The sequence below is a fragment of the Nuphar pumila genome, chromosome 11 (genome assembly GCF_984573655.1).
Source record: "Nuphar pumila chromosome 11, dmNupPumi1.hap1.1, whole genome shotgun sequence".
Taxonomy (NCBI): Eukaryota; Viridiplantae; Streptophyta; class Magnoliopsida; order Nymphaeales; family Nymphaeaceae; genus Nuphar; species Nuphar pumila.
This window is the reverse complement of record NC_143259.1, coordinates 114,246,291-114,318,379: the sequence shown is the minus strand read 5'-3', so window position 1 is coordinate 114,318,379 and position 72,089 is coordinate 114,246,291. Positions and strand designations below refer to the sequence as shown.

Here is a 72,089-nt window from a genome sequence, read left to right as displayed (position 1 = left end):
CTCGGCTCATTTTCAAAGCGAACAAGCTCGAGCCAAACTTTAACCGAGTCAGCTCAATTGGGTGTGCATTGTTGTAAATAAAACAACAAACTAAAAAAAAAATTGTTCTTTAGAATGAAAAACACGCAGAAATTGTGTTAGAGAAGGAGAAGACTACAAATGACTTCAAAACAGTCCAACGACTTATCAAAATGATGATACATGGCTGCTATATATATAGTATTCAAGCCCAACCAGAATTTAATTACATAGTAAATTCTTACCTTAGAAAAACTAAAAGGCTATTATATTTTCAAGGAGAAGAAATAAATGGGAGAGGAACCCAAAGAGTTTGCATAGAAAAACTGCAGATAGCCTTAATGTAAAATGAGTTCCCAAAATGAGGGAGGAATACAAAGAGTCTAGCTTATAATTCCAACAGGCCCTCTTAAGCTAGACTATAAGGACACCTAACTTCTCTCTCAAATTATTGAAAGTTTTATACTTCAATACTTTTGTAAAGATATCAGCCACTTGGTCTTGAGTCTTGCAAAACGTGACATTGATATCTTCATCTTTGACCAAGTCTCTAATGAAATGATACTTGATTCGAATATGCTTGCTTTTGCCATGAAAAACTGGATTTTTTGTGAGTGTTATGGCTAAACTATTGTTGCAAAACAAAGGAGTGCTTTCATATTGATGATGCTTCAGCTCATGAAGAATTCACCTTAACCAGAGAGCTTGACAACTAGAAAGAGCCAATAAAATATACTCAGCTTCAGTTGTGGAGAGAGCCACAACAGTTTGCTTCTTCAATGCCCACGAGATTGCACCTGAGCCAATGTGAAAAACGAAACCTGAAGTGCTTTTACTATCATCTTTGTTTTCTCCCTAATTATTATCACAAAAATCCACCAATTTTGAATCTTCGACACATTTATAATGAATTCCATAATCGATAGTGCTACGTGCATATCTCAAAATTCTTTTGCTTATGTCCCAATGAGTATTAGAAGGAGATTCCATGAATCTGCTAATCATGCTAACAACAAATATAAGATCAGGTCTTCTAGCAGTTAAGTACATAAGACTACCAACAAGGCTTCTATAAAGAGTTGCATCGATCTTTCTCTCACCATCATTTTTGCTAAGTTTCAATCCAACTTCCATGGGAGTATTAAGAGGTGTAGCACCCTCCATTCTGAACTTCTTCAATATATTTTCAGCATACATTTTTTGAGATATGAATATTCCATCTTCGGCTTGCTTTACCTCAATGCCCAAAAAAAATGGAGAAGCCCCATGTCAGTCATTTTGAATTCATGCATCATATCCTTCTTGAAATTTTCACACATACTTGCACTAGTGCCGGTAATTATTAAATCATCAACATATAAGCATATGACTAAGAACTCCCCTTGAATGCCTTCTTTGATGAAGAGAGTATGCTCGAAAGGACACTATTTGAAACCATTTTTCAAGAAATATCCATCAATACAACTATACCAAGCCCTTGGCACTTGTTCCAGCCCATAATAAAGCCTTCTTCAATCGACACACTTTATTTTCTTCATCTTTCTTCACATAACCCGGAGGTTGATCAATATACACTTCTTCTTCAAGAAAACCATTTAAGAAAGTCGATTTAACGTCCATTTGATAGACCTTCCATTTTCTTTGAGCAGCCAAAGCTAACACCATGCGAATTGTTTCAAGGCGAGCCACAAGAGCAAAAACTTCAATAAAATCGATGTCATACCTTTGCTTGTAACCTTTTACCACCAATCGAGCTTTGCATTTTTCAACTTCTCCATTTGTGTTGAATTTTTTTTATATACTCACTTGACACCAATAGATTTGTGTCCACTTGGGAGCTCAGTCAACTCCCAAGTATGATTTTTTTCAATGGAGTTCATTTCTTGATTCATAGCAATTCTTCACTTCTCTTCTTGAGATGCTTCTTCATAAGTAATTGGATCGGTGTCCGCAAATAAAGTAAATTTTACCAAATCTTCCTCAAGATTTTTTCTTGCTGTTTCATAATTTTTTTGAAAACTTCTTGTTTTCATTGGAGGAGATTCAGAACTCCTTGAAGATGAGGAAGACGGTGATAAATACGCAGATGGAGAGGAGAGTGAAGTATCTCCTTCACCACCATCACCATTAGGTTCATGACTCTCTTCCTTATTGATGAAATGTGAATTTTTATTTTCATTCTCGTCATCCCAATTCCAAGATTCTTCTTCATTGGATTTTACATCTCTGCTTATGATAATTTTCTTGGTGATTAGATTATAAAGCTTATAAGCCTTTGAGCATTCATTGTACCCAACAAAGATACATTTTTCAAATTTATCTTCAAGCTTGCTCCTTCGTTCATCGGGAATATGAGAATAATATATGCTGCCAAATACTTTCAAATGAGCAACACATGATTTTTGCTCACTCCAAGCTTCTTGAGTAGTTAAGTCTTGAACATTTTTAGTGGGGGCACGATTAAGAAGATAGATAGCACATGCCACTGATTCAGCCCAGAATATGTTAGGCATACCTTTAGATTTCAACATACTTCTTGCCATCTCCATGATCGTGCAATTCTTCATTTTCGCAATACCATTTTGTTGAGGTGTGTACCGAGTAGTCATCTGATGACGGATGCCCTTCTCTTTCAAGAATTTCTCGAACTCATTGGACATATATTCAACCCCACGATCAGTAAGCAAGGTTTTAATAGAAAGATCACTTTGCTTTTCAACAAATGTCATAAATTGCTCAAAATATTTTAACACCTCAGATTTTTCTTTTAGAAAATAAACCCATGTCTTCTGACTGAAGTCATCAATAAATGTTAAAAAGTAACAATTACCTCCAATAGATGTGGTGCGCATAGGGCCGCATAGATCAGAATGAACCAACTCAAGTGGTTTTGATGCTCGCCAAGATTTGCTACCAGGAAAAGAGTCTCTGTGATGTTTCCCAAGAACATAACCTTCACAAATTTTGCCTTACTGATGAATGTTAGGCATGCCTCTAACCATATATTTTTTGCACATGAGAGATAAAGAACTGAAATTCAAATGCCCATATCGAAGATTCCATAACCATGATGGATCTTTAATAATAATATTAAAGCAAGGAAGAACACTTTGAAATATAAATGGAAACATTTTGTTTTGAGTCATTTTCACCTCGGCTATGAGAGTATTCTTCTTGTCCTTGATTTCACATATTTCTCATTTGAAATGAAGATCATATGCTTTTAGAATAAGTTGCCCAACACTCAAAAGATTGTGTTTGAGGCCTGGAACATAGAAAACATCGGTAACGTACTTACTGCCATGGTTAGTTTTAACAAGAATATCACCACGTCCCTTGACAGCAAGCCTATTATCATCACCTGTTCTAACTTTAGTTTGGACCATTTCATTTAAGTCCACAAATATTTTTTTGTTTCCAGTCATGTGGTTATTACAACCACTATCAATATACCATACTTCATCATGTGTTTCTTCTTTAGTATCACAAGCAAGAAAGAGAATATCATCATCAAGAATTTCATTTTTTTCATGCATGAAAGTTACCTCTTTTTGGTTTTCTTCTACCAATCTCTTTCTACATAACTTTATGGTGTGACCATACTTCTGACAATGAAAGCATTGAACTTGTGAGAGGGAGTGACCACTATCTCGACCTCTTCCTCGCATAGAATAAGATGAATCACAATCATCTTCTTTCGTCTCTTGATTTCTACCACCTCCATATCCTCATCCTCTTCGTCCTTGAGCACCACCACGAATAAAGAGTTGTGTCTGAAAAGCTTGCTCGATTGAAGAAGAGTCAAATTGCTTTATACGAAGTTCATGTAATTGAAGTGATCTCATTAAACTATCAATGGACAAGGTGGATAAGTCTTTAGATTCTTCTATTGCAACAACAATATGTTCAAACTTGCGAGTTAAGCTTCTCAATATTTTTTCAACAACTCTTTGATCTTCAAGTTTTTCACCATTTACTCGCATTTGATTAACAATGGAGAAGACTTGATTGAAAAATGCTTCAATAGTTTCATATTATTTCATTTTTAAAGAATCAAATTCACTTCTAAAAGTTCGAAGTCTCACCATTTTTACCTTGCATTCTCCTTTATATGTTGTATAGAGAGTATCCCATGCTTCCTTTGCTGATTCCGCCAAAGATATCCTTTCGAAAATGCCTTCATCAACAGCTTGATAAATATAGAACAATGCCTTATTGTTCTTCTTTCGGTTTTCCTTCAACTCAGTTTGTTGTTGTGGAGTGATGCCTTCCACATTGTTCATCTCATCAAAGCCACTTTCAACAATGTCCCATAGATCTTGAGAGCCAAAGAATGCTTTCATTTGAATACTCCACTTGTTATAATTTTTTTCAGCAAAGCAAGGAACTTGTAGTTGTTCGATATTGTTGAAAGTCATCCTAGCTCTGATACCACTATGTTGTAAATAAAACACCCAACTAGAGAAGAAGATTGTTCTCTATAATGAAAAACACACAAAAATGGTGCTAGAGAAGGATAAGACTACAAATCGCTTCAAAACAGTCCAACGACTTATCAAAATGATGATACATGGATGCTATATATATATAACATTCATGCCCAACCAGAATTTAATTACATAGTAAATTTCTACCATAGAAAAAATAAAAGGTTATTACATTTTCAATGAGAAGAACCTAAAGAGTTTGCATAGAAAAAATGCAGATAGCCTTAATGTAAAATGAGTTTCCAAAATGAGGGAAGAATGCGAAGAGTCTAGCTTATAATTCCAACATGCATCCCTACTTGCAGGCCATGCACCTATATCGAGTTTATCCATTGATGTTGGGACATGAGTCAACCAAACCAGTCAACATAGGTAGATATCACAACCCTATTTGTTAATCCATGGAAGATACACAGAGATCCAGTGTTATGGTCAGACTCAGAAGTGTTCGAACCTGAGAGGTTCTTGACGAGCTATAAAGACTCCAATTTTAGTGGACAGAGCTTCGACTTCATTCCATTTGATTCGGGCCGGGTAATGTGCTCGGTTGTGTCACTTGCAACCCAAGTAGTTCACTTGACATTGGCACGTTTGGTTCATAACTTTGAGTGCTCAACACCCAATGATGGTCCGGTCGACATGACCGAGGGGTTCGGCATAACCATGCCCAAGGTAACCCCACTTCAAGTCCTATTTGCACTCTCGCCTCCCACCCCATCTATATCAGTGAGACTCTTTGGTGCCAGTGGTTGTGTCTTTATGTATATGAGCTCAAAGACATTATGAATATTTATCTCTAGCTCATTTTAGATGATAAAAAGATGTGACATGATTTCTCTCTACTTTCTATTAGATAAGTAAAGTTGCCTTTTGAGTTAATTTGCTTTTGGTTCAATATGGTATCTCACCCAGCATTTACAACCACAAACCCCATCCTTATGTATTGTAGAAATCTCACCCAGCGTTTGACAGGAACCGCTCTCCAATATCAATAGGTGTTTTCAAGTTCGCCCATGGCCTATATGGACCAGCATGTCCATTGATTTAATCTCAATTATATATTCTCGTTCACCATGGCCTATAAGAACCAGCCTATCCATTGCTTTAACCTTGTTTGCATAATTTGTGCATAGATTTACATTCAGGTATCTCAGGGCCTTTCACTTCGACACATCTTCATTTTTTATCGCTTAGAGCCCCCCTTCCATCATTACTTCCAACACATCAGCTACACAACCTAATATGGCCTTTCTTGGAGAAAATTATATACTAGAGCTAGTGTGCTTGACAAAATCTCCTTTAATAAAGGCAAATATACCTACATTCTCAAGATTCAACTTTATTATTATTATTATTATTATTATTATTATTTTGAAAGGCAAGCTGGGTTAGGCAGACCCCTACCAGATAACTCTTAAGCCTCATGTTCCAGCTTGGCACAGGACCCCGCTTACCACATGGGATACCACCTCGGTGGTAAGATTCAACTTTATTCCTTTCACATTGCTGGCAAATTCTACCATTTTCTTGGGTTGAATCCCCTTCAAACCATAAACATGTATAATTTCATCTCCAATAGTGACCCTTTGACTTGAAAATTCATGTAAAGTTGGTCATTCGTCTTTCTAATAAAGTAAGTTCTTTGGAAAATTTCATGTTGTTTGGCATAGAGTCAAGTTATAAGAAATTCACTATACTAATATATAAGAAATTGAAAATAACTAAAAATAAATTATTATTTAAAAAAAAAAAGATAGAGAATTTCAAATAAGTTCAAAAAAAAGTACCTATAAGAACTTGAAAACCATGAAAGCCAATTGTCAAGGAAAAGGTAGAACCACAAATATTATCAAGGTGCTTAGTGTTGGGTCCAGCCCTATCCCTCATTAATGATATGGGGAAGTGAAATAGCCACCCACTGCTTCTCATTAATGCAGGAGAAGTTGAAGGGCCAAAACCCCTTCGATTTTTGGAATGAGTCTAGAAAGCTCACTTCTAGAAAGCTCACATCTACAAGGCTCTATGCCATCTATAAGTAGGAGGGCAGAGTGTTGTGAGCAGAGTGGTAGTGTGAAGAGAGAAAAGAAGAGAGGGAGTAGAGAGAAGAAGAGGGAAGAAAGTTAATATGTCACCACGCATTGATCCTCAGAGAGATGTGTTGGTTGTGGTGTGGGTTTTGACTCGGGTTGTGCACCCGGGAGGTAATTTTGTATTCATCTCTTCCTGTGATTCTTTTGTTGTTATTCTCTTTAGCTTTGGGCAAGTTATTGGACGTTGTACTCTCTACATTGTACTGTCTACTTTTATTATAATAGATTATTTCTCTTCGTGCCTCATGGATGTAGGTCGTGTTGACCGAACCATGTAAATCTTGTGTTGTGATTCGATTGTGCCTTTGTTAGATCCTATATTGCTTCCGCGAATATTTTTTTGTTATTTCATAACTCTACACTTAGTACTTGGTAATATTCCACTCCTTGAAAGCTATTGGTTGCTATTGGAAGTAAAATGGTAGCTAGGTAAAAAAAAAAGCCTTGCCAAAAAAGTGGCCTAGCAAAGCAAAACAAATGTTGGAATGATTGCATGGCTCCCCGCCCTCAATTTCCAAAAATTACATTGTTTTAGAGATAGAAATAATTAGATTTTAACTGTGGATATGTTGAGTAGAGCTTATGTTGGCTCACTAACAGAGAGAATTCATTGTTAGAAAGTAGTAAATTATAGATTTTACTATATACCTATTGCTTTTCCCTAAAAAAAGCAAAAAACACTCTGGACCTATGGAAAAACAAGAAATCTTAAGTCTATTTTGGATCCGAGATGGATCCACAACATTCAAATAATATCTAAATCTTGGTAAACCCTAAACTAAATTGGATCTAATTTGATCTCTTATGGACTCAAATTGTATGCTGCTCCGCTCTTGCATTGTTATCCCAGGGTTGGAGATGACTTGCCCTTAAGTTTAGATTCCGCTTATACTTCCAATTTTGCTTAACTTCTGAAAACCACCAAAGTGATGTCATCCCTAATGGGTGTGGACCGATTAAGCACTGATGTAGTTCTACTAATGATAGTAGGATTCAATTCGCTGCCAACCTAAATAGAGAAATTATTTGGGCTTCGAAGCTAATCACTTCAACTATTTATTCTACACTACACTGTTATATGTACTAAAATATATCTAAACTATATTTGTTACTAGTAAATTAGTCTACATGAGTTGAGTTGAGTCCTGCCAAACACCAGTTGTTAATGTTGCGCTTGCTAAGCTTCATTTACGGGTTCCAATGAACTCTTTACCAGCCGTGCTTGACTTTGCCTAAAGTTTTTCCTTTTTTATTGGCAGGCTGGGGTTAGGCATATCCCCTACTGGTTAGAGATCATAGTTCATAGACATTACAAGTCAGACAGGGTGGGAAACCAATTCAGAAGTTTGTCTTCCCAGACCCTATATTGATAAATGAAACTCATTCCTAAGGGTGTCAATGGGTCCGGTTTGGTTCGGACCCAGGTGAAACCAAACTTGGCCCCGATTTTTGGGTATGGTATTGGGTCCAAACCCTGATCTAATCGGATCCACCATAAGAAAAACCATACCCGGACCCGATAAGAACTACATGAACCAGACCCGAATCATACCCGGTAAAATAATATTTTTTATCTTTTTTTATGTTGAAATTTTGTGGGTCTTAATGGGAATTCGGGGCGGGCTCGGATCCGGTATAAAATTTTACAAACTATAACCGGATCCATGTTTTAATCGGACCTTCAGGTTGGGACACGTGTCTTAATCAGGTCTTCTTATTTATCACTGTACCCAGATCCTATAGGGTTTGGTACGGGTCAGGTCCGGGTAAACCCAACCCGTTGACACCCCTACTCAAATCCAGCCAAAATGCAAGTCCAATAATTATAGTATTTATCTACTCTCACACATTTAACCTCCAAGCTGATTCAATCTCAAATGTAGGAGGTGTCCAGCAAGGAGAGAGGCGTGATGCTCTAGTTGCTGCTAATCAGAAAGATGTTGTATTCAATAATATTGTGGAGCGGCCTTATACAGTGGATCCTAATAATTTTATTTAATAGAAAACATCCTTTCAATGGCAAAATATATTCCAATACACTGCCTACTTTGGGGACGAGGTGTAACCTGAAAGCCAAATATGAAGAGGAAACAGAAAATAAAAAAACAAAACAAAATGCAGTGGTCTTCTCATATGTTCAAGTAGGGGTGTCAACGGGTCCTGCGACGCTATTTTTATGAGGCCTTGTATGATTTGCGTAAGTCTTTCAACGATAAGAGGAGTTTAGCTTTTATCTTCTCGAACCACATTGGTAGCAGACTCATTCTTTTCTCTCTCTGCTTTGGATGATCCAAGCTTGCCAACAATTTTTTAAGTGTATCCATTTTTTTTGCAAAATGAGCATGTTAGTTTCTTTCCTCTTCTTTCGATGGGACCTCTCTTAGTGTTTTGATCATGATTGGCAACGAATGCAGACTTTTCTGGTTGATCTTGGCTGTTCACCTTGGTTGGATTTATAACTTTCCGACGAGTTTTCTCTCTCGTGATGGTGGAGCGGATGGAGTTTGGGGGATGGACTCATAGTCTGGTCCCAAACCGGCAATCATCTAAAAGATTTTCTCTTTCTTGCAGTGCTTTTGACTGGTAATCAGATCATAGGATGTGGGATTGTGGGAATCTAGTTTGTACCACATTCGATGGGGGATCCCGAGATATTTACTAAATGGATGATTAAGCTTTTTGAATTTGGCTCTCTCTCCGGTAAGTTGGTACCGTCGGGCAATGTTATTTTGTTCACCATAAAGATCTTTTGTGGTCGACCAAATTGCCTCCATGAGTTGGTGTTTTTCCATTAACGTGACCCAGTTTTTCTTTACCCCTCAAGAATAGAGTGGCAGATTTAGACCACTGCAGGTAATTAGTGTCATTCAGCAGTCTAGACGTGATTCTTATGCCAGGGTTTATTTGTTCTTGAACCACCATTTTAGGAGTGGTGGTATCATGTCCGAGAGGAGGAGTCGATTGAGACTCACTATTGGAAGACATTGGTTAAGTAGAGAACTTCACCTGGAGGTTGAGATTGACAGGAAGATAGTACTCAACAAGGATAAGCAAGTCAAGATGGTTGAGGAAATGGGCCAGTGATGAGCTGGGGCAGGTAGCAGGGGCAACAGCAGGGTGCGGAAGCAGGTTGCAGGTAGCTGAGGGCTGTGCAGGGTGGACAAGCAGGCGGACCAGCGGATCGGACCAGTAAGCAGGAAACTCGTGCAGTCAAGGCACATCAGCGGTTAGTGAAGAACGATGCAGAGGCAGTGAAGGTGTATGATATCGGGAGTATTGGTCATGGTCATGAGTGACCCGCGAATACCCAATGGATGGGCATGACCTACTTTGATACCATGTCAAGATTGGGTAAAAAAGAGAAGAGGAGAAGAGAGCATTTAACGTGGTTCGGGCATAGTGGCCTACATCCACGGAAGAAGCACAAGGACCTTTACTATGAGAAGTTTGAGAAAATCTATTACATAAGGCAGAAAGCACACACACATTTATAGTCTCAGCAGGATACGATTGCCATACAATTTTCCACAAGTTTAGGCCTTGAGAATGGGAGTGATGACCCTTTCTTTGAAGAAAGATATACTGAAGATGGCTCTTTCCTTGGTGGAGGCTTTCCTGTATTAAACTTTACTGCAGGGTGACTTGTTGAGTGTTGTAGTATATGCTTGCCTCAATGGGAAGATAGCTTGTGCCATACGTGAGGGTGATCTTGTGCTTCCTAACACTAATGCCTCCCTTGAAATGTGACTCATGATGAGAACTGTATGTCATGGGAACAATCTTTTGCATGTTCATTGCAGCAAAGTACTGGCATCACTGGACAGCCTCTCTCTCTCTCTTAGGTGGTCTTTTCGACTTAGCTCTGCCTCGATCCAGTCATTCAATTCTTTGGTGGCCGCGTTGGCTCCTCGGTAATCGAGTCCGGCTGCAGCCATATGTTCTGGTGGTTCCCTTGCTTGACGTCGTTGGGTCAAAAAGCCCTATAGAGGTTTTCCATGGTACTCAGTCTGCTCTAGGGTCGCCCCTCGAGGCCTTAGCGTCTGATTGCTCCCTTTTCCAAGACGGTAGCTCATATCCTGTGTGTTCCCACAAGCCACAGCTTTTCCTTTCATCTGCCGATGGGTCTGGATACGGCAATCATCAGCCTCTGCATGGGACCTTGCCACCTTCCTTTAATGTTGTCACCTCTTCTCTTGGCACTTCATCCAAAGTGGATAGTCGTCCTGGGGTCCGCGTCTTTGTGCTTTGGAGTCTGTGGTTGGGATGAGTGGTAGTTCATATCGCACGCATCCTTTCACATCCTCCCCCCTTGCCTCTCATTCCTGAGGCATCAGCTCGGCTCAAGGGGGGTTGGTGCGTGTTCCGAGCCATCTATGCCAAGATCTCGCCTCCCCAGTGTTTAGTGGGCTGAATGGTTGCTTGATATGCATTGTTTGTGGCAGCCGCCCTCTGTGGTGGACCACTTGCCTAAGGTTGATAGCCCTCGATGCCCTTTCGCGGTCATCCAGGAGCCTCAGTCTTCTCTCAAACCGTCGTACAAGGCCGCATCATCGTTTTGGTCTCCTCTTCACGATGGTGGTTCAGCTCTTATGCTTTTCCCGCAGTCGACGATTCATCTCTTGGATGCTTCTGTTTTTGTGTGGGTCAATCATCATCCTCCCCTTGGAGACTTGTGTCTGCCTCGATCCCTCTGATGGCATCTTGGTCATAGTGTCGTCTCTCAAAGATCGAAGCAACGTATCTCCTCTATGCCTGATTTTCAACAGTCTTGTCTGTCCCCCACCATTCATCGCAGTTGTCTGGAATCAGTCCTCCTTTATTGATACCTCATCGTCCAGGGAGTCAGAGTTCGAGGGACAGGGGGGTCTCCCATCTCTCCCTCTCCTTCGATCATCGCTCTTCCTTCTCTACAAAGTTCTCTCTCTTCCTCTATGGGTCTGTCAGTGGCCGAAGCAGTTCGGCGTCTCAATCTATCGCTCCCTCAGCCGCAGATATAAAGCATCTACATCATTATGCATGAGTCCTTCAATATTATCGCAGATGATTTGCCATTTATGGTCGTTGTTGATTCGCATATCTCAACAGTCAACGCGCCTCCTCCTTCTTTGGTCAGGGGCTTTTCATCTCTGGGGCGTGGTGATTTCTTCCACAGGGGACACTGTCAGACCTTGCATTCTCCCTCCTTTCAGTATGGGGTAACTCCTAGGCGCTCAACGCAGAACTGTACTACTTGGGGTTTTCCTAATTTTTAGTTTTGAAGATTCTGTGTTGGAATATTAGGAGCCTGAATTGCCCCTCAAAGCGTCTGTTCCTTGCGAGCTGGATTCGTCAAGAGAAGCCTGATCTCATCGCTCTTTGTGAGACAAAGATGGTGGAGGTTTTGCACTCAATCGTACCTGAAATCTGGCGAGGTTCAGTTTTTTTCTTCAAGCCCGCGCTTTATTATACAGGAGGTCTCCTTATCCTCGGGAAGCCTTCTCTAGGCATCTACCAACTGGGTGAAGGCGCGTTCTCCATCTCCGTCGCCCTGCCTCTTTTTGCCAAGCCTATGCCGGCCGTGGTCACCATGGTGTACGGTCCCCACCGCCAGAGCCGTCGGGAGGAGTTTTGGTCAGACCTGAATAGGGTCATTCAGTCCCATGAGGAGCAGCATCTATTCATGTGCGATTTTAATTGCCTGTTGTCGTCAAATGACTCAAGCATTTCTGTTTCCTACTCGGCTTCTATGATTGAGTTCCAGAACTTTATTCAGATGCACCAGTTATATCCCGTCCCCCATATCAATGAAGCTTTCTCTTGGTCCGATCGGCAATCTTGCCTATGCTACCACATGCTCGACCGCGTGCTCGTCTCACCGGTTATGTTGGGCTCTCTTAATGACATATTGTGTTGTCTCCTACCCCAATTCGTCTCGGATATTAATCAGGTTGTTATTTGATAGGGGCATGGCTTCTCCGGCTACAGAACTTTCAGATTTGAGCAATGGTGGCTTAAGTAGCCTGGTTTCGAGTCGGTCGTCCTCCATTATTGGAGTGGACCTTGCTCCGCGGCTAGGTCTGCAACCCGTTGTCTGGGCAAGGATATAATGAAGTATTTATAAATGCAGAATGTGTAGATGCTGCTAAATGCAAATGAAGAATGTAGCTGAGGTTGCTGAGAATAAAATGAATATAGGCAATGACAGTTTTATGGCCTTCAGACTTTGGAAACGATTTTTGATCCTTTGGGCTAGAAGGAATTTCTAGCTGAGAGATATTATGCTTTATTGAAGCATAGCTGCTTAAATTCAGATCATGTAAATCAGAACCGAGTATTACTTCACTAGCAACATTGATGCCTGACATTTGCCAAGATTTCTCCCATTGATTTATCATCAACCACAGATGGCCTTTTAGCTTCCCGTAATGTTACTTCAAGAGTTTTCAGCCTTGGCCTCTTCAATTCTGGTGATTTGCTTGATGGGACAAGATCTTTCTTTCGATTAAAAAAGGAAGTCTATTACAGGGAAGCTAAATGACTGAATCAAATGAGTTTTCACACATATACAGGCTAGGCGAGATAATAACTTTGGTATCCTTGAGCAAAGTTATAAGATATTGGAGCATCAGTGAGTCTGTGATTTCAAGAAGTATTATGAGCAACCCAATGAAACATATATAGAACAAATTACTTTCCAATAAACCATGCTAAATATAGATAAAATGAAAGGTTTTTAGTAGCATGCGAGTGAATAAGCGATTCTACAAAACTCAGAAAATCTTGATTCTAGAATGAAAGCAATTTTAGTTTTACCAACATACCTATTAATGCCACCTCTGCCATGTGAATACCAGATCACAACGTTATTCTAAATCCAAAACAAAAAAAACCATCATGGTCAGTATGGCTGCATCCAATCCCTCCAAAATAAAAGAAGAAAAAGTGTTTGTTACCCACTGTCAAACATACAGATCACATATATTTTAATAATAAAAACAAAATTCCATGGCTTATGTTCTAAATCGACAGCAGGTATAGGATGGATGTGTGTGCTATTGATAGCAATGCCCTTTGCTATGTATAACATACAAGGATGACAACAGGTGCACTGTTATGAATGCAATGGACAGTGACACTATATTAAGTGTTACAACGTATGCTGTGAAGAGTGAGATTTAAAGTGTAGATGCAAGTGAGTGTATAGTGAATTTGAAGTGACAGTGGATGAATGGAAATAAAGAAGGCGAATGATGCTGGAAGTTATATCAGTAACCTTCTGATTAAAACCTTTCAGCTGACTCCCCTGTACTTGTAGAACCTTCTGACACCATCTACTGGCTCAACGAAGGGATTCCAGCAATCATACTTGTCACTAAGTAATTACACAATTGATGGAAAAACTCACAGGCGAATTTATAGTGTGGGGGTTTTCCATACACACTAAATATAATACCACTTGAAGTTAAGCAATAAGACCACCTGCAAAAAGATCATCAGAAGAGGTAACGTAATCTCTTCACCAGAGATTCTATCCCATATTAGCATCTAAGTCAGGGGCTTGCTACACAACAGGAGTTACCTGTAGATTTGTCAATAATACAGGAGGAACTCTCTTTTCACCATTTTCAATATAAAACTATGTTAGGAACCCACATTAACTCCTTATTTTCAAGAAAAGGTTGATGGTTGTTCATAGAAAAGCATACCACCATTTGTTCCCTGTTATGAAAATATCTCATCTGAATCCCTTTTGCATAACCTGTATCCACTGAGCCAATGTTCGACTGAGTTCACCCATCCTCTACCAGCATGCTATCATACCAAAGCTTCAACCCACCTCCAGAAATCTATATACTAACCCATACTTAGATTCAGAACAACCTATTGTTGTTTATGACCACACGTTGCTGGTAGAGGATGGGTTAGATTCAGAACAACCTGTTGCCTGGTCAATCTCGCGACATCAAATCTTGGCTTATTTTTAGTAACATCAGCAAATTCCAGAATCTGGGGGAATGAGAGTGTGAACTGTCTTTTACCCATCAGTCTCTCTCGGCTACAGCCTCTTTGTCGGCCTCCAATATTGAAAGCCTCAATGCAAGATCTGTTGAGCTGACTCTGCTATTGCACTCTTAGCGGCTGAAGGATGAGATTCGCTGGAAGCAGCGGTCTCGTGTGATATGGCTTAAAGCGGGTGACGGGAACACCAGGTTTTTCCATTCCTTCACATCTCATAGGCATAGGAGGCAAACCATTCACTATTTTTCTATTGAGGGTGTCTCCTACTTAGGCGAACAGGTCCTACTAGCGGTTACCAATTATTTCATTAACCTGTATTCTTACAACCACTCGGTCGGTGGCTCAATAGGTCCTGCCTTCGTTTGGTCCATGGATCGTGCTCTTTCCTCGTCTATGCAGGTTTCTTTCACTGAAGAGGAAATCTATTCTGTCATGCGGGATTCATCGGGTTGGAAAGCTTCGAGCTCTGATGGTTATCCTGTGGATTTCTTTCGCATTTTTTGGCCCTGGGTTAAGAGTGACATTCTTATTATCTTCGCTGAGTTCCATCGCAACTGTCGTTTGTCAATTCACTATCACTTGACCATTGTTTCTCTTATTTCTAAGGAAGCAACTTCATTGGACATCTCATGGTTCCGCCCCATATCCGTTTTAGGGGGAATTTACCGAATTATCGCCAAGGTCATGGCAAATAGGATGTGTTCAGTCGCTCCTTAATTTTTTTCGGATGCTCAGTTCATCTTTATTCCTCATAGACGGCTGCAATATTCCTTCATTTTGGCCACAAAAGTGCTTCACTCTCTCAAGATCACTAAGCGGCCTTTCTTCACTCTTAAGTTTGACTTCCACAAAGCCTACAACTCGGTTCATTGGCCTTTCGTTTTCTACATACGGGCAAACTTTGGTTTTGGTAAGTGTTTCTCTAGTTGGGTGTGTGAGCTGGTTACAAATGCCCAGTCACAAATTTAGATCAACAGGATCCATGGCCAGCAATTTAAACTTGGTCGCGGTCTTCGGCAAGGATGCTCCCTGTCTCCTTTGCTCTTTAACATCGTTTATGAAGGCCTTGTGGTTTTATTTAAGAGGGTTGTAGAGTGTAGTCTCATTGGTTCTCTCGAAATCCAGAAGTTCCTTAGTCATATCCTTACTTATGCCGATGACATGATAATTTTCGACAATGCATCCATCCAACAAATGTTAAGAATCAAGCTTATCCTTCTTTCTTTTCTATCGATGTCAGATTTATCTATGAACCATGATAAGTGTTGTCTGTTTATGATAAATGCCCATCCTTCTATGCTGGCTATTGGTCAGCGGATTTTCAGATGCACTATTTCAGAAAATTGTTTTTCCTATCTGGGTCTACCGCTACAATTCTCGTGTATTCCATCGGCAACCTGAAATGCAACTCTTCAAAAAGTTCAGACTAAAATATCGGTCTGGCAAGCATCCTACCTTTCCATCGTTGGTAGAGTTACTCTCATCAAACACGTTTTAAATGATATGTCAGAATTCTTTATGTCTATGTTTCTAATGCCTAGGGGGTAAGCAAAAAGCTCTCTCGGTTGTTGGCGAATTTTCTTTGGTCTGGGCAAAGTATCAACAACAAGGGCCACCTGGTGGGGTGGGAATCTCTAATGCTTCCTCAGAATAGGGCGGGGTTGAGGATTCCATATTTCAGGTTGAGAAGTATTATTCTCGTCGTGAAGCAAAGCTGGCTTACGCACCAACCAGGTTCCCCATGTGCTAGCTTTCTTCTTGCTAAATATGGATTGGTTGAATCATTGTTTGTGGACCACCACGCGATTAGACCAACCATTTCGCAGTTGCGTCGCTCATGGATCCAAGCTTGGTCTGTCACTTTGTCTAATGAGGGCGACGATGTCTCTCAGGCCCAGTTTTTTTGTCGCACTCTCGCCCCTAACGGCTCTTTTTGTACAAGATCTTGCTACCTTTCTCTCCTTCCTTCGGGGGTAGATTGGTTCCCTGTGCGCCTTATCTGGGGCAAGGGACCTACTCCTCGATCGCATTTTCTTATATGGCTAATCCTTCATGAACGGGTGCAGACGGATAACTTCCTCAAATCTATCGGTTTCCATCTTCTCAGTAAATGTGTTTTGTGCGAGGCTGCAGAAGAATCTGTGTTTCACCTTTTCTGGGAGTGCCCTATTTTTCAGAACCTCTTTAAGGTTACTTGGAATAAGCCTGTAGTTATCGTCCACCAAAAGTCGTTCGTTGTAGACCTTTTGTGGGGTCCCTCAGCCAGTTCACAGTTGCAAGCACTGACGGATTATTTGGAGAATGTGGCTTCTCTCGTCCTAGTGGGTTGTTTGAATGACTCACAACAATGCCATTTTTTGGCAAGTTTCGGCAGTTTTTAACAAATTAGTGAACTATATTTTGGCGGATGTGTACGCCATTTTGCGCATTACCATCCCCAGTCTTCAGTGCTTTCTGTCGCCCTAGACCCCCCCTGAACCAGGCTGATCTAGCCTGGATTTGGTTTCTTTTTGTTCTTAGTTTTGTTTATGTGCTCTCGGCCTGTCTGGGGCGGCGGGGCCTGTTTTGCGTTGCCTCCGGGTTCAATGTTTGTTGACCCTTTTTGTAATGTTGATGTTTATAATTCGTCTCTCTCTCTCTCTCTCTCTCTCTCATGTATTGTGGTTCTTAACCTCGATGCCATACGGTGGTACAAGGTCTTGTTTTGTGTGGATCTAGCAACCAAATGTTGGATCTAATGTATAAATGTGTAAAGCATGGTTTATTTACAAAGTTAGTTTAATCATCACTGATATATCATAAGATTAAATTTTCAAAATAGTGAAAAATTAATCGCTCACAATATGAAGATGGGGGTGGTTTAAGAACGAGAAACCATCACGTTGAAGTTGACTTTAACACATGAAAATAGTAAATAGATGATGCTGAACATGATCTAAAGGTCAGCTTTTGTTTTAGGTGATCAAATTAATATAAATGAAGTGTATATATACCACTGTTTTGGCTCAATCTGACACCATAGATATGCTCAGAATGATTGATTATTAGGAATTGACCCTTAGATTATGTTTTGTTAAATTGAGAAATTTTGAAGCATTTATGACCATTATTTTTTAACCACAAAGAAAAAGAAAGTATTTGGGGGCTACGTTTGTTTGTGATATTGGGCCATACCAACATCTCATTAAAACTTAACAACCTCACAATTGTGTACTAAAAGTCACAATCCTTTTTATTTATAGATGCAAAAGTTGAGTGGCTCAGACTTTAGATTAGATGGTCATGATGCCCTACAAAGAGTCCGGATCAGGTGCAATCACATGGCAAAAAATTTGTTCATTAAGAACCTGATCGCCCTTCATCAGGCCTTGGGCTCCGCAACTGACAGGCCCTGTCCATAAGATGGAGGGGCAATCATATTGCACAAATATTTGTACAATCATATTGCACCTGATCTTTTCACCCATACAAGAGGGATCTTGAGCAATGGCTTGGGTGTGGACACCCCAAATGCACTGGTCTTGGCATTTTTGGGTGACTTGATTATATAGATGTGTTTGGCATATATATTCTATTTGTTAGGAACCCGCCATTTTTTTAAAGAAAAGACATGATTTTATAAGATCTTAAATTTAAAAGACTGTGATTCATTTTTAACCCTTAAAAAAGTCATGATTACACCTCAGAATTAGCCTACTAATTTGATCATTTATAACACATCTATGTGGTCAGAATTAACATAAAAAAAATAAACACATTACAAAAATTTGAGTGCATTTATGTACTCAAGGATGGTCGTGTACATCTACCTTTTATATATATATATATATATATATATATATATATATATATATATATATATATATATATATATATATATATATATACATAGACATGCACACACAAACACCTATTTTTTTTTTTTTATGAATTTACATCATAAATGCAATCTGCATGTTTTGTTTAATGGAAATTGACTCTTGAATAGTTGAATCGTCCAATTAGTACAACTAGGAATGATTTTGGGAGGCTTAAAAATCAACATTGATCCACAATGTGCGATGTTTTAAAAACACAATCTAAATGTTGATCCCATGCAACCACGTTAAATCCATGCACGAGGTCCTATTGATCAAAACAATCTGCACCTATGTGATCTAGAGCTGCTTGTACATCAAACACTTGTAGCAAATAGTATCCCTATGTGCGTGTGTGTGTGCACTGATACAAGTGGAAATATGCCGGTGCATTAGGAAGGCTAGCCATAACACTCAACAGCTTTCGATCAGTCGTAGATATTTTTATAACTTATTCTATAATTTTTTAATGCACGGTTGCATTCACATCAAAAATTCGAAGAGAACGGAAGTGATTTTGTTAAAATCAAAATTCATATAAGCTCAAAGCATGCCTGACGACACAAAAGAAAAAATCACAATTTTGAAGGTCTATTTTATGAGTTTTGAACCAATGATTGCATTCATAAATAAATTTTAAGAAGAACGATTTTGATTTAGTCAAAATCAGAGTTGAAATGCATTTGAAACATACTTGGCAAGTTTCAAGGGCAAAATGGTTATTATGAGAATAGGGTGTAGATATTTATGACCTAAGGGTCATAGCCATCCAAGCTCCAAGGTTGACCAAGCTCAGTCAACTATTCATTTTTGTCAAAGTACTATTTTTATAAAATTTCATTTTAAAGTTAAAAAGATTTCATTTAATGTTAATTGGAATTAGGAAAAAAACATAGGATCTACTTAGTAAAAAATTAAAATACAACCTAACTAGACCCTAACCAAGCTAGGTTGACATGGATCAATGAGATTGGATCGGGATCTGCTCTAAGATTCAAACCCACTTTACCTTTCCCACCAAAACAGTACATGGATTTTGCCCATGGTTTTGGCCAAGCTAACAAGTGTTAATCAAGGCAAGAGCCCCTCACCTGGAGGGCTTGGTGTTGCCGCTCCCTCTCTTATTTAAATTCTCACTCCCCCCTCCCTTTCACTTATTCGAAACCCACTTCTTCTCTCTTCCTTCTTCTCACTTCTTCTCTCTCCCTCTCTCTCTTCCATTAGCCCCCTATTGTAACCCGATTCACTCCCTCTTTTGACCAGGTTCATTCTCCCTTGGTTGGGTTCGATTCCACTTAGAACAGCTTGGTCCCCCTTGGCTCGGTTTCCCCTCCTATAGACCAGGATTCCCTTAGTAGTTATGTTCTCTTAGAAACTCAGTTTCCTTCTCTAGTGATCTGGTTTTTCTCAACGCAGTTCTCTTTTTTCATTGGTTTCCAGTCACTCGATTCGCATAAATCGACTCCACCTTCGCCAATGTAGTTACGCATATGTAAGGATAGTCGAAGATTTGCATTCAGAGAAAAATTCCCCCAAGATATTTTGGGATTTTTTTTATCTCTTTTTGATACACTCTACAATGTAGGTCCATATACCAAACACTCATAATTTTCAATGTTAAAGATACATTCTTGTTGCGCTTGTGCTCGTGTACAGTTAGTTATGTTTCGATAATCTCGTATGTATTTTCATTACACATAAACCAATATTATATTCAACCTATATTATGATCTTTTAACATGTATTACAAGCTTTCATCACTTATTACAAGTTTCTGACCAGTATTATAAGCTTTCAACCTATATTACAGGCCTTGTATTATAAGCTTTTAACTTGTATTATGAGCTTTTCAACCTATATTATGAGCTTTCAAACTATATAGTTTTAAACTTTTATTATGGCTTTCAACCTGTATTATAAGCTTTAAACTTGTATTACGAGTTTTAAACCTTTATTACAATCTTTCAACGTGTATTTCATACTTTCAACATATATTATGGGCTTTTCACTTATATTATGAGCTTTTAATCTCTATTATAAGCTTTCAACATATATTACGAGCTTTTAATGCATATTATGAGCTTCTGACATGTATTATGGACTCTCAACATATACTACAAACTTTCAACTTGTATTACGAGCTTTTAATTCATATTACAAGCTTCTTACTTATATTATGAACTCTCAACATATATTACAAGCTTTCAATATGTATTATGGGCTTTCAACCTATATTATAAACTTTTAACCTGTATTATGAGCTTTCAATCTATATTATGAGCTTTCAACCTGTATTACAAGGTTTCAATATATATTATGAGCATTTAACATGTAGTACGAGGTTTCAACCTATATTATGAGTTGTTGACATGTATTACAAGCTTTCAATATATATTATGAGTTTTTTACATGTAATACGAGCTTTTACTTGTGTGTATGAGCTTTTATGTATGCTTATGAGCTTTTAGATAATACATGTATGAATTACTTCAAATGCATAAAAATTATGTATGCTCAAGGTTTAGATGCTTCACATTATGGAATACACATGTTTTGAATTATGTAATAATTCAGTTTTTCTGTTAAAATATTGCATCATATAACTAATATATACAATGAATGATTTCACTCAATATGGCGATGGGCCACGACACCCTATTGACTGTGTTAGCATGTTGAAATGCCATAACATGCATGAATGAAATGGTATGGCTCAACGATGGTGTCATTGAGCCCATATGTGTGTATGACATATAAATGACTAATGTAGTACTGTAAGTCATCAAGGCATGATTGTCCAATGAATAAGGGTTTGATGGTAACCCATGAGATGTGAATGCCCACCAGGCTATGAAAAGCACATATACACATAATGAATGGTTGGTTATTTACCTTCACAGGCAAGTTGCTTGAATGAGCTAAAGGTGCCAGAGCAAAATTGAATGGGTTGGGTATACACGAGTAGAACATAATTCACTATTACCCTGGAGAGGTACTTAGGTTATTGAACTCTGATATTTGCCTATTATTTTAAGGCACATGAAATTATTAATCCCGATAAAAACACAACCCTTATACCCATTCAGAGTGAGCCTACCTTGTAGAGGGTAGGCGGTACAAGCCTCGAGTGATTTTGATATATATTTTAGAGTAAGGTGTCCCAATGGTCTCCATTTACTCATAGGTTTTGGATGCCGAGGATATCCATGTATCCTTAGTGATAGATTTCCAACTACTACAGTAGTCGGAGATGCATGCATATTGAGTGACAGTAGCCTTTGAAAAATTCACTCTCGGTTACAAATCGTTCTCCTTAGGATTCATTCAGCTAGTCATTTAGGATAATTAAAAATACATGTTATAATAAACTTCTAAATGGTCTCGATTGATACAATGATTAGTGGCTTTATAAGTATCCATGTGTATAAACTTTATTTATGCTTATGAGCTTTCTGAAAATACATGTATGAATTACTTCAAATGCACAGGAATTGCGTATGCTCAAGGTTTAAATACTTCACATTATGGAATATGTATATTTTGAATTACGTGATAATTCTATTTTTTTATTAAAATATTGCATCACATAACTGATATATGCAATGAATGATTTCACTCAATAGAGTGATGGGTTACGACACCCTACTGAATGTGTTAGCATGTTGAAATGTCACAACATGCGTGCATGAAATGATATGGCTCATCGATGGTGCCATTAAGCCCATTTGTGTGTATGACATATGAATAACTGATATTGTACTGTAAGTCATCAAGACATGATTGTCCAATGAGTGTGGGTTCGATGAAAACCCATGAGGGGCAAATGCCTGCCAGGCTATGAAAAGCACATACACACATAATAAATTAGTGGTTATTCGCCTTCACAGGCAACTTGCTCGAATGGGCTAAAGGCACTAGAGCAATACTTAATGGGTTGGGTATACACGAGTAGAACACAATCTTCTGTTACCCTGAACATGTACTTTGGTTACTAAACCTTGACATCTGCCCATTGCCTTGAGGCACATAAAATAATTAATCATGTTAAAAAGACAACCATTATACCCATTCAAAGTGAGCCTACCTTAAAGAGGGTAAGTGGTACAAGCTTCGAGTGATTTTGATATGTTTTTTGGAGTAAAGCATCTGAGTGGTCTCCATTCACTCGTAAGTTTTGGATGTCGAAGCTATCTACGTATCCTTGGTGATAAATCCCCAAGTACTGTAGTAGTAAGAGATGCAAGCATATTGAGTGAGAGTGGCCTTTGATGAATTCTCTCTTGGTTACAAATTGTTCTCCTTATGATTCGTTCAGCTAGTCATTCAAGATAATTGAAAATACATGTTATAATAAACTTCTGAATGGTTTCGACTGATACGATGATTAGTAGCTCTTCAAGTACTCATAGGAAGAATAAATATTAAAACAAAGACCTTTTGAATCACACATTTTGAGATAAAAATATGCCTTGATAATACAATGCTTGAGTGGATATTTGCATTATATTAAATGCATGAGTAGTCATTTGTATTATGTGCTTGAGTGGACATTTGTATTATATTAAATACATGAGTGATCATTAAATGCTTGAGTGGACATTCGTATTATGCTGAATATATAAGTAAAAACTTGCAATGATAGTTGCATAACTCAATAGTAAAGCTTAGGGTTGCGGAACCTTGCAGGCAATGAGTTACTCTGCCAAAGAATAATGTTATGCATTAGATAAAAATATGCATGATAACGCAATTAGTTAAATATATATTTTTTTGTATTTATTAGCATGATTATTGTGAAGCATGCACTTTCCTGTAGAATAAATCTATGTGAAACTATGAATAAACTGTGACATCTAAGTTGCACAAATAGATATAAATTGTGGTACCTAAATATATTTTTAATATCCTGAGTTATTTGGAATTGGTATATACCTACTAGACTGTCACAAGTTTGACCCTTTTTATGGATTGATTATTGCAGGTAAAGACTATAATAGAGAGTGGATGTGGGATGTTGCAGTGCTATCGATGGAGCCAATCATTTTTCTTTTCTGGACACTGAATTTAGACACATGACATTGTATTGATTTTGTAATATTTTAAATGATACACTGTTCTTTTGAATAAAAGTCTTTTATTTATGTCATGTTATCCTCTTTTGAATTCATTATAATAATTTTTGTATGCAACGTAACCTGCCGAGGTTTTGAACTCCTATTTGAAAATGTTTCTACTAATGATTTAATAAAGAAAGAAAAGTTTTAAATTTTTACGTAAAATTCACAAGGATTAAAAATCTCATGGCGTTACAACTAGTATCAGAGCATGATGAAAATATTGTCTCACGTCACATCGAGCAATCGGCATTGCTCTGTAAGTATTTTTTTACATAAATTAGTATTGATTGAATATCGGTAGTAACATAAGATTTGGGTAAACTTAGTATAACCTAGACAAGTATAATAAAGGAGTTTAATATTAACCTAACTCATTGATAATCAAAGATGACTCGTTGAATGAGAACAATTCAGGCAAATGAGTGCACAGAACCTTGAGGGTTTATCATGGAGACCCTCAATAATCTAAACACTGCTATTAGAGACCAGACACTGGTCAAGCAGGTGCCAACAGTTCTTTCAAAGGCGGGCCATAAACATGGAGGGATCACATATGGGAAATTCTTAAAGCTAGATCCTCCAACTTTTATGGGAAAAACATATCTCGAGGCCGTTGAAACCTAGATTCAGAAGATGGCAGAGAATCATAGGAACACCAGTTGAACAAAATAGTACCAAGATCTGGAGGTCATAAGAGCATGCCTAAGAGGAGACATACATGAGGGAAGCGTGACTCGCAAGACAAGAGGCCAAAGCAACATAAATAAATTCAACCCCAACAACCAAGAGAGAGATGCTCGAAGTGCAACTACTATCATCCGGGACAATCATGCCCTCGAGACACTGGAAGGTGTCTTTATTACGAAAAGATGAGCCATTATGCTTGAAATTTTCGCAAAAAAGTAGCAGATTGGCAGAGGCAAAATGCTGAGGGATCTCAGCAGCAACCCAAGGAGGTGGCAAGCCATGTAAATGCCACTACAGTAGAACCAACGAACGATGGTGAGTAGGTATGAGATACCTAGATAGTCATGGGTTAAGCCTTCTGGAATGTAGTATAACCGATCACATAAGGTTGCAATATTTTTGTCTAAAAAAAAACAAATCAGTAGAATCACATATAAGATTTTTCATAACTGAGTGCCAACCCAATTTTTTTTCTCAAGGACTCATTGTGAGTTGTCTTAATCATTATTTAGAGTTTGTGTATGTAGATTGATACTTATTAGGTCAACACATCATCGTTGACCCCGAGTGGTTTATACATTGATTTATTCAAACAATTCTTGAGAATGGCAAATTATGAGAACAAATTTTTTCTTTAGAGGGGAAGAATATAACACCCAACAACTTTCGATCAGTTGTAGATATTTTGATGACTTGTTCTATGATTTTCAAATGCACGATTGCGTTTACATCAAAAATTCGAAGAGAACAGAAGTGCTTTCGTCAAAATCAAAATTCATACAAGCTCAAAGCATGTCCGACAACACCAAGGGAAAAATCATAATTTTGAAGATCTATTTTATGAGTTTTGAACTCATGATTGCATTCATAAAGAAATTTCAAGAACAAGGATTTTGATTTCATCAAAATCAGAGTTGAAATGCCCTCGGAACATACTCGGCAAGTTTTAAGAGTGAAATGGTCATTATGAGAATGGAGAGGGGATATTTATGATCTAAGAGTCATAGCCGTCCAAGCCCAAAGTACTATTTTTATAAACCCCCATTTTAAAGTTAACGAGATTTCATTTTATGTTAATTGAAATTATGGAAAAAACCTAGGATCTAGTTAGTAAAAAATTAAAATACAACCTAACTCGACCCCAACCAAACTAGGTTGACATGGGTCAATGAGACTGGATTTGGATTTACTTCAAGATCCAAACTCACTCTACCTTTCCTACCAAAACCGTATAGGGGGTTTTGCCCATGGTTTTGGCCAAGCTAACAAGTGTTAATCAAATTAACACTTATTACACTCCCTCTCTAATTTAAAGCCTCACTCCCCCCTTCCTTTCACTCGTTCGAAACCCACTTCTTATCTCTCTTTCTTCTCACTTCTTCCCTTCCCCTCTCTCTCTTCCATTAGCCCCCCCTAGCACCACCAATTTTGGTAGTACTCACCATCGATTCAGCCTTCTATTGTGACCCGGTTTAGCCCCCTTTTTTAACTTGGTTTAGTCTCCTTTTAACCCGAATCAGTCCCTCTTGGTTCTATTCGATTCCCTTAGCCTGACTCGCCCCCCTTGGCTCAGTTTCCCCTCCTAGAGACTTGGGTTCTCCTAGTGGTCCGATTCTCCTAGAAACTCAATTTCCTTTCCTAGTGACCCAGTTTTTCTCAACTTAGTTATCTTTTCTACTAGTTTTCCTTCACTCGGTTCGCATAAATTGGCTTCACCTTCGTCAACGTACTTACACATATGTAAGGATCGCTAAAGATTCACATTTAGAGGAAAATTTCTCTAAGATATTTTAGAAAGTTTTTTTTCCTTGTCGGTACGCTCTACAGTGTAGGTCCCTATACCAAACACTCGTAATTTTTTATGTTAAAGATATATTCTTGTTATGCATGTGCTCGTGTACAATTAGTTATGTTTTGATAATCTCACACGTGTTTTCATTACGCATAAACCAATATTATATTAAACCTATATTATAAGCTTTTAACATGTATTACAAGCTTTTCAATCAATATTATGAGATTTCAACCTGTATTGTGAGCTTTCAACCTGTATTACATACTTTCAACTTGTATTATAGGTTTTGAACCTATATTATGAACTTTTAACCTGTATTATAAGTTGCCAATGTGTATCTCGGAGTTTTAACTTGCATTATAGGTTTTTAACCTATATTATGGGCATTTAATCTATATTATGAGTTTTTAACCTATATTATGAGTTTTCAATATATATTACAAGCTTTCAATGCATATTACGACCTTCTGACATGTATTATGAACTCTTACCATATATTATAAGCTTTCAACCTATATTATGAGCTTTCAACCTATATTATAAGCTTTCAACTTATATTACAAAATTTCAACATGTATTACAAGCTTTCAACATGTATTATGAGCTTTTAGCATAGTATTACGAGCTTTCAACCTATATTACAAGGTTCCAACATATATTAGTAGTTGTTGACATGTATTATGAGCTTTCAATATATATTACAAATTTTTGACATGTAATATGAGCTTTTACCCATGTGTACAAGCTTTATGTATGCTTATGAGCTTTTTGATAATACATGTATGAATTACTTCAAATGCATAGGAATTGTGTATGCTCAAGGTTTAGATAGTTCACATTATGGAATATGTATATTTTGAATTATGTGATAATTCTGCTTTTCTATTAAAATGTTACATCACATAACTGATATATGCAGTGAATGATTTCACTCAATAGAGTGATGGGTCACGACACCCTACGAAATGTGTTAGCATGCTGAAATGTCATAACATGCATGCATGAAATGATATGGCTCATCAATGGTGCCATTAGGCCCATTTGTGTGTATGACATATGAATAACTGATATTATATTGTAAGTCATCAAGACATGATTGTCCAATGAGTGTGAGTTTGATGAAAACCCATGAGGTGCGAATACCCACCAGGCTATGAAAAGCACATACACACATAATAAATGAGTGGTTATTCATCTTCACAGACAACTTGCTCGAATGAGCTAAAGGCGCTAGAGCAATACCGAATGGGTTGGGTATACACGAGTAGAACAAAATCTCCTGTTACCCTAAACATGTACTTTGGTTACTAAACCCTAATATCTGCCCATTGTCTTGAGGCACATGAAATGATTAATCCCGTTAAAAAGACAATCATTATACCCATTCAAAGTGAGCCTACCTTAAAGAGGGTAAGTGGTACAAGCTTCGAGTGATTTTGATATGTTTTTTGGTGTAAGGCATCTGAGTGGTCTCCATTCACTCGTAAGTTTTGGATGTTGGAGCTATCCATGTATCCTTGGTGCTAAATCCCCAAAGTACTGTAGTAGTTAGAAATGCAAGCATATTGAGTGAGAGTGACCTTTGAGGAATTCTCTCTTGGTTACAAATTGTTCTCCTTATGATTCATCCAGCTAGTCATTCAAGATAATTGAAAATACATGTTATAATAAACTTCTGAATGGTCTCGACTGATACGATGATTAGTAGCTTTGCAAGTACTCGCAGAAAGAATAAATATCGAAACAAAGACCTTTTGAATCACACATTTTGAGATAAAAATATGCCTTGATAATACAATGCTTGAGTGGATATTTGCATTATATTAAATGCATGAGTAGCCATCTGTATTATGTGCTTGAGTGGACATTTGTATTATATTAAATACATGAATGATCATTAAATGCTTGAGTGGACATTCGTATTATGCTGAATATATATGTAAAAACTTGGAATGATAGTTGCTCAACTCAATAGTAGAGCGTAGGGTTGCGGAATCCTGCAGGCAATGAGTTACTCTGCCAAAGAATAATGTATGAGTTAGATAAAAATATGCTTGATAACGCAATCAATTAAATATGTTCTTTTTTGTATTTATTAGCATGATTATTGTGAAGCATGCACTTTCCTGTAGAATAAATCTATGTGAAACTATGAATAAACTATGACATTTAAGTTGCACAAATAGATATAAATTGTGGTACTTAAATATATTTTTAATATCTTGAGTTATTTGGAATTGGTATATACCTACTAGACTATCACAAGTCTGACCCTTTTCATGGACTGATTATTGCAGGCAAAGACTATAACGGAGAGCGGATGTGAGATGTTGCAGTGTTGTCGATCGAGCCAATCATTTTTCTTTTTTAGACACTGAATTTAGACACATGATATTGTATTGGTTTTATAATATTTTAATTAATACACCGTTCTTTTGAATAAAAGTCTTTATTTATGTCATGTTATCGTCTTTTGAATTCAGTATAATATTTTTTGTGTGCAACGTAATGTGCTGAGGTTTTGAACTCCTATTTGAGAATGTTTTTTACTGATGATTTAATAAAGAAAGAATTTTTTTAAATTTTTACGTAAAATTCAAAAATCTCAGGGCATTACACTAGCCATGCACGTGAGAGAGTCAGGTGTCTCGAGCACCCAAGTCGAAGAGAACACAAATCCCATCATTTGACATAGGATGAGTTTCATCCTATGTCAATCCTAGCCATCCAGCGGAACCACCTGAATGGCTAGAATATAATTAGTCCACATCCAAGTGAAAATGTGGACCAATCCTAACCGTTGATTGGATGTCTAGGATTGAATGTAGAATGGAACCCATCCTATTTCAAATGATGGGATCCGTGGGTGAACCGGGTCCAATAGGGTTAACCCATGTAAGGGATCCAGCAAGAGGGAGAGAGAATTTTGGTGCTTGCATTGCTACGTAAAACGTTGAACTATTCCTTGATTTGCAAAAAAAAAGGACAAGTGGAATCCTTACCTTGGCCGTCCATAAAGAGTTCGGATCTGGTGCAATGACATGGCACAAAATTTGTGCATTAAGCACTTGAACGCTCTTCATCCGGCCTTGGGCCCCACAACTAACAGGCCCTGTCCCATGCACACATATTTGTACAATCATATTGCACCTGATCTTTTCACATCCTTAGACTATCACCTTGATCTTTTCACGTCCTTAGACTATCACCTTGATCTTTACTAGGTAGCAGCAAACTTCACACTTATGCACCTCCTGCCAAACCTTGACAACAGTCACCAGATATATATGGCCCTCCACTCTTTACGGTCCATGATTGAGGGCATCTTTTGTGCAGCTCTGCTTTTTTACTGATGCACTTTTCATGTTATTAGTTGACAGAGACCAACTATATAGCCTACAATTTGAATTCTTTATGATCAAGATTTATCTCATATGTTTTTTTTTAAAGAAAAATTATCTCATATGTTGAATGAATGTTCAAATCAACTTTCACTTGGTCTCCAAAAAGATGGTCACCCTACAATTATGTATCGAAATGCCAACTAATTGACCCTTGAACTCTCAATTAGGGTTAGGCCGACCCTACCAATTATACAACCATACCATTGGGTTTTGAACCTTCAACGTCCCAACACGAGGTGACGTGCACTAGCTGCTCCTACCAGACAAGCGAAGCCTTGGCACATCTGAGGAAGTGCTTTTGACCAAAAATGTTAGACTAGCTCGATCTATTGCTTTTCAATCACAAGCAAAGAATCTTAGCCATTTTCCAAATACTTTCCTCGAAGAAAATAGAGATTTCTACATCAGGATGCAACTTAAGCAGCTGCTATATAGGCAAGTGGTCAGGGTTCCATTCTCATGGACGTTAATTAGCTCCTTGTATTACAAAAGAGTTAAAAGAGTATCATGCCTCTTGTTCATGCTTAAGCAAGACGACTCGAGAGAGTAAGGGGTGCACCACGGGTTTACGCCATCAGGAAAGGGACCGTAAGCAGTGTTGTGAGAGGCGTACGCCTCAGTACCTGAAGCGTACGCCTCAGAGGCGAGGCGCACGCTCAAGGTACTGAGGCGTTGCTGTGATGCGCCCCTCATCAACCTCCGACCAGTTGTGACCACCGACCACCGGAGTTGCTGTGTTGCAGCTGCTGCTCAGTCTTCTCCGACCACCGGACGACCGGCATATCCCTCGCTTCCGTACCAGCTGGGCGCGTGGTCCTTCTCTTACTGCCTCCCCTCCCACCGCTTCACTTCCATACCAGTTGTGAGAGGCGTACGCCTCAGTACCTGAGGAGTACGCCTCAGAGGCGAAGCGCAGGCGACTATATCTCTGATTCTTAGAGTACAGCAGGCATAGCCAGTGCGACTATATCTCTGATTCTTAGAGTTGTTCCCCAGTTCCTCATTATAAAAAATAATACACATGCTGGTCAAGAGCTAAGCCTACTCTGAACAAAATTGAGGCATTAATTAGTAGACCAGAAAACGCATGAACCAACTATTCCTGTATCAGTTCACAAAATCATTTAGAAACTCTAATGAATAAAGTCAAAGTGGGGAACCAACTTTTTAAAGGCCAATGAAAATGAAACTTGTCTTGAACATGCGTGAATTGTTCATAGTTGAAGGATGACTTAATTTCTCAAATGGCTAAAAAGTCAAGTTTGCAATATGTGGGCAAATTCCAACCTCACAAACTAGCATGTGACGACACCTGTAAAGTGTTCTCAAGAGTGAGACGTGTTCTACCAACGGGGGCTGGGCTTGTCTGGTAGGATCAACTACTGCACGTTCACTACAGAAAATTTCAGGGGTGCACCAGTAAAGCTTTTACTGACACAATTTATATTCATCAATGAAAAACACTTTCACTGACACAACTTTTGTGCTAGTAAAACCAGTTTTCATTGGCACAAAGTAAGAGTCAGTGAAACCTGTTCCAATTGCTCTTACTCTTAGGTGGTAGAAGTCTGTCTAACCCCAGCTTGCCTATCAAAAAAGAAAAAACAAGTGAGTCATATTCCAATTGCTTTAACTCTTAGCATAAGGCCTGAAGGTAGTGATGTTAAATGGTTTGAATTTGGATCGAAATGTGGCCAATACCACTAAACGGATTGAAATTTGGATTTCAATTCAGATAGTGACAAGCTCATATATACCAGATCTTTTTAAATTGTAAACTGATTCAGATATCAGATATTTCGGTAGCAAAAAATCAAAACCATATTCACATCCAATTATAATTGAATATTGTTTTGGCTTGTCAAATGCAACTGAATTTAATTGAATTAGGTTGGATATCAGATAAAATCAGGTTCATTGACATCCCTTCCTGAAACCGCACGCACAAACAGATCAAGGATCAGGTGCAATGTAATTGCAAAAAAAACAAAAGTGCCTCTCCATGTGTCTAATTCATAATGTGCCCCACAAAAGTTGATGGTTCTCCCCATCCTCGGTGGTAGGGGTGGCAAAACCTGACACGACCTGCCAACCCGCCTCTTAGGCGGGTTCGGGTTGGGCTTAAGCCAACCCGTTTAATAAACGGGTCGACCCGCCTAACCCGTTTATTAAACGGGTTGGGTTCGGGTTGGGGTATGCCAACCCACCTGACCCGTTTAATAAACGGGTTAGGCGGTCGGGTCAACCCGCCAACCCAGCTTCCAACCCGACCCATCAACCTGTCGACCCGCGAACCAGAGAACCCGTTTACCCGACCCAACCCATTTATTAAATGGGCTGGCGGGTCGTGTCGGGTTACCCGTTTATTAAACGGGTCGGGTTCGTGTTTGCCACAGCCGACCCGTTTAATAAACGGGTCGGGTTCGGGTTGAGGTATGCTGACCCGCGAACCCGTCGGGTTGACCCGCCAACCCGACACGATTGCCACCCCTACTCGGTGGGGCCCAACACCATGTGTCATGCAAGGAGATGGGCTGCCTTTTCTTGTACAATTAATTAACACCTGATCCCTCTTTCAGATCCATCCATCCATATCTCTGTGTTTATGTAAATAATCCAGCACAATAAATATCAATAAGAATTTGGAACACAATAAATTCATAAAATGTAAAAGCTATTTCTAAATTCACAAAAATGTAATTTATCATTTGTTTGTCGATATCGCATTTTATCAGAATTTGATGCGAATTTGGACTCCATTACAATGTTCAAAGATCCGACACTCAGTCCAGTTTCAGGAGTGTATTTCAGTATTTAGGTGCCCAACATTGAGATCCATTCACCAACGGGCGATTGTTTGGTAGGAGATGTTAGTGCACGTCACCTTGTGTTGGGACGTTGCAAGTTCAAATCCCAATGGTACTGTGTATAACTGGTGGGGGTCTGCCTAATCTCAGCTTGCCTATAAGTAAAAAAACATTGAGATCCCATCTAGTTCTGCACCTAGACATGCCAACTCTTCCATTGCCACCCCAATGTCCAAAGGCAATGAAGATTAACTCTTAATTTGTCAAATCTAAACTTCAGCAATATTCCCTTTTTGTACTCCTACCAATGATCTAGCCAAGTTCTAGTACTTTGCAAGGTACTTGACTGGATGTCATGCATTCACCCATTTAAGAGGGAGATGTGTGACATTCACTCATTAGATAATATTTTAATATTATTTAATAATTTGTATTCTTTTAATAGCATTTTGTTATAAATATATTTTAAATATTAAAAAATAAAAAATAAACATTTTTGATTAACAAATTAAAATAATTTGCGCTTGTGTCAGGATTGAAGGGTTTTCCTTTGTCATAAAAAAAAACTGGGCCTTCAAACTTGCATGTCAAATTCCTGCTTCAAGTCGAGACGGACCCGTAACTTTGTGACACATAATCTACATGAAAAGGAAAAAAATAGATTAAATTAAGGAGAAAAATACTCTAAATTATAAAAAAAAGAATAATATAGATTTCCATTTATTATGTTTGGTATTTGTTTGGTATTCGGTTCCATTTAAATCTGGCCCATGAGATAAGTCATGATAGTGATAATGAGGATGTGGCGCTATGTCCAATTAATTTGGTAGAGAAACATGCACCTGACCATCTTAATTGCTTGTAACATTTTCCCTCTTGATGTTGAAGGTGGGAAAGAAAGTAAGACAATTATATACCAATGGGAAAACGGAATCTTCCGGCGCACTTTCAAGCTAGAGAAAATTCTTTATATGCAAATGTTCACATTTTCGTACGATTTTTCCAATGGTACAAGTGAAAAATAATCTTCATCGAACGAGACTATATATTTTATATTGGTACATCACATGCTTTTCATATGATAATGAATAGACTCAAAATTTTCTAATAAGAATCTGACCACTTGGAAACGTGGCCTTGGAGAAAAAGAAAATTAAGGGAGAGCGTGCTACTACCCCCATCATTACCATATCTAAATGTCATCATCATTGTGCTGATGATAATGATAAAGGTTATGATAATAAAGAAAGAAGGCATAGGGAAAGGCCAAAAAGTGCGAATGCAAGACGTAAGAAAAAAAAAGTGTGATTTTCAATGGACTACCAACTTTTTGGTCCTAATTAATTTATCCACCAAAGTTAGGGATGGCAGTGGGGCGGGGGACAAGGTTTCCACCCCCGCCCCGCCTCAAAATTTTATCCTCCACCCTCGCCCCGCCTCCGCGGCGGGGATGGATTTTATCCTCCACCCCCGCCTCCATCCCCGTTTCATACCCTTCATCCCCGGTCCAAACGGGGATGAGGCGGGGTGGGGATATTGCGGGGAAAAGTGGTCGGGGCGGGGATTGTGGCGGGGAAAAGTGCACGTCCACCCCCGCCCCGCCTCCGCGGCGGGGATGGATTTTATCCTCCACCCCCACCTCCATCCCCCATTTCATACCCTTCATCCCAGGTCCAAACGGGGCGGGGCCCCGCTTTCCCCGGGTCCACTGCCATCCCTAACCAAAGTTTTTTCATTTGTCAAATTTGACCAAAGTTTTACTTTTTAAATAAGGCTAAGCAAATAAATCCATGAGCTTAACCTCCATTAACTTTATATGTTGAACTGACCAATTTAGCCTTATAAATGTAACTAAACTTCGTTTTAGTCTAAAATTTTCGACACATTTTTTGCCTGGACTTCTATGTTTCAAACAGTAACCCTGATCAACAAATAAAAACCTTGATTTAGTATGCTCTTTAATAATTTTTGATGCTTGAAATAGTGAACATTTGGAACGATAAAAGTAATATTTATTATTATTATTTGGTATATTGTAATATTCTTTTATGCCAATGAGAAAATCCCTCATCTTCCACCGCACATTGGCAAAGCCTCTAGTTGGTGACATCTTGAGGTCCTTTCTAGTTTGCCTCTTAGGGGAATACGCCTAGATTTGGCTTTGCAGTAAGGAACGCTATCGCGAGTTTTGAACCATGTTAAGACTTTCACACCTTGGGCTTATACTGGGCTTAGCTTACGCAAGAGATAGTGCTCGTGGGAGTCGAACCCGAGCTGCTTATCAAAAGCAAATCGTATAAAACTGATGTCATCCATCAACCACAGCCATTAACTAACCTTCACCCTCTTGAATCCCACTTATACATGAAAGAATTAGTGGTTGTGGTTGTGGTTGGTGCATGACATTGCCATTATGTGATTCGCTATCCTGCCTGTCTCATAGCCTAGACCCCCTCAAATTAAAAAGTGAGAAAACTACGGTGAGAATATTAATTAGGAAGCTTGGTGGGAAAAGAAACGCAGCATGATTTTGTAAAGGTGGGTGAAAAGTAAATGCGTCCGAATAACATGTCCCCAAGTGCGACCAAGTCACGGGGGTAGGCCCTTTGCAGGCCTAATATGCCAAATGGCCGCACCAGTATGGCCATTCGAGTGGGGGAGTTTTGAAGCACAACCCAATTCACCTCACCCCTCCTTTACCACGTTCCTCTCACCCATTTTCACGCCAAGCGCTCGGGTAACGTGTCTCACATATTCTTGCCTCTTCCCCACCTCCCTCCCTCCCTCTGCATGATCAATCGAAACCCACAGAGATACCACCGTTTCCTTCCCTTTTAGCCTTGTTGGTATCTGTTTTTTCTCTTCCTTTTGGGGTTTGGAGGCATGGAGAGTGGTGGGGATGGCAATGGCGAGGTTGGTTTGTTCTGGGATGAGGATTTGAGTGAGATAAGCGGGTTGAAGAGGGGTGGAGATTTTGTGGAGGTCATGTGTGGGTGCACTTGTCCGAAATATGGGGATGCTATTGGGAGGCTGAGGATCCTGGCTTGTGGGGATCTTCAGGTTAGCTGTGAGTGCACGCCTGGATGCCAAGAAAGTAAGATGGATCTGATCCTTGTGTTGGTTTTTGTTGAGTATTGTTTGTTGGTGGTGAATTTTTGGGGTGTTTGGGGTCTTGGTTGGTGGATTGTGATGAGTGGCGTGAGTTTTTGGTTGGTGGGTGTGGGCTTGATGGTTGGATCATAATGCATGGTCGTCCTGTTGATTTGTGTTGACCTTAGTTTGTTGATGGTTGTGGTGATTGGTGTGTTTTTTTGGTTATGGGTATCCTTTTGTTTTGTTTTTTGCAATCTTGGTGTGTGAGGTTTTGGCCATAGAGGTGGTGTTTTGTTTGTAACTAATTGTTCTTTCTTCTGAAATGTGTTGTGGCTTTGTGCAATGTAACGATGGTGTTTGGCATGTTGTTGCTTCGAGATTATCTGTTTTGTGTGGAGGTTCTATTGGAACGAGAAGGATGATGACTAGCTTTCCTTTGGTTCTTCTCTCGTGCTGGTGAAAATGCATTGTTATCATGAACGACTGCATGCATGTTTTGATCTAGGCATGGCTTGCTTGTATGTAAACGACTGCAAGGCATGGCTTGTTTGTCTTTTAGGCACTATGTAGCTTATATCTTTCAAGTATTATGTCAAGTGAAAAGCTGTTGGCAGGCTCTTTGTTTATTGTTCTCTTCATATTTTTGTTCAACCATGCAATTTCTTTTTTCCTCTTGTGAGTCTTTTCTTCAGGGCACATACACTTGCTGCTGCTGCTATAAAAAGCACCACTAAATGAAAATGAGTCAGTCTTATCTGCAGCTGTTTTTTGGTTTTTATATGTTTTGTTGCTTTTATATTTGTAATGTATTGTAGAGAACACGCTGCATGGTATCTGGTTTGATGTCCATTGATCTTATTTTTATGTTTACTCAACAACCATCACTATTTTTTAACTTTAAATAACTTCTGCTCTTACCATCTCTTCTGCTGCTTTTTGATAAAATTTTTAGAAAGATGCCAAGTGAAGTTCTGGGTAGTTTTCATTGCTCCTTTTCCTTGGGTATTACAAGGAGGGTATTTTGTGGAGAAATATGGTTCATCTCGCTTCGTGATCTAGGACCTATGCCTAAACTTTATCGAGTTCTGAGTCTTCTGACTGCCTTTAGCTTCCAACTTTTGCCCACAAGGTGTTGCAAACATAACCTTTATAGAAAGTTGCAATGATGGACTTATTCTGAATTAAATTCAAATATATTCCAATGAACAGGCCTGCTAATTAGCATAAATCTTGTCACATACAGAGAATAATTTAGTTGCATGACTTGCGTGGAAATAAAGAGATGTACTAGGAAGAATAGAAGTTTCTCACCAAAAGTTGGCACCCTTATACCCTATTCTCCATCAATTAGAGCAAGCATGGCCTAGCTGCAGAGATGGGTTTGAGGATGAAATCAGGTACAGGGAAACAGTTGGATAGAGCCGGACATTTCAAAATCAAATATGTTGCAAGCACAAAATGAGCCCGAGGCATGCTATTTATGTTTGCTTTGGGAAGGTGGCATGCTCTTTTTCAGTTTACAACTGATTTATGGGAGTTATACAGAACTGTTGTTGAGTTTTAGAACATATCTATTCCAGTTTCCTGATTGAGTTTTACAGATGCCATGCAACACAATTCTTGGTTGAGTACTGTATCTTTTCTTGTTATGTATGTTTTAGAGTTGCTAATTACATGTTGTTGATCTGACTTGTGCATACTGACATATTTGTGGTGCATTCTTCCAACAAAGTGTCTTTTTGAGAATATAAAAATTTATTGAACTCTTTTAAGTAGACCTCATCTTTCCTGTAGCATTGGTGTAGAGAGGCTGTCGACAATTTTTTGTTTTCTCTTTAAAAATCTACTAGGTCTCAATATGGCCTTATAACATGTAATAGCTAGGAAAGTAGGAATCCAGTCACAGGATGCTCTACACATGGCATTCCGTTCTGTTGTGATGATTTTCATGCCAGGGTTGTAGTCTATGATAGATTCATCATCAGGCTGTCTCTGCCATTAAATAAAGATTTAGTAAATAAGGAATCACCTAATGTTAGTCCAGAAAGAAAAGTGACTGCCCAGTTCTGCATGTAACCAGTGGAAGTAACCTTATTGATTCCATTGCTAAACGGGGAGTGGCATATTTATATTAGCTTCTGCAATATGGTACATATGAAGTGCAATTGCAGAATTTTGTGACTGATTTCTCAGTTTGATAGTGGAAATGTTAAACAATGGACATGGAATTGAAATAAAAGAGATTTATTAATTGGCGGAAATAAACATTTGAATCTTTTGTGTTAGTTGTTATTTGATAAAGATGAAAGTGACTGAATAAAGTGAAATAAGCACTGGTTATGCGGATATACAGTTATGGACTTATGGAGCTTCCATAAAGTGGTGGTGCACTATGGTGAATTTTGGACTGCATGCTCACCATAAGCATGGCTGAGGTGGAACAAAAAAGAAAACATGAGCAGCATCCATGAACGTCACAAATAAATAGTGAAACATGAGGAAGCCATACGTAGCATATGAGATATGGACAAGAAATGTCATGTAAGCCCATCGGGAATTGTACTAGAAGTTCACATAGGTGACTCTTGATCTAGGTAAAGTCCAGACTCCAGAGTGGATTTTTGAAGTAAACATTTGTATGTAGTAAGGAAATTGTAGGAAAATATAAAACTTGGTGGTAAGTGTGCAAAAAGGCCAGTTGGTTCTACTTTCCTTGTGGTGAGACAGTAGCCTGGGAAAGTCTTTTGTAGCATGAGGGTGCTAAAACATTTGCCAGTGCAACTTTCATGTAAGTGTATCTTTGTGTTATTCACCCTGGGAAAAGGTATCCAACTATCCATGATTGTTTTACTATGGAAGTTGGGTGCTGCTGGCAACTTTCCTATGGAAAGTTGAATCTTAGATGTCTTTAATTTTTTTTAAGAAATCAACAGGTATAGTATTCTAGTTGGCATGTGTATGAGGAGAAGGGGAACTGTCCAAACAAAAGAAGGTTCAAAATCTACAACCTTGATAATTTGGCAGTTCTCTCTCTCCATCACTCCCAATTTCAAAGTAATCAGATATATGCTCATTTACCATATGCAATTGAGGAAGGGTATATAAATTAAGAAACTCAGCTAAATAATAGAAGCTGGTTGCTGAAACTGGGAAGGAGGATAAGCAACCTATTTGATCACTAAGGTTGGAGAGTGTGGATCTCCCTTGGCTTGGACACTCCTACTCTCTCTCTCTCTCTCTCTCTCTCTCTCTCTCTCTATATATATATATATATATATATATATATATATATATAGCCACTAGAATATGTTAACTGAAAATATGTGAACCGGAGTGTGAACTAGGCATTTCCAACACCTTTTTTTTGCAAATCCAACCCTGCAGATGTATTTGGCATGGTCCATTTGCTATGAATTGACTGTTGGATCATGTATTTTTTTACGAAGAAATGCAATTTTTGGATAGTTGAATATTTACAAAAATTCCAAGTCGTTGATTTTCAAACCTTAAAAGATCCCTCTTATGCATCATAATTGGATGATCTAAGAGTCAGTTTCTATAAAACGAAGCATCTAGATCACATCCATGCGGTGAAATTTAAGAAAAAGAATAAAAAAACCCATGAAAATATTGGTTAATACTCTATTGAACATATTCTAGTGTCCCTATATGTATGTATGTGTGTACACACCCACATAGATTAGTTCGATGAAAAAACATCTACCAAGATGAGATTCTTATCTATAGATGATATAGTACTTTTCAGTCAAGATAGAAAAAAATGTAAAATGAGACTAGAATTGGAAGAGTACCTTAGAGATTAATGGGCAAAGAGGTAAAAAAACAAAAATTAGAAGACATGCTTTGGGTAAAGTTGTTTTGATGTAAAACCACATTATTTTTTGAATCATGAAATATTGATGTTTATGTGCCATTTACTTTTGAAGCTCTTGAAAAACCTGCATCACAATCATGTGATCCAAAGGATGTTTACTACTAAAATAGCGATGTAGGTCATATTTTTAATGCTTGGTCCACAAATCATGCAGAAAAAGAAAAAAACAGCATTGGTGGGATATGCCAAAAAGTATATATTGATGACTTAACCAAATATTAACTTCATATAATTTTAATAAACCTATGTCACATGGGTACAGGTGCGGGTGTGGCAATGTAGCACTTTAAAAAAACTTGGGTGCGAGGGTGCAAGAGGGCAAAAATATAAAAAATTATATTATGTATATATATATAATTTTTAAGTTTTAACAGTTAACAACAGTAACACTAATGAAATAAAAAGTAATTATCATAATATCATCAAATCAATTTATCATCATGCATGCAATAAATCAAATTAACAATATACAATTCTATTCTACATCATAAAAACTAACACCACAATTAAATCAACCTAAATATATTATAGAAACAATCAAATAAGTAAAATAGAAAAGAAGTAAATTATACAATATACTAACAAAAAAAGCAAACAATGCATAATTACATACCAAAAGTATATCCTACACAATGTATATGACGATGAGGTAATGGATCATAATAATTTTCTGCTTCATCATCAAATGCATCATAAGAAGGAAGACTGGGCTCAGATAAATCTATGTTTGTAATGTTGAAATTATGCTCTTCCTCTAAGTCACACTCTTCTGGGTTTATATCCTAAAATTTGGATGATTCTTGTCTGCATTACAAACCCAATTTGAAAATATTAAATACAAGTATATTTAAATGAAAAAACTAAGAAATAGTTAAATAACTAAGAAAGCAATTAGTACCTATATTCATCATTGGTTTGCGAAAGTAGTTGAAGATTAGAATGAACATATATTAAATCCTATGCACGCTTGTTGGTGAGTTTGTTTCTCTTCATGTTTTGGATTTGAGAATATGTACTCCAATTTCTTTCACAACAGGATGCACTAGCAGGCTGAGATAGCAATCTCAATGCAAGACGTTGGAGAAGAGGTGTTTCAGATCCAAATGTTAACCACCATGTGATAGGATCTATATTGTCGTTCTCTCTCGCTAGTAATGTTTGTCCATATAATCTCGAAGATGCAAAATTTTCAAACTCTTGTGTGACTTGATTTAGAATATGTGATTTTGGATAAAGTCTTGTCATACACATATTTCTATGCCTTGATAGCTTTGGGTCTAAATTTAGAAGGAAACGACCAATACCACCTTCTTGTCACTTTTTTGCATAATATTTTGAATTAAGAGAATGTGCCATGCAATGCAAATGAGTGTTGTTCTTATCCCATGTTTTGACTAAAATTGAATAAATATGGTTAAAAAATTCTGAATCATCCAATGCAGGATTTTTTTCTTCATGCTTGAAAACTACAACTTGTATTTTTGCAATCATATTATCCCACATTTCATAAACTTTGTGAAGCATGGGCTCATCCTTATCGATTTCTCTCAACGTTTCCCAAATAGGTTGCGTAAATAAAATGCAGTATACGACTTTGTCCCAAAACTCATCATCAACAATGAATTTCTTGAGCCTTGACAACATCATTAGCACAATAGAATGTCTAATTCTCATTAGTCTCTATGTTAACCAAAACATTATTCACTTCCCTAATCTTCTTCACTATCACAATGATGGATGCAAAATGTGTTTCACCGACCTTCAACAATTTCATGTCAGAATGCATATTAAATATAACATTAATATGATGGTGGTTCACAACAAAAATTCTAATGCTTTTGACATTTTTTTCTAATTCCTCAATGCATGAACATAGAGCATATGCTGGTGAATTTTCTTCTTCTTTAGGGTTGCAGATGCTCTTGAGGGCCAGATTCAAGTTGTGTGCTACACAGGGAGTCCAAAAAATATGAGGATACTCACTCTCTAAGCTCAATGCTGCACTTTTATAAACTGGAGCGTTGTCTGTGATGATTTGCACTACTTTCTGATCACCCACTTCTTTTATTACTTCTATAAACAATCCCTTCAGATACTTAATATTTTTATATTGCTCAGATGCATCAACTGCTTTAAAAAATACTGGGCCACTAAGCGAAGAAGCAATGAAATTAATTAGTAGACGCCTTTGAATATCTGTCTACTCATCAGAAACAATAGAAACTTCATTTTGTTTCCTTGAATATTTTTTAATCTCTAGCAATTTCTCAACATTTGCCCTCTCTTTTGCAACAAGTGCGGTTCGTAGTTTTTTCTGAGTTTGGAGGTACGTAGCCTCTCAAATTACAATTTGCCAAAAAAGTAACTAAATTCTTCTAATAAGGATTTATAGCTGCATTAAATGAAAGTAAACTAGAATAAAAATACCTCTCTACTTTTCTATCTATTTCCTTCATTCCATATGTATTAAATGATGCTTGTAACGTTCATCTTCCTCTACCTCCTACATCCACTTTTCTTTTCTTTTTTTAGCATCTTCTTGGCGGCTTAAAAATGATACACTAATTACACAAGAATCACTCATTGTCTTCATTTTCTCATATTCATCTTGTATTTTCTTGTATTGTCTTCACATTGCCTCATCAACTCTTCTGCATCCTGAAATGTCATGTCCTGATATCTTCAATAAATGAGTCTTAACTCTTGTGGAAGACCCAACACAATCTCTTTCACAAAGCTTGCATCGAAATCTCTTGTTTTCACCACCTCCTTCAATTTTTGCAAGTTTATCCACATGTGCCCATAGTAACCCCCCATCATCACATGTTATAGCTAATGAACTTGAATCAACACTCCCACTACAACTACCAGCAATACTAGCAGCAGAACTCACATGTGAGGATGAGGATGACGCAAGTCCTTTCCCTTTATTCATCATTTTTGTCATGAAAACAAAAAAAATGTTATATTAAAATCAATTATGCACACAATTAAGATTGAAAATATTGAGTGCAAGGTCAATAATATATACTAGTACCATATATATAAATAAATATTAAATATCGAAAGGTATGAGAAATATATATAACAATAACATTAATGCAACTTGATCTATCTAAGTATTTAATTAGTAACAAAATTTTAGGCAGTAGACTAGTATGTTACTAAAATTTTAACTACTAACAATAACAAATTTTAAAAATATTTAAGTATTTAACAATAATAATAGTAGACTAGTAGTAAGTTAGTAATAAAAATATGAGCATTGAACCAAATTTTAAGTAACAAAATCAATAATAACAATCAAATTACCCAGCGTCAAGTCATCAACAAATAATACACATTACAAGTAACCATATGTCAAAGAAAAAACTGAGTTCGGTTTGGCTAGGCTTGTGAAAACTGAGTTCGGCTTAGCTGGGCTTGTGAGTTGAGACAACAAGCATGTTTTGCAAAATGGTTGCTTAAGGCAGCAAAATATTTTTTGACAGACCCCCATACGGGTCATACAATTAGGATTCGAACTTGCAACGTCCCAACAAATATATTATGTATAATGTTTATATTACATAGTTTTTACATGTAAAAACTCTTGAAAGATAGATTTTTAAGAAAATGAGCCAGCCAAAGTGAGTTTTTCCTAAAATGGGTAAATATTTTTTTCAAAAATGGGCAACAACAGTGTTTAGCCGAGATTGAGAGAGAGAGAGGCACCTAGTAAGGGGGAAAGAAATTGAGTTGAGAGAGAGAGAAGCACGCAGTATGAAAAAGGGAACAATATAGAGAGAGAGGTAGCCGAGAGATGAGTGGAGAGAGAGATTGAAGGAGAGAATGCGTACCTTGGAGATGGAGAGGAAGCATCGTGCTCGCCCAATGGTGGCAGCTCGTAGGCATCGCCGACGTCAGGGTGTCGCAGACTCAGGCTCGCAACGTCGGGGTCGGGAGACAGAGGAGAGAGGGCAAAAATGTTTTGCCCTAATCCTCCAAAGCCCATTTCATCGGGCGCTTTTTTTTTAAGTCCAAAATTTGGACATATATGACCTTGGGTGTGTTGACCGCACCCAGAGTAGGGTTTATTAGAATATAGATCGGATATGGATCCAGTACTGGATCCATATCCATATAGAATAGGTTCACGTTATAATGTATAATGTATTATACATTACTAACCAGGGGCAATCTTGCCATTATAAAATATTATTGTAAACCTATTCTATATTAATGATGTTTTAGTGCAGCACGCTGAAATTGAAGTGGTTGCCGATTCCAAGGAAATCCCCTCTCCTCTCTCCTCCTCCTCGGTATTCACGATAGAACTGCCAACCCAAGCAGTTTTAACATGGTATCAGAGCATGTTAATATGGGCATAAAAGTGCTCTCGTGAGGGATCGTGAAAGGATCTGCCAAGCCTTCAGCCGAGTCTTTTCCTGCCAAGCCTTCAGCCGAGTCTTCTCCCTCATCAGCGATCGTGAAAAGGCTAAGCCTTCAGCCAAGTCTTTTCCCTCATCAGCGATCGTGAAAGTGCCGAGCCTTTTTCCCTCATCAGCGATCGTACTTCACGACCTACCGTGCCTAACCTCCACAGACAAGCTGAGTCTCCTCTTCCTCATCTTCAGAACAGCCGAGTTCCTCCTCTTCAGTCGAGTTTCAAACAGTCCACCTTGGTATACAGCCTAATTATGATGAGTTACGAGTTTTTGGATGCACATGTTATGTACATGTTGACAAATCCATGAGAAACAAATTTCAGGACAAAGCCTCTATATGCCAATTTGTAGGTTATGCAGATGAACACAAAGGGTACAGGTGTTATGACCCTATCAATAAGAAGATCAGAATTTCCAGAAATGTTGTCTTTGATGAAAATAGCTTTCCAGAAAATAAAGCCAACTATGGTCGTGAACATGGTGATATGGCTGATAATTGGTATAATCCATGGCTCAGTGTTGAACTTATCTCACATGTTGCTGAATGTAGCGCTTTGGCTCCTGAAAACATACATGATGAGACAGTTTCAGATAAGGTGTCGGAAACAGAATGTCAGAGATACAAAGGGAATGTCTACACAAGAAGACCCAAAGCGCAAACAGATGCACCTGTTGAGAACACATGACATTCCCCAATAATGTGGAGGCACCAAGAAAATTAAGCAGGATAAGGCATCCAATTGAAAAATGGGTAAGTTATGATAACTTTTCTATGGATTTTCAGATTTTCCTATCCAAGGTTGAAAAACATGAAGAACCACTTGGATTTTGTCAAGCTGTTCAATCTGACAAATGGATTGAGGCGATGAATGAGGAAATAGAGGCACTTCATGAGTGTCAAACATGGGAGATAGTTGGTCGTCCCCCCGATACAAATGTTGTTGGCTCAAAATGGGTGTATAAGATTAAATATAAATCGGATGGGAACATTGAACGATACAAGGCACGTCTTGTTGCCAAAGGGTTCACCCAAGAATATGGTGAAGATTACGATGAGACCTTCAGTCCAGTAGTGAAAATGGGAACCATTCGCATTATCCTCAGCCTGGCCATTGAGCATGGGTGGAGCCTTAGTCAGCTTGATTTCAAAAATGCATTTCTTCATGGGGACTTAAAAGAAGAGGTCTATATAGAGCAACCTCAAGGTTATGCAGAGGGAGACCCAAAAGTATATGTATGTAAATTAACCAGAGCATTGTATGGTTTAAAGCAAGCCTCCCGGTCATGGTTTGAAAGCTTCTCCTCAGATATTCAGAACCACGGTTTTATTCGTTCCCAACTAGACCATTCTTTATTCATATACAGGGATGGAACTACTGTAGTTTTCTTACTTATATATGTTGATGATATAGTGGTCACTGGTAATGCTCCAGAGCGTATTCAACAAATTAAAGTTTTGCTGAGTATGCGATTTAAGATGAAAGATCTTGGAAAGCTAAGGTATTTTCTTGGTGTAGAGGTGGACAGACAGGATGGAGAAATGTCATTAACTCAACACAAATACACTCTTGATCTTTTGGCCAAAGCAAGAATGACAGATTGCAAACCTGTGCCTACACCCAGTGTTGTCAATCAAAAACTCAGCATTTGTGATGGCGAGTTGTATCCTGATGCAACCAAGTATCGCAGTTTAGTGGGCATGTTACAGTATCTTACTTTTACTAGACCAGATATTGTATATTCTGTAAATCAAGTATCTCAGTTTATGCATGAACCAAAGACTGGTCATATGGATGCCGTCAAGCGTATTCTCCGATATCTAAAAGGCACGGTAGGTGATGGACTCAAATATGCTCAATCTTCATGGGCAACACCGAAACATGACATATTGGCCTATACAAATGCAGACTGGGCAAGAGACCCAGATGAAAGAAGGTCGGTTTCAGGATACTGTGTTTTCATTGGAAGCAATCTTATCTCATGGAGTAGTAGAAAACAGAAAGTTGTGGCAAGGTCTAGCACGGAGGCAGAATATAGATTTATGGCAGCTACCACAGCAGAAGTAACCTGGGTTAGGCATCTCCTTACAGAAATGGGAGAGAGTATCTCAAGTTCAACCCTCATGTGTGATAATAGAAGTGCTGTACAAATTGCTTTCAATCCTGTTCATCACGGTCGGACCAAACATATTGAGATTGACCAACATTTCATCAGACAAAAGATAGCAAACAAAGAGATTGAACCGGTCTATGTGCCTTCAGAAGACCAAGTTGCTGATATGTTCACAAAAGGTCTCACAAGTAACCGCTTTTGGTATCTGAAGAACAAGTTGCACATGGTTAATCCCATGTACAACTTGACGGAGGGTATTAGAATATAGATCGGATATGGATCCAGTACTGGATCCATATCCATATAGAATAGGTTCACGTTATAATGTATAATGTATTATACATTACTAACCAGGGGCAATCTTGCCATTGTAAAATATTATTGTAAACCTATTCTATATTAATGATGTTTTAGTGCAGCACGCTGAAATTGAAGTGGCTGCCGATTCCAAGGAAATCCCCTCTCCTCTCTTCCCACTCCTCCTCGGTATTCATGATAGAACTGCCAACCCAAGCAGTTTTAACAGGGTTGACCACACGCGCACCCGTGTCACGTCACGTCACGTCGCGTCGATGCGGGTGCATCTTCTGGTTGGTCGAATCCTTGTGACATAGTAATAAACAAACAAATAAATAAATAACTCTCTCTCTCTCTCTATATATATATATATATATAAAGTATTTGCTCATGACATCATGTCTAGTAAGAAAACACCATGTTTTTAATGTGATCCACATGGTTTGTTTATTTTTGGACTTTTGGGTCATGTGATTGTGGTGTGTAGGCAGGTTTTTGAAGAGGTTTAAAAATCAAAGGCTCACTATAACAAACTTTCATGACTTAAAAGAATCATGTTTTTATACAAAAATAAGCATGATTCAAGGCACAATCCATTGCAAACAGAGCTTGCTGAACACATCTATAGGTCAGATTGGTTAGTTGCAGTGGCCATGACGTACTGTTAGATAAGATAGCCATGTTAACATGGTTATATATTATCCCATGTGTATCTATGTTTATGTTTGTGTTTGTGTGCATGTGCATTTGCTTTCACACATTAGTAAGAAGAATCAAATAGAAGTTATTGAATTCATGACAAATGTTAACCATATGGTTTAGATGGCACACTACATTCTGAGGGATGATATATTAGATGGGATTATTTGGGTACTTGTTGGTGCATTTGGAAGTTCTTGGAAGAAAAAATGAACTAATGAGATTTATTGCATCTAGCTGTTGGCAGGTGGATGGTTATATATTGAATATTGGTGTTTTCTCTTTTCTATGGAAAAGGGATTAATAGAAAGCATATGTTGAACTTTATCAACTTGAAGAAGAGAAATGACATAAAGTTAAGATATTTTAAAAGGTTGACCTAGAAATGAAAGTATTATGTGCATAGCTTTATGTTTGCAAGAGTGAGGCACCCTTTTGCAATACCATGCAGAAGCAATATTTAACATGCTCTTTTCAAATTTATGTTAAAGGATTTTAGGGTGTGTTTGCATCTGCACACTTCTTGTTTTGTGGATAAACGGATGGACCTAAACACTTCTTCAGCTACACATAATTTTCCATGTAAGCAAAGATATTCATTAGTTCCATGAATGTATTGGTTTTACAATTATAATTAATAGCTTAGCAGACAAAAAGTTCTTTTTATCTACAAATTGAAGGGCCTTACTTCAGTAACGCTATTATGATTCAAGACAGGAGTAGCCAGTTTTTGAATGCAAAATTTTGTAATACACTGCATGACCATTCATATCCTCCTCCTTTTGTTGATTGGTAGGAAGAGCTAACAAGGCACATCATCCAAGTTTATACAATATGTACATGACAAGTACTTGATCTAATCTCCTCAAGGAAAAATTCCATTTTCATTAATGAAGCCTACTAGATTGTCTAGTTGCTCAGCTATGAAACTCTGATAGTTGGAAATGAATTCCATGCATATGCTGATGTTAAAAGTCAACAGTTAAGTCGTTTGCATGGATCATATCACTTCCTGCAGTTATAGTCCAAAGAGGCTCTTATTTATGGAGATCTAGAAGTTTCTGGTAAAAAAAAATTGAAACTGTGTATGTATTCTTGTCTATATTTATGGATATTTTATCTATTTAATATATGACTTACCTATATTTATGATTTCAGATCACATGAGATAGAATCACATGTGATCTCAAATCATGTAAGATGCAAGCAAACATGCCCTACGCGATGAAATAAAATTTTCGATTTGATGAGTTTGTTGCTGAATTATTAGAATGGATTCACTGCCCCTTGGGTGCTTGTTGAAGGCTTTATTATTGCTTTTCTTTTGGATATGCTATCTAGGGATGTCATAACAAACATCAAGCACTTAATAACGAAGTTTGTGTTGCTATTAATTCATGACAGTTTTTGTTGCTATTAATTCATGTTTATATGAATTTGCATTGATATATCAGTAAGAGTATTTTCATGTTCGACCAGGTAAGCTAAGCCCAGCAGCTTTTGAAAAACATGCTCGAAGAGAAGCTTCAAGGAAATGGAAAAACAATGTGTGGGTCATGATTAGGGGAGAGAAGGTTCCTTTGTCAAAGACAGTGTTGCTGAAGTACTATAACAAACTTAATGCTAACGGAGCACATAGATCCCATAATGGACGGCTGTGTCATCGTGATGAATTTATCAGATGTACCAGCTGCAAGAAAGAGCGCAGGTTCCGGCTCAGGAACAAAGAGGAATGCCGTCTTTACCATGACGTTTTGGGGGATAGGAATTGGAAATGCTCAGATTTGGCGTATGACAGGTAATACACATTTCTTTGCAATGTTTATGAATTTCATGCAAATTTTTAACATGATTAGAGAATATATAAATAATGAACAGTCTAAGATGCATTGATATTGAAGTTTACAAACTTTGGAGCAAATGTGTTTTCTGTGAACACTTGGCTGAAATGTTTGTTGTTTTGAACAAACGAACTTCTACAATGGCTACTGTTGTCTTTATGTTCTTTATGATGATCACTATTCTTGATCTGCTTTGAGCACCCAAATGATCAGTTCTCAAAAAAGAAATTTTGCATTCCTTCATCAGAAATTTTGGAAGCTTAAAACCTAGAAATAAGTGCTGCATTATTTCTGCAAGAAGCTGGTAGGATAATTTATGATCCTTCTGCTTCGCATGAGTTTGGTCCCTGCATGCAAGAAAAGAAGAAAATTATATCCATTACCAGATCTTATATAAACTTCTGGCTTGACTTAATTTCTATAATAACGCACTTGTCTATTGATGCCTATTAATAGATTATGTCAAAAAAAATCACTGTGCAATTTGCTGCCTGCCTCTCTAATGTTGATATTCTAACTTCAATATTCAGTTTCTTAGGTAACATGGGCCTTTTGTAAAGTGTGCAGAATGCAAGTTTTTCTTCATTTCCTTGTATTAGAAAAAAGCAATATTTAGTTGCTATGTCCTTTTGTTATAGTCCTTGCCATATAAACTGCACAATACGTTATTGAGGCCAGATTGACATGCTTGCTAAGATTGAAAACAAATCCTTAGCAAACTAAACAGTGTACAGGGTTACAGACTACATGACCTGGTGTCATTAAGGTTGTATAGTCAACTACCTTACATGCTATTCCGAGATTGAATCAACTTTGTGCTTTTTGGGGTATTTTTTTTTGGTTTTCTTTGAACCTGGCAACATTAGAAGGTTGTCATTATTCTTAGTCTGTCATAGTTGCTGTGCTTGCGAAATGTTGTGGAACAATGTAGAAAAAGTAGAAGACTCTCCTGAAACAGCATCACAAAGCATAAATTTGTTGGAAATATTTATCTATACCAAAAGGGAACCATCTGGGAAAAAAAATTGTGCTAGAGGAAACATAGAGAGGACACCCAAGATGTGAGATTTTGTGAATGCTTTCTGTTAAGAAGCTTCTGACTGCTATGGAGTTAACAATGTCTGCATACACCTTTTGGAGACCATATTGTTAGAGCACACAGCTGAAGAGTGACCATGCCTTTTCTAATCAAAAGTCAGCATCATATTGCTATAAGAATCTGGTTATTTCAGGTTGAGCCTCCACTGTGAGAATAATTTTGCTTCTGTTCATTTTATTCAAATCGTGGGCAGAATTATTGGATGACTTAATCATTGATCAGCCCCTTCTAACAAAATCCTGCTGCCAATTTCAACTTAAGAAGATGAATGTACAAATTCTATTTTTCTCAAAACATGGGTTTACATATTATTTTTCAGTTCTTTGATCTTTTGGACAACTTGCTTCTGAATATCTAACATTATAAGTAAATTTATACATGGATTACCTACAAAAACTTAAAAATGAACTTACAGATATCCAAAATAAAAGTTTGTGGCTTTGACCGAAGACTTTAAATTTGTTAAACTAGTCAAACCATATTGGATAGTGATAAGTTTTTCTTATAGGATGACTGTGTCTAGAATTTTTTGAACCTTGAACATGTATTCAATTGGCTCCACAGAGACTAACATTGGCTTTGCATGTGGATGTCCTTTAATTCAAAGCCTGCTGATGGAGTTTGGTTAAAGTAAACTGGAGCAGTTCAGTTCATTTGATATGCTTAATCACTATTTGCAAGGTCTGGTCTGGTTGATTGACTTTACAAGGGCCGGTATTTATGCAAAGTGGCTTGTAAGGTCCCATTTACTTCACAATTATTAGTGGATTGTGAAACCAGCTTAGCTGAAGATAGTCCAGTAAAATTGTTGTTCTGAAGGGAGCATTGTGAATCAGTTTCACAAGAACCAGTGTAGCTATGTTGTAAGGGGCTTTCTAGAAGATCAAATTGGTAACAAAATTCTTGTGCATCTGCACATTCAAGTCTTAGTGAGTCCAGGCATTAAGTTTTCCATGACTCCACGTTCTTTTTTCTGCTATGTTTTTTTTCACAAAGTCTGTATGCAGAAAAAGAAAAAGGATCTGCAGCCTAGTCCCTGGGAATTGCTAGAGTAAATACGGAAATTATTCAGTGACTTGTGTATTTAGTGAAATAAGTGTCTTTTAGCTTTTGAGGATCTTTGTATTTCCTGGTAATAAATATACCATATAGTCAAGTTGAAAATGGAGGCTATTAAGCTGAACATGGCTTCTCTTGTAACTGGTGCAAAACTTATAAAGATGGAAGTCTGATTAAGACAACAGCCTGGAGATTCTGGTGATTGGTTTCAAGTTGATGAAAAATGTTTTCCTTCAAGAACTATGATGATGGTCAAAGTTTAAGCTGGTATGTTCACTTCTTGCTTTGACAGGTGACAGGGCTTCTGATGATCCGTGAAAAACATGAATATTTCTTTAGGTGGAATGCAACAAAAATCCAATGTTGAGGTTGAGGTGGCACTTCTTATTTGACATGCCTACAGGCTATGCCAGAAAAGGTAACCAATAAGGGCCTGTTTGGGATCGGTAGCTGGGATGGATGTTTATGGAGTTTATGCATTTGAGGAAGTGGCAGCTGCTTTGCCAGCTGCCACCTCTATGAGGTGGTAGCTTCCAAATCCATCCTTTAGTGTAAATACTGTTAAAATGTAAAACTGTACATATATGTATATATAATAATATTATATTATTATATATATATATATAAATACATTTTTAATTTCTTTCTTTTCTGTATTTTTTTTCCTTTATTTTTATTTTTTGTCTTTATGTCATCTAGTTCAGTTTGAACTAGAATGACTGTTGCTAGTCAAGTCCTGTCCAGACTTGACTAGCAATAGAGCTGTTGGACTGACACAGTCCAACAGCTCTTAATAGAGCTGTTGGACTGACACATTCCAACAGCTCTAAATAGAGCTGTTGGACTGTGCCCAACAGCTCTATTGAGTCCTCTTTCAACTGTGTATATAAAGGGGTGCAGCCCCTCTTGTATTTCACTCCAATGCTTCTTAAGCAATTGGTTTTTCATATCAATAAAGAATACATTTTTATTTTTATTTTGTTTCCAGTTATACCCTTTTTAAGGGTTATGCTTTAGTGTCATTCTTGACACTTGCTCTTGTTAATCAAAGCTCGTGTTTCGAAGATCCCCATTTCATTTCATGGTATCAGAGCCGCGGAAGTACTAAATCTTGAGGAAAAGCTGCCTCGGTTTCCGTGCCCGTTTGCAAAAGTGTTCGCCACTTGAAGAGAAGTGTTTTATCACTTCATTGGAGAAGATTTCACATCTTGTTGTATTGTTTTTTTTTCTTTCTTTCTCATTTTCCTTCTTGTTTCTCTTCTATCCCTATTCTTTCTCTCCTTGTAATCGATGGATGACAATGATAAAGTCACCATCATGCCTATGAAACTAAGCGATACGAACTATGTAACATGGGCTTATGGGGAAAAGGCTTATGGGGGATTGTGGATGGTTCCGATTCGGAACCTAAGCTATCTCTTACTAAAAAGGAGGGAGATAAAGACGTCCCTCTATCGGAAGAAGAGAAAATCACGGCTATTGCCTCATACGAGAAGAAATGGAAAGAATGGAGAATATCTCATGCGAAGATAATGTCATGGCTTATCAATAGCGTTGACATTAAAAAATGCTCAAGTCTTGCCAAATTTGATCATGCCGATAAGGCATGGGAATACCTTAAGAATATGTATTCCCTTAAAGATATTGCACACGTGTGCAACCTCCAAGAAAAAGTTCGAATGATGACACAAGGAGACAAAACTATTCGTGAATATTACAATGGGTTGTCCGAACTTTGGGAAGAACTTTCCCTTTTAGAACCAAAGTGGCATTGTGTCGAAGACATCGAGCTTCGTCAGAAACAACTCGATGTTGAACATTTTTACCAGTTTATCACTGGATTAAGGCCGGAATTTGAAACCACTAAATCGGCCCTACTTCACCGGGGAAAAATTCCTTCTATTGTTGAAACTATTGAAGAGTTAACAATGGAAGAAAATCGTCTCCGGAAAGGTTCTTTAAAAATTGAAGATGATTCCGTTTTAGCCGTGTCTAGACCAGGGAATCATGTTCGATCATATAGGCCTCCTCACTTTAACCGACAAAATGGTGACTATGATAAGAAGAAAGTTATTTGTCATCACTGTCATAAACCGGGACACTACAGGCCACAATGTCCCAAACTTAAGGAGCTGAGAGAAAAAAGAGCTGCAATTGCTGGATCGGAGCCTAAAGATCAGGATGCACCAGTTTCCCTGGCCCAACTAATGGAGATCCTTCAGCCTCTCATCAAAGGTGCCTCTTCCTCATCTGAAGCTTCAACCGGCGCAGCAGCCTCATCTTTTTCTGATTTAGGTAAAATTTCTTGGCTTCTTGACTCTGGTGCATCTTTTCATATGACCCCAAATAATCAAAGTCTATCCAAATGTGTTAAAAATAAAACAAGTGTGTCAAAGGTCTTTACTGCTGATGGGACTTCTCTTGAAATAGAAGGAATAGGAGATTTTGAAAAAATTTATAAAACAAAAAATTTTTTTATTCCAGAAATTAGACATGTTCCCAAATTAAATTTAAATCTTTTATCTGTATCTCAAATTTCTGATTATGGGTGTAATATTTCTTTTTCTTCTCATGGTTGTTGGGTACAGGATCGCCAGTCAGGCAAGCTGATTGGGGAAGGCCATAGAGAAGGAGGACTCTATTACATGGATTTTTTGGAAATGCCGAAGAAAGCTTTTTGTTATAATATTCAAAAAATAGAGTTGGAACTGTGGCATAAGAGACTTGGTCACCCACATATAGCCAAAATCCAACATTTTCCAAATCTAGGGAAATTTTGTAACTCTGAATCATTTGATTGTAAAGATTGTATTCTCGGCAAAATGAAAAGATTACCATTTCAGAACAGAACCTTTTTCTCTTCAAGACCACTTGAATTAATACACTCGGATGTTTGGGGTCCTGCACCAGTAATTTCTAAAGGAGGATTTGTTTACTATGTTATTTTTGTCGATGATTTCTCCCGACATACGTGGATGTACTTTCTCAAACATAAGTCTGAAGTATTTTCATACTTTCAAACTTTTCATAATATGGTTAAAAACAAATTTCAAAATGATATTACTATTTTTCGCACAGATTCATGGGGAGAGTTTTTATCCACAGATTTTCAAAATTATCTTAAATTGCATGGCATCACATATCAAAGATCTTGTCCTTATACACCTCAACAAAATGGACTGGCAGAACGAAAACATCGCCATATTATAGAAACCACTAGAACTTTATTAATAGCAAATCAAGTCCCTAAAGACTTTTGGGCAGAAGCTGCCTTAACTGCTACTTATCTCATTAATAGGATGCCATCTTCTTCGTTACAAAATATCACTCCCATTGAAAAACTTATGAACATTTCTCCAGACTACTCTAGATTAAGAATATTTGGGTGCAAATGTTTCATATTTACTGACAAAAATGATAAACTTTCCCCTCGTGCGATTCCCTGTGCCTTTTTAGGATATGCTGAAAACCAGAAAGGTTATAGATGTTTTGACTTCAAAAATAATAAACTATATGTGTCTAGAAATGTTTCCTTTCTTGAAAAGGAGAGCTTCTTTGATTTTAGAAAATTAAAAGATGTCACTGAGTACTCCTTTTTACTAGATCTAACATCAACATCTGATGAATATGACCTTGATTGTAACTTTGATGATGATCCAAGAATTATTGATCTTAATGTTGAAAATGAAGAAGTTCATAGAGATACTAGTATTCAATATTCCAGGCGACAAGAGTCTAATACTCCATGTGCACTTGAGAAATATTCTAACATTCCAACTAGACAATCATCCCGGATCTCGAGGCCTCCAGAAAAGTTTGTATCATACGAGTCTTTCTCACCCACATATAGGGCAGTTATTGCATTAATTCACTCATATGAAGAACCATCCACATATTTTCAAGCAAAAAATGATATCAAATGGATAGAAGCCATGAAAGTTGAATTAGATGCACTTGAAAAGGCTTCTACATGGAATATTCAAGATCTTCCTCCAGGGAAGAAAACTATAGGATGTCGATGGGTTTATAAAATTAAAACCAAGAGTGATGGTACTCTTGAAAGATATAAAGCCCGTTTAGTAGCCAAAGGTTATGCCCAAGAATATGGGATTGATTATGAAGAAACCATGCTCCGGTGGCTCGTATGACTACTGTCCGAACCTTAATTGCCTTAGCTTCTATCAAAAAATGGTCTATTTTTCAAATGGATGTCAAAAATGCTTTTTTAAATGGAAAGCTAGTTGAAGAAGTATATATGAAACCCCCTCCTGGTCTAAGTATTCCTAAGGGTAAAGTCCTTCGCTTAGAAAAAGCTCTTTATGGACTTAAACAAGCACCAAAAGCTTGGTATGATAGGTTTAGTCGTGTTATGATTGATATTGGTTTTCAATTCTGTTTAACTGACACTGCTTTGTTTATTAAGAATTCTGATGCAGGGATCATTGTGCTTCTTCTCTATGTGGATGATATGATCATCACCGGAAGCGATAAACAGGGAGTTGAAACAATCAAAACACTTCTTAAATCTCATTTTGAAATGACTGATTTGGGCTTGTTGAGATATTTTTTAGGCATTGAAGTTGCTTATTCTCCTAGAGGATATTTATTATCTCAGACTAAATTTGCTTTTGATATTGTTTTCAGGTCTGGTATTACTGATGATAAGAAAGTTGACACTCCAGAAGTTGTTAATGTTAAAATGAAGATTGATGATGGAGAACTTCTTGCAGACCCTACTCCTTACAGACAGCTTGTCGGGGCACTTTCCTATCTATCCATTACCAGACCAGATATAGCACATGCTGTTCATACAGCAAGTCAATTTCAACATGCTCCTACTTCTGTTCATATGGGAGCAGTCATGCGTATTATCAGATACATCAAGTCCTCTCTTTCACGAGGACTTTTCTTATCTTCCTCCTCTTCTCTTGATTTAATTGCATATACTGATGCTGATTGGGGAGGTGATCCCAATAACAGACACTCAACCACTGGTTTTTGTGTCTTTTTAGGGGAATCATTAATCTCGTGGAGGTGTAAAAAGCAGCAGAAGGTATCTCTCTCATCCACCGAAGCTGAATACAGAGCCATGGCAACCACGACCATGGAAGTAGTTTGGCTCCGACGACTGCTTGCTGACATGGGAGTTGAAGCAACAAAGGCTTCACAAATGTGTTGTGACAACAAAAGTGCGATCTACATTGCCAGTAACAGAACATTCCACGAACGCACCAAACACATCGAAATGGATTGTCACTACGTCAGAGAGGAATATCTACACGGGATAATTGATCTGCCATATGTCACTTCAGAATATCAGTTAGCAGACCTCTTTACAAAGCCTCTCGCTGCTCCCCGATTTCACTTTCTCTTAGACAAACTTTCGCTCATTGTACCGTAAGTTTGAGGGGGAGTGTTAAAATGTAAAACTGCACATATATGTATATATAATAATATTATATTATTATATATATATAAATACATTTTTAATTTCTTTCTTTTCTGTATTTTTTTTCCTTTATTTTTATTTTTTGTCTTTATGTCATCTAGTTCAGTTTGAACTAGAATGACTGTTGCTAGTCAAGTCCTGTCCAGACTTGACTAGCAATAGAGTTGTTGGACTGACACAGTCCAACAGCTCTATTAAGAGTTGTTGGACTGACACATTCCAACAGCTCTAAATAGAGCTGTTGGACTGTGCCCAACAGCTCTATTGAGTCCTCTTTCAACTGTGTATATAAAGGGGTGCAGCCCCTCTTGTATTTCACTCCAATGCTTCTTAAGCAATTGGTTTTTCATATCAATAAAGAATACATTTTTATTTTTATTTTGTTTCCAGTTATACCCTTTTTAAGGGTTATGCTTTAGTGTCATTCTTGACACTTGCTCTTGTTAATCAAAGCTCGTGTTTCGAAGATCCCCATTTCATTTCAAATACAAAGGAGAAAGGGCCTCACTTCCCATCCCAAATGCATAAACGCCCATCCTAGCACCGAGATTCCAAATGGGACCACCATGGGCATTTGACCAAGATTTTGCCTCAGGAAGACCAAATGCATAAACGCCCATCCCAGTGCGGAGATTCCAAATAGGCCCTAAGATGAAGATTAACTTTTGGGTGGTGTTCAATTGGGACATTGGTTAATGTATGTTGACTAAATACATGTTTCCTGGGGCAATAACTTGGTTCTTTTGTGATGATTCCTTTCTCCCTCCAGAAACTGCCTTTTCATCACAAATCACTTAGAAATTTAACCATGATTTATTTCTACAAGAGGAAATCATGCAGTCCATGCTTCCTTACTCAACTTTCCCCTTTTCTTTGATGGTTAAAGTGTTGGGATTTTGAGAACCCAAATAACGTAGCAGAAAGTGGTATGACCAACAAGGAACACGAGAGAAGGAGGTGTGAGGCTAGGGAAACAATCACTCAACACAAATCATTCACACACACCTATTGCAGACACTCACTCTCACTTGGTCACTAAAGAGAAATTTCATTTCATTGCTTGATGTTTCAAGAAGAGTACAAAAGGGTTTTATATAGGACTCAAGAGAGCAAGAAGATAGGGTCGTTCCTCCCTATTTTTGGAGTGAGGCACATCATCCTAAGAGCCATTCTTGAAAAATAAACAACCAAGCCTATTCTTGGCTTAAAGGATAACCACAATGAAACCCCCCATGCTGATTTCCCAAAGTGGATACCAACTTACTCAGAAATGAAAATGACCCATGGGACTTTACAAATTACATATTTTAACATCTCCCCTTCCTTTGTGATTCCCAAAATGAATCTGAATTTCTCAAACTTATTTGCGGACAATGGTTTGGTGAACATATCTGGTGCTTGTTCATTGCTTGGCACAAACTTTGGCAAAATCTCTTCTTTCTCAACCAATTCTCTAATGAAATGGTGTTAAATCTTAATCCGTTTAGATCGACTATGGAAGACTTGATTCCTTGTCATTGCGATGGAAAACTTGTTGTCGCAATTAATGATGGTTGGTCCCTTGAGCTTCTGTTGCAAGTCCAAAAGAATCCTCAGCCATTCTGCTTCACTTGTTACAGTAGCGGTTGTGATATATTGTGCTTTGGTAGAAGACAATGCAACAATATTTTGCTTCTTTGATGACCAAGAGATTGCTATAGTTCCCAAGCAAAAAACATGGTACTTTTTCAATCATCAACCGATCCTGCCCAATCACTCTCGGTATAGCCAATCAGTTCTAAATTGTTCTCGACAATATACTTGATTCCAAAAAATTTTGTGCCCTTCAAATACTTCAAAATTCTTTTTGTTGTTGCATGATGGAGTTTGTTTGGTTCACTCATGAACCTGGAAACCAAGCTTACTGCATTTACGATGTCAGGTCTTGTATTGGTGAGATAAATTAAAGACCCTACCAAGCTTTGATACATCGAATTATCTACCTTTTCGGCCTCATCATTTTTTTGATAGCTTCTTTTTTACAACCATTGGTGTGCTCATTGGTTTGCAATTCATCGTACGGAATCTTTTTAACAGATCTTCAAGATATTTTTCTTGAGAAATGAACAATTTTCCTTTTTGCTTTACTTGGATTTCGAGAAAAATATTTCATAATCCCCAGATAAGTCATCTCATATTCTTTCATTATGGCTTCTTTGAACTTAACAATCATTTTCATATTTGATCCAGCATAGATCAAATCATATACATATAAGCGCACGATCAAAAAATATTCTCCATCTCTTTTCACATAGAGAGAGGGTTCGCTTGGACTTCTTTGAAAACCATTCTTCTGAAAATATTGATCTATTTTCATGTTCCAAGCTCGCGATGCTTGTTTTAGGCCATTCAAAGCCTTTTTTAGCTTGTAAACTTTTTCTTCACTTCCTTTATTCTCAAATTTAAGAGGTTGCTCAACATAAGCCTCTTCTTTGAGCTCTCCATTCAGGAAAATAGATTTCACATCTAGTTGGTACATTGAAAATTTTAATTAAGTAGCAATCGTTAGCATAGCTCGAATTGTCTCCATTCTCACAACTGGAGTGAAGGTTTCATTGAAGTTTACTCCAAATTTTTTAGAGTAGCCTTTTGCTACAAGCCGAGCTCTGTGCTTTTGAATTGAGTCATCTTCATTATATTTTGTTTTGAAAATCCATTTTAGGCCAATGACATCTTTTCTTTTTGGCCTATTCACCAACTCCCATGTATGATTATTTTCTATTGTAGAGATTTCGTCATTCACGACAGTTTTTCATATTTCATCTTTGATAGCTTCATAATTTTGTGGCTCATAGGAAAATAATGCAAAATCACATGCAGTGGCGGAGCCAGAAGTTTTTCGTTGGGTGGGCAGACTTCGGGTCTCGGGGACAATGCTATGGTCTTGAAGGACGATCCATTTATTCAGACAAGTGGCGGAGCTAGAAATTTTTTGTTGAAGGAACAGTCGTTCATGGAAAGATAAAACTTAAATAAGCCTTTGAATTAAAATAACAATTGTTACAAACATAAACAACTAAATTTATGAACATAATAAGATAAAACCTTAAATTGTACTTTTAAACTAAAATAAAGATTGTTCACTTAAGAAATACAAACAACTAAATTCATGAAAATTTTACAATTAGCATCTTCTATTTTTCATATTTTGAAAACAATTCATAATTGCATCATCACTGATGGTATCAAATGTCTCATTCTCTATGTAAGTAACCAAAGCATCATTGATCCATTCATCTCCCATTCTATTACGTGGACGACTTTTGATATTGTTCATAACTGAAAATGCTCTTTCAACACTTGTTGTTGCAACTGACAAAGTTAATGCCAACTTAATCAATAGATACACATGAGAAAATACAATGTGCTTTTGAGTTGCTACCATCATCTCTGCTAGCTCTGCTAGTGATTTTAAACTTGAAAACTGATCATTGTTTCACATTTCTGCAATATATATATCCAATTGATTTTCAAGTCTAATTATGTTTACTTTAGAAAAAAGTCCTTAGGGTAAAGCTCAACAAGACGAATCAACTTATCTTTATCAAAAGCAAAAAAAGAAATCTTTGGACTCAAGCATGCCATTGAAAGGAGGAGCTCTGTATTTGCTTCAGTGAAACGATCATTCAACTTTTGAAGTTGCAAATCAATAATAGCCTAAAACACATCAATACGATAATGATGCAATGTGGTGATCTTTTCAACCTTACGTCTTGGTCATCTTTGAACTGTATATGAGTCCCCTAGATCAGGAATCAGAATATCAAATCTCTTACAAAATATAGACACTTTGTTTATGAGAGAGTCTCATTTATTGTCTCTCAGACCTTGAAGGCACTGTTTTGATGTAGTGACTAAACTCATAGCATTCACAATGTCTTCATCTTTTCGCTGAAGTGCTTGTGAAAGGTCATCAGTTATTCCAAAAACTTTAAACATCAAATGTAAGCAAAAACAAATTCAAAATCTTGCAACTGATGATATAAAATAATTGCATCTGAACTTTTTCCTGAATATGTATCTTCTGCAATGAAATCTAACACTTGAATAACAGAAGAATACATATTGAGTAAATTAACCAAAGCATCGTAATGAGAACCCACCGAGTATCACCTGGTCGTTTGAAACTTATTTCTTGATTTAATCCTTGTCCTGTTTCAAGTTCATCTAATGCAAGTGCTTCAACAATTCGCATAAATTCTTCTTCTCGAATAAGCTCAGATCTCTTGCATGAAGTGGAGAAAAAGTTGACAACCTGCCTAATATATTGAAAAACACATCAAACAATGATTTTTTTTAGCAACACCAACTAATGCCAATTGAAATTAATGTGCAAAACAATGAATATAATATGTAAATGCATTTTCATGTAATATAAGACTTTTCAATCCATTAAACTCTCCTCTCATATTACTTGCTCCATCATAACCCTGTCCACGCAAACTTGATATGCTTAATTTATTCTTACAAAATGCTTCTTCAACTGCTTGTTTGAGTGACATATAACTTGTTTTAAGAACATGCACAAGAGTAAGAAATCGCTCAACCACTTGACATTTTTCATTAACAAACCGTAAAACAATAGCCATTTGTTCTTTAGTTGATACATCACGAGAATCATCAAGTAAAATAGAAAAAAAAAGCATCTCCAAGTTCCATGATAATAGCATTTGTGATTTGTATAGAAGCAACCTTGAAATATCCTTTTGTATATAAGGAGATATCAAATTGTTATTTTCTGGAGCACTTTTCAATACAACTTTATTTATGTCATCATTGATTTTTGCAAATATCTTCAACAACTCAATAAATTTTTCTCTATTAAGAGATTCTTTCATCATGCCCTTGAAATGCCAATCCTTAACAAATATCTGATTACATTAACAGTTGCCCAAAGGCGAAGTCTATATTCATCTTTCTATCGAACACTTTGTTTATAAAGTATAGCATCGATATGTTATTTTTGTTGGATCAAATTTTGACACTTCATTCGTGCTGAATTGTGAAAACTGCTAGAGCTTCCAACATGTTTATCAAACCTCTTCTTGTCTTTCCAGTTATCAAATCTTTCAGATACGAATGCCTCTGCACTAATCTTCTCTGTGCTTTTTGGTCTGAAAAGATAACACTGCAAACAATATGCTTTATGCTTACTTGTACTATACTCCAACCAATTCTTATACTCATCATATGAAGCTGGAATGAACCTTAGTTTTTGGTGGTTTAGTTGAAACATACAATCTCGAGGTTGACAAGGACCTCAGATCATATATGCTCTATGAACATTATCTTGGATATTAGGATGATAACTAGAAATAGAAGGATGAAGTGCAGGGTTTGCAGGTAACTCTGATTCATCAATTTTTGTTTTGTTTATTTTCTAACTTGGTTCTCCTTCTCGAGTTAAAGAAGATTTATCAAAGAATGGCTTTTTCATTATAAACTTATTCATTCCTATGCAACGAAAAAAAGTAAGACAATGTTCTATGAGCCAAATCGCATTGCAAAAAAGGATCGAGCAAAATGAAAATGACAATCTTCTATGAGGCTAGTAATATGCCGATATGCTTAAAACGATAGTAATATGTTGCTAAAAGAATAAACACACAAGCATAAGCCGAGCCTTAACCCATCATCGTATGATCATACGAAGGGGCTCAGTTCCCCGCTTGCAGGCAGCAGAGGCTCCCTGCCTGCAAGCTGCAGGGGCAGAGACACTGCACCCTGCCTGCAAGGGTGCCAGGGGCAGAGGCCTCACCCCTGCCTGGCAAAGAGCAGCAGAGGCAGGGAGCAAGGCCTCCCTGCTTGCCGGGACAAGGAAGGCAGGGGAGGGAGAAGGGACTCCCTGCCGAGCCTGCCACAACAGAACTGGGGGGCGCAACCCCCCCCCCCCCCCCCGCTGGAAAGGAGAAAGGCAGGGGCTCCACCCCTACCAGCAACAAGAACAAGGCATGGGGCGAAGCTCCCTGCCGACAATCGAGGGACAAGGGGGGCAAAGCCCCCTGTCGGGAAGGGCTTGCATAGGCAAGGGGGGTGAAGCCCCCTACCGGAAACACCAGCAGAGGTAGGGGGCCGCCCCCCTGTCGGGAAACAACAGAAGAGGGCAGGGGAGGCTTTGCCCCCATGTTGGAAAAACATCAAGGGCGAAAAACATAAGAGGGAAGGGGGGGCCTCCCCCCTGTCGGGAAACAACACAAGGTAGGGGGAGCGAAGCCTCCTACCGAACAACATCAAGAGGCAGGGGCCCCCAAAGCCCCTGCCGACCACACCCGTCGGCAGGCAGCGCCCTGTCGGAAAACGGAGCAACAAGCAGGGGCTTCAGCCCGATCGACTAGAAAAGCAAGAGAGAGGGGGGTGGGGAGGTTATCTGCGGCGGCTGGCGATGGTCGCCAGCGAAAGGAAGATGACGAAGGAGGAGGGAGGTCTGACACTGGCGGCTCGCGTGACCGCGCCGCCGGAGTTTGCAGCAGAGAGGGAGAAGCTCAGAGGGGGGCATTGCGAATTCAATGAAGGGAGGCCGGCGGCGCAGTCGCCGGTGGCTTCAGAGCATGGGGGAGGAGCGCCGGCGAATGTGGTCGTCGGTGACAGATGGGGAGCAGAGGTGAGAGGGAAAGTGGCGAGGGTTTTACCCCTCACCCCTTTCGGCATGCGTCTTTTAAAGACACAAGCTCTCGAATGATCGAGAGCCGGGGTCGGGCTCTGGTCCGAGTCTGGCTCGGATCCGAAATGGGGTCCGACTTAAGGGAGAACCCTCGACACATGTTCGAATTTTTTTTTTCCGGACTCGGTTTCTAATTCTGGGGTGTCCCTTGGCTTTGCCACTGATCACATGAATCATAGATGTCTGCAAGAGATCTGACCTTTCGTGGAGATGACTTAGATTCTAAATTGCTTGAATCAACATCTTTTGTTGCAGCTGGATCTTTCTCATGTTTTAGTGACTGCACTGAGCTTATTTTTCAACTCCATTCACTTTCTTCATCAAATATCACATCTCTCAAAATTATCAATTTCTTTGAATTTGGATTAAAGAGATGATAGGCTTTAGAAGTATCACTATAGCCAATAAATATCAACTTTTCTCTTTTTTTGTCAATTTTTTTTCTATTTTGAGAAAGAATTTTACAACCAAAGACTTTGAAATAACTTAACTTTGGTTTGTGCTTATACTAAGCCTCCTATGGAGTTTTGTTGTGAATAGATTTTGTGCGAACTTTATTCAGAATATGTATGACAGTGTTCACAGCTTCGGCCCAGAAACATTTGGGGAGAATCTTTCTTTTTAGCATGCATCTTGCCATTTCCACAATGGTTCTGTTTTGACGCTCGACCACACCATTTTGCTCCAGTGTTTTTGCCGCAGTTAGCTGCCGCTTGATATGCTTTTTCGCAAAAGACCCAAAACTCATTAGATGTGAACTCTCCTCCGCGATCCATCCTCAGTCTCTTCATATTGTAACCACTTTCTTTTTTCACTTAAGCTTTGAATTCTTTGAAGACAAAAAATGCTTTTGACTTTTGTTAGAGGAAATAGACCCATATCATCCTACTGTAATCATCCATGAAGAGCAAAAAATATCTCTTTCCACCATAAGACTCGGTTTGCATTAGCCCACAGATGTTTGCATAGACCAATTCAAGTGGACACTTTGTCTTTCAGGATGAGTCTAGGAATAACTGTCTATGGAATTTGCCATAGATGCATCCTTTACATATTTTCTTTTCTTCATTGATATAGGGGAGGCCTTCCACCATATTTTTCTGCTTTAATAATTTTAGGCTTTGATAATTTAAATGACCAAATCTTAAGTGCCAAATATTTGATTCATCTGCATTTTCAGCTTTCAAGGCTTGTCCTTCACATGTGGTCATCAAAGGAAAAACTTTATTTGCAGCCATTTTCACTTTGACTATCACTTGTCGACTCTTCTTGTCAACTATAGTGCATTGGTCATTATTAAAATTTACTAAATAACCTTTTTGCATAAGTTGACCAACACTTAATAAATTTTGAGCTAAACCAAGGACATAAGAGACATTATGGATAAGTTTAGTGTGACTTGATTTAGTTTTGACAGCTATGACTTTCTTTCCTTTAATATTTTGATATTTGTCATTTCCCACTCTTACTTTGAAGGTGGTAGTTTCGTCCAATTTGACAAAGCACTTTCAATTTTTGATCATGTGGTTGTTGCACCCGCTATCCACATACCATACATCATGTGACTCTTGTTCAACATTCATGCAAGAGAAGAACATCTGGCATTTATCATCTTCATTTTTTGTAAAGTTGGTGTCATTCTTTTCTTGAAACCAATAGTCTTTCTAAGAGTGGTTTGGCACTCAGCATTTTGTACACTTGAATCGACAATCTCTTGATTCATGACTTGGCTTTTTACACCTATAGCAATTCTTTTCGGATTGCTTGTGGTTTTTAGGCTGATTAAAATGGCCTTTTCTTCGATCGCGACATCTAAATCTTGGATGTTTGCTCCCTCTTGCAAGATGAAATTTTTTATTGAAGCTTTCTTTTTCTTCATCAATATTGAGCTTTGATTGGAGTGCATGCTCAATATTTTGAGATTCGGACCATGAGATCTACTTTTCATGTACCTCGAGAGAACCCATAAACTCTTGTAATGACAAGGTTGCTAGGTCTTTTGATTCTTCTATGGAAGCTACAACATAGTCCTATTTCATCGTCCTGCTTAGAATTTTTTCAACGATTTTTTTTCTCAATTTTGTCACCATAGCTTCTGATTTGATTTATGATTTCAGCAACTCTTGAAAAGAAATTTTAAATGGATTCACTGTCTTTGATTGAGAGTTTATCAAAATCTCTCCATAATGCTTGAAGCTTGATGGAGATGATTTTTTCGGAGGCTTGGAATTTAACTTTTAGAATATTTCAGGCTTCTTTTGATGTACATGCATATATAATTCGGGGAAATATCGAATTGCTTACTCCAAGTTGGATGCATAGAATCGCCTTTGTGTCCTTTTTATTCTCCTTAAATTCTTTTTTTTTTGCTAGAGTCCATGATGCAAGAGTTGCATCATCAGTTGGTTCTTCGAAACCAACTTGGATGAGCTCCCAAAGTTCTTGTGAAGCGAAGAGTTTTCATTTTAAGACTCAAAAAATCATAGCCTTCATCATCAAATACGGGCACTTGGAGTTGAGAGAGATTGGTGACAGAGTTGCTTGAGCTTGCTGCCATAGTTTTGGTGCGAGTGTGATCTCCTTCGACAAAGCTCTGATACCACTTGTTGGGATTTTGAGAACCAAATAACGCGGCGGAAGGTGGTATGACTAACAAAAAACATGAGAGAATGAGGTGTGAGGTTAAGGAAACAATCACTCAACACAAATCACTCAGACACACCTATTGCACACACTCTCACTTAGCCACTCAAGAGGATTTTCATTTCATTGCTTGATGTTTCCAGAAGAGTACAAAGGGGGTTTATATAGGACTCAAGAGAGTAAGAAGACAGGTCGTTCCTCCCTATTTTTGGAGTGAGGCACATCATCTCAAGAGCCATCCTTGAAAAAAAACAGCCAAGCCTATTTTTGGCTTAAAGGATAACCACAATGGAACCCCCCATGCTGATTTTCCAAAGTGGATGCCGACTTACCCAGAAATGGAAATGACGCATGGGACTTTACAAATTACATATTTTAACATAATGTTCCCTTGGAGAGAAATTTCTGCTCCAGAAATTTAACCAATGTCTCTTGTAAGCCCAAGAAGAATTGTCAAATAATATCAAAGTTTCCACTCACTGTTGATTATTTATTTTTGAACAGCAAGGGATAGCACCTCAGTGACGATCTTATTTCAGAAAGTTGTGTGCAATAGATGTAACCAGAACCCAAAGGGAAATTAATATTAACTGAATTTGTCAAGAACCACATGACACAAACAATATATAGGAAAATGATTTCATGACTGCCTAATTCGTTTATAAGTGACTGCTTGAATACCATGCTTCCATGTTAGCCACCATTTTTCTCATGCTTGTATAATTCTATTAATTTCGAAATTGCTGCTTGACTTTTAAGACATGGAAGCAATCCAATGGTGGGTGGATTTCTAGATCATAATTGAAAACTAATTTACAGCATCATCATTATCATAAAGCCTTATAAGGTCAGCTTTATGAGGGCTTTTCTATTCTTCTTATCAAGAGCTACAGCTTCAGTCACCTTACAATCTTTCACATATCCCCTTAGAACCTCCTTCTATGTCTTCATCCATCTTCTTAATTTGTTCTACTTGCATCATGTCAGCCTTTTTGTCAGTGTTGTGATAGGTCTACAATCTACATGCAGCCTGTCCAAACAATCTTTTATTATCCGTACTCCTAAACATGTTCACATTTATTGTTAATTTATAACTATTATGTAATGTGATTGGCAGTCTATAGAAGAGACAAAAGACTAAACCACTCCTGAAAGAGAGAACTACCAAGCGAAAACATATTTCGAGATTATGTATTAGTGCATCCTAAAATTGTGCTATCAACACAATTTCCTAGGAAGGATTGGAAGATGGGAGATGATGAAACATGCAACAAAGAATCAAATAGATTGTTCTAGAGATTTAATTCCATACAAGGAGAATCCATATATAAAGGAACCAAGTATGATGAAATAAATCAGATAAAGAATGTGCAAATAAAACTTTGTAGAAGTCACAAATAAAACTATGGATTATGGATATGGCTGTTTCATGTAGTTATTCACTCAGAGTAATGTATAAGGGATATAGTTTGATTCTAGAAATAAATAGCAATGTGACAGAGTAAACATGCTAATAATATAAAGCTTAGAAAGCTATGACCTTGGAAGTCAGAGAAAAGATATTTAATCTGGCGCCAGAGAGGTTTCTGATACGTATTGTTCAGTTGTTAAACAAACTTCAATACCAGTCCTTTTTTCCCCTGTTGACTATTGGGTAGAAGCTCTATAAACAAGAGGGTGTTGCAGTAAAAAAATTTGTTGGTTGTAGTTTATAATTTTATTCAACAAATTTGAGTTTTGGTCATTTTCTTTCTTTCTTCAAGGTATTTACTATGAATTTCCAGTCATTCATGCAGTTCCTAAGTTGATTACTCTGAAATCCATGTTATTAGAGTTATATCGAAGGACTGAAACTATCCGAAGTCCAGTTTATGACTCTTTATTGTAAGGACTGAATTTGTCATGGAATTCATATTTATTAGTGGTACAATGTAACATCCAAGTACATGTTCAACTGTGTTGTTCGTCTACCTTATGGTTGCATTTAGTACATCAGCTTTATAGGTCTATGTCACCATGAGTTAACTGAAATCTATTGAGCATAACTAATATTAACTGCTATGGTGGGATTCACAAAGCATTGTCATTGTTTTACAAAATCCTGGTTTGCTAACATGGGCTTAAATGGAAATTAATGCATGTTGGCAAGAGTGCACACATTCATCACACACGCGCACACACACACACACACACACACACATACATACAGGTGAGAAAATACAGCACTTCTTTTGGGCCTTGTCAAGGACATTGAATTGTAAATGATAATAAGGGGATGTTTGCAAACAGGATCAGCTGTGATGATGATGAAGAACGTGCAAGCCGAAAAGTATACAGAGGATGCTATCGTTCTCCAGCCTGCAGAGGTTGCACATCATGTGTCTGTTTCGGATGTGAGATCTGTCGATTCTCAGATTGCAGCTGCCAGACCTGCGTTGATTTCACATTGAATGCAAAAGCTTGATTCACCATTCATCTTGGTACTTATCCCTGAGACAGGTCATCCCGTTCTTTTCCCTTCTCATTCTTCTTCCTCATAGATTCACGTTCACTTGGATCAATCCAAGGTGGTTAAAGGATCATTTTTGCGGGTATTATGTTTTGCAGATAAAACTGTAAATCTGGGTCAAAATTCAATTTCATTATATATTGAATGGTTCAATTGTAGCTGATGCAGTTACAATCTACATTAATATTCTTTTGCATGAGACCTGGTTGAATATATTACTTTATTTTGGTCCTTGGTGAGTGCACACACACACATGCATGTAACACTTTTTTACCACCTTTTGGCACTTTCAGACAAACTTTTGAAATTCAAGAGACATGGTTTTAGAGGTATGCTATGGCCTCGTCAAAGCTAATGCTTATAGGTAGATCAGGTCAAACAGTTGTAGACAAATGTCAAACAGATTCAGATGACTAACTCTCTGAAGCATCAAGTGAGAAACCATCATATGTACTCGATAGCAGTTTGGTGATTGATGGCTTCTGTTGCTTCATATCATGAGTTTGGAATCTGCTGTTTATATTCAGCCCATCGCAAAAGATAATTAAGGACATATACTATTAATTTTTCAAAGTTGATGCTTGATGTGATGCAATACTGTTGAACTCAAATACAAAATGTTTCCTCAGGTTCTATTAACCTTCTACATTTATCTTGTCTTGAAATTGTGAGGTTGAACACTTTAATACTATTGTGGATGGGAAAGAATTGGTCGTAGTGATGATAAAAATGCTGCTGCTGTATTGTTAATGAGCTTGAATGCTGGTTTAATGTCATGGCTTCATGTTTAAATTTGTAAAATCTCAACCAAAGGAATGCAGGTACAACTCCTGCAGTTTATTAGCAGATAAAAAACTATTTTTCCCCTTTTATTCTTCTATGATCCTACCCTTTTCTTAAAAAAGAAGAAAATCATGGATCCTACCCAATTATTTTTCTGTAATTGTTTGCATAATAGAGTTAATATAAGTGTCAATTATATAGCATTTAGTATAATAAGAGGCGCACTTGCTTGTCCAAGCAATAATGCCTGTTGTAATATGCAATCAAACTCATTATTCCCATTATCTATAGTTTATCACTTGATTTTGGTCACTGTTTTCCATTATAAATGAATTGCGTTTGAAACTGCAAATAACCACATTCATTTGGTGTTGATGTGTAAGAGTCATCATGTCAACATTCTCAAGTGGATGTTCAAGGATAAACATTTAGATGGTTTACCTGGAGCATCCTGGTTAGCTAGCAGCTAGTGGTTTCCCTGAAGTTGCATTTTCATCAGTGCTCTGGTTAGTGTTTTGCCGAACTGCATATTTACACTCCTGGGTTCTGAACCACCTAATTGAAACTCATGGGGCATGTAATTTTGACTTAAATCTGACCTTATAGGTGTGTTTAGTATGGTTCAAATTGTAGAGACCGACTAGCGGATTGCATTTTTTGATGTAAAATTTCGAATTTTTGAGGAACAAAAATTTAGTACATTGTAGGCCATTAATTTTGAACCCATGAAAAATCTTACACATCAAAAGAAAATTATTCAAGGGCTGGCCATGTTAACACAAACATGCAGATCAAATCTGAAGGGGTCGACATACAAAAGATAAAAACTAATTATAATAATGTTTCCCACTATGGTTTTGGAACCCACGAATATAGCTAACTTTTTCCCTCAGCTCTTTTCTGCAGCGTAATCTACCTCATTAGCCTGAATTTTTTTGCAGAAACTGTGAGCTCTTAACTGGATAAAACCGCTCCTTCAGAGAGAGAGAGAGAGAGAGAGAGAGAGAGAGAGAGAGAGAGAGATCACATATCAAATTAATCAGACATTTAGCAGCAATGGAGTTTATACTTTCCACAAATATACTCCCGTGCTGCTATTGCCCTTATGTAAGTTCCTGCCAAATCAGATCATTCCTGTGCTGCTCATGCACTCTCACAATAATTACTTATCCTAAACTAGTTGGGTGAAAGCTTTGTGCAAGGTAAGAGACCAAATCTATGTCACACGGATACTCCACTTTGCTTACAGTTATCTTTTTATGTACAAGTCATTGAAAACTTCATAAAAACTTCATAGAACCAAATTAATGTTAAATGTATCCAGTTACTGAGTCCTAGTCCAGTTAGCCTTTTTTATCCAATTTTACAAAAAATACTTCATAGAACCCCAAAATCGCAGGTTATTTATTGGTTCTGGGCATGAACATCCCTCTGTTGGTATGTAAATGGATCAGAGTTGGTTCAGATGTAAGCTTTACATAGGGGTGAGCACCGAGTCAGGTTGCTCATGGGCTGGCCCCGCTCAGCCCAATTATATATATATAGACAAGTCCTGATGGCTTGGCCCAATTAGGCCCATTGGCCTAATGGGTTAGCCGTGGGCCAAGCACTTGGCAATGGACTGGCTGAATTGGGCCTAGGCCTGGCCTGTCAATTGATGAGCTGAGCTGTTGACCAGGGTAGCCCAGTGCTGGGTGAGCCCATTACTCAGCCCTAGCCTGGGTTGGGTCGGGCTCAAGCCTGATTATGACTAGGTTAGGCTAGGCTCAGACCAGGATATGGGTGGGCCTGTTAGGCCCTTAGTTATCATGCCAGGCCAGGCCGATAGCCACCCTTAGCCCCATTTTTAGGACCAGTGGCTAGCTAGAAAATGGTCAGCCAGAAGAAAAAAAGCAAAAAGAAGTTTTCCAGCCATTTTCTGGCCACACTGTGAGGGTGGGGCAGGCATCAAGAGAAAAAGGGAAGAAGGGGTGGAGAATGCCCGTGTTAAAGACCCAGTTTTGGCCACCAACCTAGTTTGTTGAATCCAACATAATTGGATCCTAGCTAATTGGAGTCAGAGTTAGATTCAGATTAGGATGGGAAACGGCTGCAGTAAATCCTTATCATACTAACATAAAATCGCTAAACAAATACCCTTTTACACATAACCAGATATGTAGATAGGACAAATTCGGATTTGATTGGATTTGGATTCAGATTCACAAGTAAAACCCCAAACTGAGTCTGACTAAATGCATTCGAATTCAGTTGGATGTCTGGCCCAAATCCAAACATCAACATCCCTAACTAATCATGGATTTTGTGATATGAGTATATAGATAGATTCCTTTTTTATTGCTGATCCAACAAATAACCATCCCACTAATTAGGCAGCTTAGGTATAGTATGTCTCCATGACTCAATTTCCCTATTTATTCTGCTTTTCTGCTTTGGCAAACACCCTATACAGGGCATGGCAAACGTACACCTCACAGGCCAGCAAATTTTTGCCATCTTTGAAAAACTCAACTCGGTGGTTTATCTCCTCATAAAAAAAAACAAAAGAATTGGCAAGAAATTATTACCAAAAGAGGGAAATGTGAAGATAATATCAGATCCAGATCCAGGTCTAAGTTCACTAAAGAAAAGACTAAGGATAGAGAAAGATAGTTTAGAGCGAGCTAGAGACCTCAAGAAAGTGGGGAGAGAGATAGCTAGCAGACTCGTGTGAAAGAGAAGACGGGGGGGGGGGGGGCTCATGGGAGAGGAAGAGAGAAGATGAGAGAACTCATTGTGAGTGATGAAAATGAGAGAAGGTTGGGGTTTATGTAGGCTCCAGCCCAGTTAGCAATAAAGGTCATAAGAGGGCATTAAGATGGCTCAAATGGCCAACCATAATGAGCTTTGGCTGGCCAAATGGTTAACCACAATGGCTCAAACAGCTGTTCAAGGAGGGACACGGTCAAATAACCAAAAATGATATAACACTGGTCCAAAAGAATGTTGGGCAGGTTTGGTCAAGGTCCAAACAGTTTCAATGTGTAATAAGTGAGTCACTAAAAAGAATGGTCAAAGACTAAACCAAAATGGGCTGGTTAAACCCAAATCTAAGGTCCAAATCTAAGTTTAAGTTTTAATTGACAAGCACAAGATTCAAGCTCCTTGAAGGCCTTGTCCATTAAGGCAACACCCCGACTCTAAGGTCAAGGAAAGTTCTCTTCAACGTGGTAAATGTAGGATA

The 72,089-nt window shown here is 37.9% G+C and overlaps 1 protein-coding gene across 1 annotated transcript; it reads left to right on the top strand.

The window, feature by feature from the left end:
* The first annotated feature begins 34,972 nt into the window (after positions 1 to 34,972).
* On the top strand, positions 34,973 to 68,314 carry LOC149822937 (protein ULTRAPETALA 1-like). The gene is made up of 3 exons (XM_089980280.1): positions 34,973 to 35,354; positions 48,263 to 48,581; positions 67,864 to 68,314. Exons 1-3 carry the CDS (start codon positions 35,144 to 35,146, stop codon positions 68,036 to 68,038), a joined length of 705 nt encoding a protein of 234 aa, XP_089836406.1. The 5' UTR covers positions 34,973 to 35,143; the 3' UTR covers positions 68,039 to 68,314.
* The last annotated feature ends 3,775 nt before the right edge of the window (positions 68,315 to 72,089 follow it).

What these genes read in the sequence shown, in the direction of transcription:
- LOC149822937 (XM_089980280.1), top strand. Translation starts at nt 35,144, where the DNA reads ATGGAGAGTGGTGGGGATGGCAATGGCGAGGTTGGTTTGTTCTGGGAT. An exon ending in CACGCCTGGATGCCAAGAAA is followed by an intron (nt 35,355 to 48,262) that starts GTAAGATGGATC and finishes ATGTTCGACCAG; the next exon opens with GTAAGCTAAGCCCAGCAGCT. An exon ending in TCAGATTTGGCGTATGACAG is followed by an intron (nt 48,582 to 67,863) that starts GTAATACACATT and finishes GTTTGCAAACAG; the next exon opens with GATCAGCTGTGATGATGATG.